A 60,948-nucleotide genomic window follows, 5' to 3' on the forward strand; every position below is an offset into this window, starting at 1 on the left:
CTAAACATCTAATACGCACTCAATATAATTGCCTTTTTTGTATTTTTTTATTTCATTCCTTTACTCACAATCTAATCTAATGACTCCCATATCATCCATATCATATCAAAGTATAGATCTACTTTAAATAAAAAAAATATAAAAAAAACATAAAATAATCTAGAATTATCATTAAAGTTAGCTTTATGTTTTTTTCAGAAAAGCACATTTGAACCAAAGTAAGTAGATATTTCTGAAATGGATATTTTATAGTTAGTATAAAATTTCACATTGAAAGCATTTAATATTGTTGTGTTATTATTAAAAAGTTACAAATTATTGCTACTGTAAGAAACAGTACTGACAAGAAATGTAAATGTATAATATTAAATATAAAGATAACAATCCAACATTTAATTAGTAGTTTAATTAGATTGGATTAATCATAAACAGTCAAATAATTGACAACATAACTAATTTATTACTTATTAATTCATTTAAATGAATTTGACCACTTAACAAAGTGTTTATCAAAGTGAATATGTATTTACTGTTCTCTTTGTGCAAACTGCACAATGCCACGTGATAACTGCCATCCAATGATACTATAAGCAGAGACTGATCAGAGGTTGCACATCAGAACACATAGGAACACACTCAAACACAAAAGACTTTTCAGGGACTTGGTTGTCTGGCTTTGAGTGACACTATGTCTATCTCTCATCTCTCTGGGGGGAGGGATGTGTATTGTTTCTGGAGTAGAGGGGTCAGTGGTGGTTGAGCCAGCACTGGTACACTGCTGACCTCCACAACAGCTTTTATCAGCATGCTGTGTGTGCGTGTGTGTGTTTGTATGTATGTGTGTGCAAGATGGAAAGTAGTGTGGACTGTACATGAAGCACAGTGAACCTGAGAGAGTAAATGTAAGGGAATCCCGAATGAAACCAGTTCCCTTTGCCTCTGGGTGTGTGGTTATATGCGTGAGTGTGTGTGTTTCCGGATAGAGAGGTGCTCCCTTGGGAGCAGTGGCCCTGTTAGGGGCACATATTCCCACAGTTCTATTTCTCTAAGGAATGGACACACACATGGACACAGTCATTCATACACACACACACACATACACACAGACACAATCTCCCCAGTACTGAAATGGTAAGGTTCTTGCTATACACTGCAAGGAGACCAAAAGTTTGTGATCTTCACTGTCCTGCAAAAAACATGTTTCTCCATTTTTGCATATTTTTTAGTTTTTGACATAATTTGAATCTTGTAGTGGCTCTTTTAATTGGGTCAGAATTTCATGAGGAATGGACCAATAGAAATGTTCCAAAATGACTTGGAATAAAATATTTGTACACTGACTTCCATTGAAGGTTAAGAAGGCTTTTTCCTCCTCCTGTAAAGTTGACATATTGAGGGTACAGGGTTTTTGTGTGAAAGTGACGATATGAGATGATAAAGTGAAAAAAGAAAAAATATATATTTGTTTAATTGGGGGGGGGGGGTTCTCCCTTCAGTCTTCTCTTCAGAAGGTGAAATGCATGTTCATTTGGATTAAAATGTAGAGATTGACTTGGCCACTCTAAAACTTTCCACTTTATTCCCCTGATGAAGTCCTGTGTTGTGTTTTGGGTCATTGTCTTGCTGCAGGACCCAGCTCCCTCCATATTAGATTGAATATATTCGTCTATGATTTGGCAAACGGACCTTTTCTATTTCTTCTGGGTTCATTCTGCTCCTACTGTCATGACTTACAGCATCGATAAAAATGATTGAGCCTGTTCCAAAAGCAGCTACGCAAGCCTACCTCCACCATGTTTGACCAGTGAGCCTATATGTATAAATCGTAGGCAGATTCTTTCTTTCGGCCTTTCCATCAGAGGTTAATCTTGGTCTGATCAGAGGTTCACATACCTTTATGTAATGTTGGATAAATTTACTCAATATGTAGATGTAGTGTTGTGAAGCTTTTGGATAATCAGAGGTCTCCTTATCTAGTTTAAGGACTTGAAGATGAATAAGCACCTATACCCCTTAACCCACCCTCAAACACACACACACACACACACACACACACACACACACACAAACACACATCTACACCTACCTCTAGGGCGGATGCTCACCTTTTTGAATCCTGTGCTTCTCAGGGTCAGGGTTACTCTCTCTCTCTATCCTGTGGCCATCCTTGCTCCACCCTTCCCCCACAATGTTACCTGAGCCACACATGTAAATTCCTCTTGATGCACTCTTTCCCACGGTGACAAGCATGGGTGCAGGTTGGCCCCCCACACCCTACTGGCCAGACATTGAGGACTGACCTCTTAGTGATCACACTGGGCTTCATGGAAAAGGGGGAAAAAGAGACATCCCGTTAACCACCTAAATGAGTATGCCATTATGCCAATGTTAGCTCATTTACACACACACACAGGATATAGCCAATCTATTTTAACAGAACTGCACTCTAATATCACTCAAAATATTACTAACACATATTCAATGGGATTTTTGCCAGCATTTAAGTAATGAATGTAGGGGTGGAGCATGGACAGATCGATTGTCACCCCTTTTTAGCTTGAACTTGCTTGAATTCCACAATTAAACCGATGTTTCATAATGATGTGTCTGATTTTCCGGTACCCATTTCAGATGCATGCATGAAAGCAGCATGATTGTGTAATTTGCATTAGTTTAAAATTCAGTTGCTCTTAATTGAATACAGTGGATACTTAAATTGGTTGCGATCCACAATACATCCTACTTAACAGATCACATCAGGCTTACAACCCACATGGGACAGCAGAACGCAAATTGGAACACCTCTGTGTCGGCGCCAATGCGCTAATTAGGCCCAGCACTTCCTCACACTTCCTAAATGAAGCTGGAGGCATTGAATCTTGTATTATCACCAGTCATCTCCCCCCCTTCATCAATGGGCCCCGGGTCAGCAGATAGGCCGAGCTGAAGATAAGCAGGACAATGGGTCAGCAGCAGAGCAGCGGTAGATCAGTCTACTATCTCTGACTCATCTCCCTGCCTGCCTGCCTGGGGGTCTGCACAGAGGATGTTGTTAAACTAAAGTCAAACACTCAAACATCCTGCACCAAGGAGCTCAATCGTTCGCTCTCGCTCTCTCGCTCTCACCCAGTAGCATAACGCTTTTATACCCTTCACACCTCAGTGGTACAAGGGGGGTTGTGGACTCTTCACCTTTTCACAAGGATGTTTGGTGTTATTGTGAGCATATACGTGTGTGTGTGTGTGTGTGTGTGTGTGTGTGTGTGTGTGTGTGTGTGTGTGTTTCCCAGCCGTGGTGTGTGTTTATTCTTCTGCTTCAGTGTTTGCTACTCCATTGGTATCTCTTCTAAACAGAAGTACAAAAAGTCATATACTGCAGTATTTCACTTCCTTTCACTTCCTCATGCGTCTACATAACTTACATATGTGTTTCATGTTAGTGACCATGTTTGGCATTACTGAAATGCATGTTAATTTGGGTTAAAGTGTAAAGATTGACTTGGGCACTCTAAAACTTTACACTTTATTCCACTGATGACATCCTTTCTTTCTTGTGTTTCCTGTGTTGTGTTTTGGGTCATTGTCCTGCTGCAGGACCCAGCTCCCTCCATATTAGATTGAGTGCATTTGTCTATGACTTGATAACAGACCTTTTCTACATCTGTAGATTTCTGAATTCATTCTTCTCTTACCGTCAGAGTTTCATCATTAATAAAAAATGACTCAGCCCGTTCCAGAAGCAGCTATAATGAATACAATGTATAATGTAAACAAGGTTCAAGGTTCAGTTTTTCACTCCACATATTTCATGCCATCATAGGTTTTTGTTAGTTATGTTAGAGTATGTACTTTATTTTCACAATTTAAAAGAATAGCCAAGCCAGCTGGAAATGTTTGGTTAGTAGAGCATTGCGTGGATGCTCTAAACGTTATGATTTTGGTTTTCTGGAAGTTTCTAGACTATTTTTATTTTATGTTTTTTATTGATTTATTTTATTATAATTGTTTTACTTTCTTGTTATGTTTATTTGTTTATTCTCACAATTAAATTGAAGTTTACTTGTAAACGTTTCAAGTTTGGAAAATGTTTTATGATACTTTTAATACTATTATTAAAAGTTATTTATCAGTTTTATCAAGGTTTATATTGTGCTGTACTGTAGTTTTCATTTGTACTGTATTTTAATTTTTCATAATATTAGATTTTGTCTCACTGGGAATGTTGCGTAGGAAACGTTCTAATAATGTTTTGACCATAATTGCATAATTGCATAATGTGCAGAATGTTCCTGGAACATAATTTCTGTAATGTAACAGGGTAACCTTTCAGGAACCTTCTAAAAACTAAAGATTTCTGTAATGTTCTCAGCTAGCTGGGAAGAGAACTAATTTGTTCCAGGTTTTATTTAATGTATCGGATTTGCAATAGATCAAAGGTTTGCATAAATTCACATGTAGTTATAAATTGATGGCCTGGCCTTTTTAGTAGCTTAACTTGATTGAAGACTTAGTGTAGCCTTGCACAAGCTTCTCACAAAGCCCATTATGATTAATAGAGCTAGTGTAGTGCAAGAAGGCTAATAAAAACATTTGTTTGCCCCCTTGCTTAAACATGTTTTTAGTTCAGCCAACCATTTTGCAACAGTGTTGCCTTCTCCATCACTTTTACCTTGTTGTACTTAACAAACAAACCTTTCCTTACAATTTTGGAGGAAAGCTTAGGATCAATGTCCTGCAGGAATTTGAGGTGGGTCTTGAGGTGTTGCCTCAGTGTTTCTAAATAACCCTCCTTCTTCATGATGCCATCTACTTCATGAAGTCCCTTCCACAGCAAAACAACCCTACAATAAAATGCTGCTACCCCAGTGCTTCAACATACAGTCAGGGGTGCAATGGCTAGTTACAAATTTGGCAGTTGGCCAGCCGGAGGCTTCTAAAAGTCATTATATATGTATATATAGTATAATAAAGGTGCACGTATTTGTCACTGAACAGTGTACACTGTACAGCGAAATGTGTCCTCCGCATTTAACCCATCTGGTAGTGAACATACACTCACACACACACACACGCGTGTTAGGGGCAGTGAGTACACACACACTCCCAGAGTGGTGGGTAACCAACTCCAGCGCCCGGGGAGCAGAGAGGGTAAAGGGCCTTGCTCAAGGGCCCAACAGTGGCAGCTTGCCGAGCCCGGGAATTGAACCCACAACCCTGTTATCAATATCCCGGTGCTCTAACCGCTGAGCCACCACTGAAATACATCAAAAAGTATTTATTATTTATATTTATTTATATTTTATATTTATAACTACCCTAGATTTCAACAAAGCAGATTGAGTTGCCAAATTAAGTTGCCAAAATAAATGTATGATGACATACAACATGAGTTGTGAAATATTTAACTTAAAACTTACAAATTGAGTTTGGAATTCATTACATACTGAGTTATTTAAGGCATTCAAATTCCATTCATTTTACATTGATGATCACACTTTGATCACACATGATTTTCCTTTCATTTAGATGTAAAACAATTACAAAAACATGGGCAAAAAAGTGACGTTTTCTCTTTCTGCAAAGGAAGACATGCATAATGATGATATTTATAATATAATTAATTATAATATAATTATAATTATTACTATTGCTTACTATACTTTTATCATTTAAAGTGCAGCGACCCAGACGTTGTGCTGATGCTGTAAGGAAATCAGGCTTGGACTGAATAGGAGTTTGACATAAAAGCTTAGTAGTAGGTTCTCTATCATTTCAACACTTCCACACCTTTGCAGCAAAGGGTGTGGCAGGGGTCCCTTCCATTTCTCATCAGCTACTTTGATTAAACACTGGATTTACACCAATGGTGACTCTGACTGCCACTAAAATAAGAAGCGGTACCCAAACTGGTACAGTCTGCAGGGAAGACGAACAGCTTAACAAGTTGCTTTACAAGTCCTACAACCCAGAGAGGTGATAAGGTGATGAGAGGGTAACGAAAAGCAGTGATAGAGGGGCACTGGTCTCTCCCTTGCTCTCCGTCGTTCTCTCCTTCTCTCTCTCTCTCTCTCTCTCTCTCTCTCGCTCTATATCTGTGGGTGCTGAGCGGTTGACAGTACACACGTGTGCTGCTTGTGAGGATAGGAAGCCCTGCTAGAGGCAGGTTAATATCAGGAGCACTTGACAACAATGGCGCACTATGAAAAGGCCCAGCTGTAATAAGTTCTTTGTTGGCTCCTTCCAGCTCCACCACATCACATCATTACTCATCCTGCTAACCAATTTGCTGGTCGGCATGGCAACTACCGTGGGCCCAGGCCAAGAAGCAAGACTGGATCCTCAAAGGCGGGAGAAGAAGAGTGAGTGGTGGAGGGACAGACGTTTCCAAGTGCCCTCCACGACCCTTCACTGTCCAGCAATCCACTAATTCAGACTTCAGGGGTATAGAATGAACTTTCCAAGAATCCTAATTTATTTGTATTGAACATAAAGTGTACACGGCATTTCTGATTACTGATGTTTTTATACATATACACACAAAGTATGTCAAAGTTATCAGTATTTCCCAAGATCATGTGTTTGTATATCGCCATGACATTTTAGAATGAAAACTAGTTCATTTACCAAGTAATAATTCATCTAAATTGAATTAAAATTTTATATAAATATATTGTTCAATATTGGTTTGTAATTAAAGTCTGTAAAATCTCATCAGACTAGTGTATGAGTTAAACTAAGGTTCAGTAACTAACTTGAGAGGGAACCTCATGCAGTCAGGCCCTGATGGGGGGTTGGGGTTGCCTCCGTGTGTCCACGCGGGGTGTGTGGAGGCATGCGGGACAGAGCTCGGTGGGTGTGCGCTGCAATGCGGACGGCTCGATTGGGTCTGGGCGAGCGGGTCAGTGTCGGCCGGTCAGCAGCTGCCTCCTGGCCGCGGTCCCACGCTTCCCAGGCTGGGGGAGGATTGACAGCTCGGTAATAAAATCAGCCGCCCTGGCTGAGCTCAGAGCAGGGCCCATTGTTCTGGGGCCAGACCCGCTGCTGCTGTTTACTCTCTCCCATATGCATTATTCAACGGCCCAGGAGCTCCCAGGGAAAAGGGGGCCCCATTCAGGGAGCCTCTTGCCCTTGTTTTGTTTTGCTAATTTTCAATTAAAATAAACCACGGGCGCTGGAGGAGCAGAGAAAGAGAGCGCGAGGGAGAGATAGTTTCCCCCCTACTATTTACTGTGTGACGTCTAAGGGGATTAGGGCCGATCACATAAATGACAATAAAACGCTACTTACCGAGTATTATGTTGGTGACATATCTGTTATTTCACATAAGGGGTTAGAGAGTGGGACAATGAGAAGCGATGCTGTTTCAGTATACTTAAGCCTTGATACTCGGTGTGGTGGCTGAATACCTGTCACACACTAATGAGACTGTGATTTTAATGCAAGCAACAGTTTGCATTCTTATGGTTAAGGTGTCGATGCGTAGTATCTGTGATATTCACAGTGCCAATGCATACTGCTCCACTTAAATAACTGTATATCATCCAGAAATTATTATAAACATAGCACAGTCTGACCTGTTATCAACTAAATGTTGTCAGATGGGCTAATCAATACATGTGATTTCAGAGGATCAACAGTGAGTGTGAGTAAGGACACACATCTTGGCTCCCTGAGCTCAGTGAAAGTTCCAGCAGACCCAGAGACTTAATGACCCCACAGGCCATTAAATATCAGTAACTCTGACAGCTCTGTGCTGATCAATAAGTGCACTGATCGGCTTTTATTGTTTGGCTTTTTTCACACAGGAGGGGGCTACACTAACCCTGTGGGGTTGTGCACAGATGCAGTGACAGTGGGGAGTGAGGGAAGTTAAAGATTCACCACACATCTGTTCTTCTGCCGCCGAGCGGACACCCAGGCACCTACCCCTGCTGCTGCTGCTGCCTGCCCATGGCCTGTCACTCTGTACGTCTGTCTTCCTGTCGTCTACCCCGTATATCTGCCTGCGTGCTGCCCACCTGCCTCTCTGAGCGTCCCACAGCTCAACTGACTGGCTGGTAACCTGTCTCCATGCTCACCATCCTGCCAGGCTGGGGGAAGGGAGTGTGTGTGTGTGGGGGGGGGGGGGGTACACTGCTTCAGTTTTCCTAACGGTCAAAGTGTCTCTTTGCTTCAGTTCAAGCAGCAGCCTAGGAAGCTAAGGAAAGGATTTGATGATTTTAGACAGAAAGCCAAGAAATCTTCAGGTTCAGGTTCAGGCATAGTCTGCAACACCAACACAGCAACACTACATTTCTAATAAACAGCAACTTCCAATCCAATGGGCCCTAATGACCTCATTGAACTCATTGATCAGTTACAGTGTTTTCAGGAAGATTCTGACATTCACCAATGTTTTCTTTTTGTATATACTATGGTTTTAAAACACATCATGAATCTAACGTAGACTTTTTTGTTAGGTCTCAAGAACAAGTTTAAGAAACTTCTTAGGAAGATATTGGTGAATGAGGCCTAATATGTAGGTTAATATGAGACCAAGTATTTGCATTACGGATATGTTACACTGGTAGCGTGTGGTTAAACAATTCTTCAACGTGCAACGTGCAACACTCACCAACTTATTGAACTTCAGCATTCTTACCTTAAATACTTTGAATGACTATAATTATATTTAATAACATGCTGAACTATCAGGTTCCCTGTTAACTGAACTGTTAACGGGTGTAAGGCAGTGTCACAGCTGTGTAACATAGCTTTACAAGTGTAATTGGCCTAACTGATCCATTAAACTCATTACCATTAGCTTTCACGAACAAAACAACATGGGAGTTGGATATGGAGATGGGTAAAAGAGAAACGCAAACATCAGGATGAAAATAATAACTAGCTATGACCATCAATAATCATCTACAACCTAGATATGAGAGACAGCATAATCTACCATGGAGGTTTTTCAAGGACTTTTTAGTGCACTTGTTTTATATGGAGCAATACTGAATGAGCCAGCACTATGTAGAACCCTTTGTGCTTAGAGTGTATGTTTTGATAGCTAGCCTAAATGATCAATAGTTTTGGGCACTTTTGGGACGTATTTGAGTATATGGGATATAAATAATAATACAGAAGAAGCACAGTTTCAACAGGTCCTATCTCACTAACTGCTGCTTTGCTGAACAGAGGTGGTGTGAAGTTCTTTTTAATGAAATCAGCCCATTGCTGACAGGCTTTTACCTGAACTTCTCGGAACCACCATTGAACTAGAAATTCCTGCAAACAGATCTGCCAATGACCATTAAAAAATGCCCACAGAAATGCTGAAAGGCTACCTCTAATAATCTCAAGGCCGAAACTTCTTCCAGCTCATCCTCCGTATGGTTTCCTTCCCATGCTCCACAGCAACACAAGGCAGACTTTACACAGTAGCCTGAAGAAGCCTTGAAGAGAGAGAGAGAGAGAGGGAGAAGAAAGGCAACGAGTGGAGATGAACGAAGGACACTGCAGCATGGTGGAATGATCCGGAGAGGAGGCAAAAGAGAGGTAAGAGAGAGTGGAGAGGGGAGAAGGGCCTCTTGGCTGTGCTGAATGGCTCTGAGACGCTGCTGGGTGCAGGTGAACACTCCAGGCCTCGCACCTGCCCCCTTTGTTCCTGACTGATGGCTTTACGGCGAGGAGGATCCGTCTGCCTCGTAAAGCCAGCGGGCCGCGCGCAGTAAACCCTAACTGCTGCCCGAGCATTGTGTGAGGACGTGAGAGCGTGTGTGTGTGCATGTGTGGGCCAAGCCCTGCTTAATGAAGCCGAACAGACAGATTGGACCATCTGAGAGCGTCCCACCTTACAGACGCTACAACAACAACAACAAAAAAAAGCGTGAACACAGAGACGTAATAGATTACCAGCGCTAAAATGTCAGTGGCAACTTTTTGCTTAACTCCTGCTACTCTTGCCCTAACTGAATAGAGGGAAATAGACACATTTTTACACATAACATACAGTTTACTCATGTAAACAAACACACACAGACACAGTGAAGACCTGAGAGTGTTCTTCCCACCACTGCCAGTGTCTGATTTCACACTGTTAATGACTGTGTACTGTTTACAGTGCTGCATCTCCACTTCCCAGTGTCACATTACTGCTGCCTCAAAAGTCACACACTCACACACACCTCTAGCTACACACATCCCTCCAAAAGTTAAAAGAAAGTTCCCCAGAATACATTTTGAAAAAGAAATACCACTTAAGTCAATCGCAGGATTTCAAAATTAGCACGTTATTAATTTGAAGAGCTCTCAGGCACGCAAACCTTTTCGGCAAACGTCTGGAAAAAAGGCTATAAGTGACAGGCAGAAGACCCTTCAGCTCATCGAGGCCCTCGGTGGACAAGAAGTCAATGACTATAAAATAAGCACCCACATTAGCGCTTAATTTATTCCGTTTTCTCAGGCTATCATGCAGTATCTTACTGATAAGAACCAAATTATGTGACGAAAAGGAAAGCTATGAGCAGCTTCGTGATTTGATTTTTTTTTTTTTTTTTTTTTTTTAGAAACCAATTACCACACGAGAAATAGATCATTATTTTTCCCTCAGCAGCCTGGCTTACAGGGGGGCGGGAGCAAAGGTGGCCACCAAATGGAAGGGAAGGGGTGTTTTTTCTCCCTCCGATAGAGAGGGCCAACAATAAAGACATAATCATCTCCCCTCAACTTTTCCTATCCAACTTTCAGATTTTAATTTGCCGTCTGTGAAGTGCTACCTAATTTACTTTCGCCGCGTCCCTTCAATGCGCCATTGTTGTGGCTGCCGAGGCTTGGAGCTTCCTCTCTTAGCTCACCTCGCCGTGAAATTGGTTTAATGAAGCTGAAAGGTATGAAGCTCGCACAACACTGTAGATTCCAGCGAGGCCGCTTCTTTCCCCCACCACACACCTCCTCCCCCGCTCACATTACATCCACGTTTTAGAAAACTGCGAATAAAAGATTGCTATCTCTCCCATTACATCGGTGGATATTACTGTCCCTTTCAGAAGGCTAACGGCTAGCGCTAGGCACACAGGAAAAAGTAGGGCCGCAAGCCCTGCCTCTGCGACAGAGGCTTCCGCTTTAATGGATAGGCTAACGTGAGGGAGCTGTGTCTCTGTGTTTTTGGGGGGGTTTGGTTGCTACCAACTGCCCAAGCTAAACAAGCAGGAAGTGGTAAAAGTTACCCAGCAGAGGAGCGCAGGTCTTCACACTTTTGTGCACACTGACCCTGAGAGATGGGCTCGTGTTACCCTTCCTCCTGGGTGTGGTTCTTGGTGGAAAGGCAAAGGAAGTCCAGAGAGATTGTTTTGTGTTTGGAAAGGGGGGGGGGGGGGGGGGGTGAGTAAGACAGAGAGACAATCTCAGATAGCACAGGAGTTATGGCCCAGTTCTGGTCCACGCTTACAGTTTCATCCGGCCCATGCTGTGGAATGGCGGTGATGGGCCACTGTAAATCATTTGGCTGATATAGTTGGACAGTCCAACATTGCACTTGCCATTGCCATAACTGACCTGTAAGTACATTAACTGGGCTGTATCTGTCCCAGAATTATCCCATATCTGCTAGGCCTATGTAGGCCTATGTGCAGGGTTGGGAGGGACTTTAAAGACGTAATGTGATACAGATCACTTACTACCTCTTAAAAATGTAATGCAAATCCAAAGGATAACTAAATTAAAGAAACATAATCTGATCAGCTTTGGATTGCTTGTCTTTTTAAAGCCATATATTCAAACAAAGACAAAAAAAAACTAAAAATTATATATGAATTCTAATGTCTCATATCCAAATTATACAATCTTGTGTGCTCATGAAGCAAATCCCCTGTATACTACATTATCTATACCATCACTGCTGGATCAAAAAAATCATTTCAAATTCAGCATAAAAAGGCTGTTAAAAGTTCAATCATGTTTAGATTATTTACATTGGTCATTTTATCATGAAATGTTCAAACATCCAACTGAAACAAACACCGTAGACCAGCAGAAATTGGTCTGGTTTGCTGCTGCGAGGGTTTTTCTAGCAGGGCAGTGGAATGGGGTTGCTGCCTTTTTCAGATTATATAAGAAACTAAAAATCATCTAAATGGAGTATCGGAGAAGATCTCATTATGTTAGTGACGATATATAAGATTTAGCTTACAAGTTATTGTGATTAACACAATTAGCACTACAATACTACTCAGAAAAACACCTGCACACTCGATTAGCAACAGAAAAAAAGAGTTAAAGAACAGCAGTCCAGCAGTCACCTATTCATACAGCAGTCCTAGAGCATCTACATGATTTTAATTGTGATTTCCTTACTTTTTAATGTTACTTTCAACTGGAGTGGAGTCTTCTGAAGCTTAGAGAAACATATAATAGAGAGTGATATTATTTTCCTTTTCACTATTACAAATGTTTTTTTCAAAATTTGTATCTAGTTCTTAGTGCATGATAAGCTGAGATGGTTTAGGTTTAGTCTCCACCAGAGTATCTAAAATGATGACAAGCAACCCATTTCAACAACAGTGGAATTTCACAAACACACACTAGCTCACTCATTTAAACAAAAACAAAAAAAGCTGTCATGTCATCTGCTTGTAAAATACCCTACTAGCTAATCTAAATATTCACTTTTGTACTGTAATGGTAACACATTACAGTTACTGTGTTTTCTATCCTTATTATGTAACCTGTAATGCCTTTACATCTGCAGCTCCTCTTTAGTGAGACTCAGGCAGAAACTAATAGACGGATACCCACAGAAGCTTTTATTTACCAGAAGCTGCACAGTCACGTGTGTCCAATTTCTTAAACATTCATGCAAGAACACACACTAAACCTGTCCTTTACCGACTCCAGAATCAAAGTGGGACTGGGCTTAGTTTACATTCCTCACTTCAACATGCTGATCAGCCTCTAGTATTAAGGTTGAACGTTAAACGTTAATGTTTTTAGTTTTCTCCATGAGTAAATCATTCTGAGGGGGCAGACCCATAGAAATAAAGATAAATGATTTGGAATAAACTCTTATTACACTTCCATTCAAAGTTAAGACCAATTTTGCCTTCTCCTGTAAAGTCAGCATTCTGGAGATATGTGGTAATACATGGCTTTCATTGGACAGCGACAATATCCACACATTCTTTGCTTCAACAAGCACTTGTGCACTTATGTTAAATTTAGAAATGCGTCACATTCGTGTACACTCATGAAATTCCACAGACCACACGATTTTCAATAGGATTGAGTGTAGCTATATGGCATCATCATAGTGTGATAATGGCAGCATGCTAGGAGAGGTATATGCTTGTATATATATATATATATATATATATATATATATATATATTATATGCTTGTTTGTTATATTTTCTAATAACATACAAAACATTAAAACTAATGACTAATTCTTTGGTTTATGGATCATATTAAAATAACATTGGAGACGTACACGATTTTTAAGGAAAGCCTTAAAAGGCTTTTCATGGATACTCATAATAATAAATTTAATCAAACCCATTTTTTAATAACTCTTTTCTTTGCTCAATTTGTATGACGGGGGGAACGCATTATGCTTGAAGGGCCCTGGCACGAATAGACAAAGCAAATGATCTATTAAACAAGACAGACCTTATATTTATGGCTATATATATGCTGATGGAGTGTGACACAAAACTCTAGTTCATAGTTCTACAAGCCAGTGGTTTAATGTTAAAGCAACTAGTGTGTAATAATGTTTGAGACAGAACCTCCATGACTGTCTGTACGGACACGTGCAAATGCCCCTGTTTCTAACAAGGTAGGTAAAAAAGATCTTTTTTACATACATTATTAATACACTTTATTAATTATGAATTATAAAGTACAAAATTACATATATGTCTATATATGAGACAGAATGGGTGTATGTGCCCAGAAAATGTGTGTGAATGAAAAAGAAGGACAGAGAATGTAGGTGTGTGTATGAGGGGAAAAAAACAGAATGTGTGTGTGTGTGTGTGTGTAGCTGGGCTATATTATATGATCCCTCAGCTGGTATATCGTTTACAGCTCCTTGGCCCCTTTTTGGACAATTGCATGAAAACGCATCCCGTAACGGAATATTCAGTTCCCTGCTGGTTAACGCTAGATCCAGCCCTGTTTAGCACTTTCAAGGCAACTGGAGGCAAAAAAAGAAGGAAAAAGTAGGCTAGGAGACTGCTGAGAGACAAATCAGGCCTTTTACGTTGTGCGCATAACAACACCTCTGGTGTGAGAGTAGCTGCGTGTGTGTGTGGGTGTGCTCTAGGGATTAGAATACAGGGCCTGTGGGAGAAGAAGGAGTGCTGGTCCCATAGGAAGCCCTGAGTTGCAAACGGCCTTAAGAAAGCAGATGAGGGAAATGAGCAGAGGCCTCTGTGGGTGGACTGGAATGACACACACATTACGATCAATTACAGCAAAAAACCTGACGTGACTGTCTGGGATCAAAGGAATATGTGTTCCAGGTTGTGTGTGTAAACTCTGTGTGAGACAGCGGCTCGAGGCACAAACCATGCCTTTGACATTTCAAACGTGCCTCACTGCTAAGCTTCCAGCACTTCCCCTCTGAAAGAGAGATGCTGAGGCAAAGAAGATAGCATCTAAATTGTCAGTTATCATCTTCTCATCGGCCGTGAGCCACTGTGCAGCAGCCGGCCTTCTTTTAACAGCAGAAAATTGCTGTGCTTGGATTCATTTGTTGTGCATGGAAATGGGGGCAGTTGACGCATGACATCACATGCACACACACACACACACTCTCAGACTCAGACTCACACACAGAGATGAAAGTGAGCCTAATGGCACTGTTAAACTACATAGTTTAGCCTTGGACTGTGCCAAAGCAAATGCAGTGGAATAGTCAACAGGTGCAATTGGAAGCCCTGCTCTGAAGGAGACCTCTCTCTTACTGCCATTAAATTAATAAGCGAATGATGATGATGAGAACACTGATACAGGCCTGACAGGCAGTTAGCAGGTGCAACAAATACTGCATATAGAAGAAGAATTATAATTATTATGATTATGAAGTACAAAACCATGTGTGCTCAAGGGTTTGGTTGGAAACAATATGAATTCCCTGGAAACATGCAATTTTCTTTACTGTATTTTTTCTGTAGTCAATGAGAGTAAGTTCATCACAACTGTCAGAGGACAACCTCCTGAATAGTCCCAATAAAAAGAGTATGTCTCCTCACATTAACACAGGTGTAAAGGTAAGTGACAAACTTGGTCCATCCCGCATAGTCCCTCCCAGTAGTAAATACAATGTAGTAATGTACATACACTACACATACTCCATACAAAAACTATACATACATTTTATATACACTATACAGACACTATACACACTATACATAAACTATACATACTCTTTACATACACTTTACACACTATACATAAACTATACATACTCTTTACATACACTATACATACACTTTACGTACACTATACATACTCTTTACGTACACTATACATACACTTTACACACTATACATAAATTATGCATACTCTTTACGTACACTATACATACACTTTACACACTATACATACTCTTTACATACACTATACATACATACTATACATACACTATACTCTCTATAAATAAATTACACATACACTAAACACACACTATACACATTATACATACATTAAACACACACTATACACACACTACATTCACTGTACACACTATACAGACAGGATACATTATACATACACTATACCCACACTTTACATACACTATACATTCAGTACATACTTTACATGTACTATACATTCACTACACACACTTTACATACATTATGCACACTACACATACATTATACATACACTGTACATGCACTATATTTTTAGTTTGGTTTAAGTTTTATAGTTAGTCTGTTAGCTAAGTGCTAACATACACAGATGAGTATAGTATGAGTGAGCTGTGTGTTTTCTGTGGCCTAAACAGGAGGTCTAGGCCTAAACGTCATGGTGTGCCACAATGTCTCATGGAAGAAAATGTTCTATTTTCTTTATGTCCACAGCATGCCTGCTGCTTTTCACCCATGCTGATAAAAGTATTATGCATTTTAGTTCATCTATCAGTCACAATTTTTTCATAAATAAAACTCATCTGGTCCCTCAAAACAGTCAATGTGCTCCAGAGCAGAATATGAAGAGCGCTGTTCTTTTGGATGCGGTACCACTACTTTCCACTGGTAGGTGCTAAAGCACACAGAGTTTAGTCCAGGTCATTTACTCTGTACCTTTCAAAACTAAAAAAACAACACCTTTAGTTTTAAACTAGAGCACTGTCACACATGGATATGTCAGATTTCAGCAGTTGATAGCACAGTTGATAGCACAGTGATTAAACAAAAAAAAACCTGTCCTCCAGGCACATGAAGACAATGACTGGACGGATCAGGCTGGAGTTTGTTTGTAGTCTGAGGCTGTGAGAGGGGCCTTCTTCCGCTAGTCAAACAGAAACAGGTCACACTGGGAGGGCAGATTTGGGCGTCTGTGATAGAAACCAACAGCAAAAGCAAACCTTAACTCCCAAGACAAACGGAGTAATATCAAATAAGTAGTGCCGAGAATACACAAGTGTGGCTCCTCTCACCTTCTCCTTTGTTCTATTCTAAACACTGAAGCTGGATTGCAGAGGTGAGGTGGGGTGGGGGGTGATGACTGCAGCGCTATACTAAACACTGTGATGGTTTTGGTGACATTTGACTTAAGACTGAGGGATCTTATTTACAGCAGGTGCTGTAAAGGTAAATTAGTGGGGACTGTTTTTTTCATAAAGTTCTTAAAATATATATATAATTTTTTTGTTTGTTTGTTGTAATGTCAATTAGAGGAGTTCTAGACAGTAGACAGCTGTAATTCTTACAATTACAGTTGGGAAGTGCTGTAGATGTGCTATAATAATAATAATAATAATAATAATAATAATAATAATAAATTAAGTTGTCGGGTCTATCCTTCTCTTAATCACCCCCCCCCCCCTCTCTCTCTCTCCCTTCTCTCTGTCTCTCTCTATCATTCTCTCTCTATCTTTCTCTATCTCTCTCTCATTCTCACTCTGTTTGCCTCCCCCCCAGTAATCCCAAATTGAACTCTACTTAACACACTATTGTGCTGACCTACCACCCCCACCTCTCCTCCAACACACACACACACACACACACACACACACGCACATACAAACATACACCTGGCAGTAGACACACACCTGGCCTGCTGCAGCCTCCCACCAAGAACCCCCGTAGTGTTTCACGTTCTGACAACATGAGTTCACACTAACTAACACACACGCACACACACCCCACAGGCAGTCCAAATCCCCCTGAGACAGCCCGCCGTGAGCTAATGAGGAATTAGAGAGGACTAGGACAGCTTTACTGGGTTTACCTCATGAGAATGACTCACAGGAAGACCCAGAGGCCACAAACACACAACCATACAACACACACACACACATACTCACACACAAACACACACACACAGATGTAATGTCACTGTAATATCAATCCTCAGCATGTTTTATACATCATTTAAAATGGTTAGCTGCTCTTCACTAAGCAAGGCTTCACTAGATAAGGTTTAGATCAGTTTAGATCAGTTTAGATCTGTTTAAATCAGGTTAGATCAGTTTAGATCAGGTTTAGAACAATTTAGATCAGTTTCAGGTCAGATTAGATCAGTTCAGATCAGGCTAAATCAGGTTTAGATCTGGTTTGATCAGATTAATATCAGGTTAGATCAGGTTAAGAACAATTTAGATCAGGTTTAGACCAGAATAGATAATGTTAGGTCAGTTGAGATCAGGTTTAGATCATACTAGATTAGGTTAGACCAGTATATATCATGTTAGATCAGGTTACATCAGGTTTAGATCCGGTCAGATTTACATCTGGTTAGATCAGGTTTAGGTCAGATTTTGATCAGTATATATCTGTTTAGATCAGTTTAGATCAGGTTTAGATCTGGTTAGGTCAGGTTTAGATCAGGTTAAGTCAGATTTACATCCGGTTAGACCAGGTTATATCAGGTTTAGGTCAGATTTAGATCAGTTTAAAGCAGTTCAGATCAGTTTAGATCAAGTAAGACCGGTTTAGATCAAGTTTAGGTCAGGGTTAGCTAAGGTTAGATCAGGTTTAGATCTGTTTAGATCAGGGTTAGATCCATTAAGATCAGTTTAGATCAGGTTTAGATCAGGTTTAGATCAGGTTAGATTAGTTTAGATCTGTTTAGATCTGTTTAGATTAGGTTCGCCCAGGTTTACATGTTTTCTTCTCATATAAAGTTTTTGTGTCAGAGATATGAGTTCGTATGACAGTTTTGTAAACAGTAAGTAGCTTTAATTAAAGTGATGCTTTCATTCTCTTTCATAAGCCTCTTTAATCGTTTCAACATGAGTAAATGCGGATAACTCTCTCTCTCTCTCTCTCTCTCTCTCTCTCTCTCTCTCATTATCTCTATTACATGGACGCACACACACACACACACACACACACACACACACACAATTTTCTCAGTCTGTTTCAATCTCTTTCTGTCTCTTTCTCACACACACTCTCTCTAGTGCAAAATCTCTCCTACCCCGATCTCTCTTATTTTTTCTCTCAGACTCTCTCCCTCTCACACTCTCTCTTTCTTTAATGCTAAATCTGTCCATTCTTCTCTATCTCTCTTTTTTGTCTTTCTCTCTCTCTCTCTCTCTCTCTTTCAAGCTGAATCTCATTCTTCCTCCCTCTCTTTCTCACACACTCAGTATCTCTCTGTTTCTCTGTGTCTCTCTCTCTTTATACCTCACTCTGTTTCTCACTCTATCTGTCTCACACACGCACACTCTATCTCTAATGCTAAATCGCTCATTTCTCCTCTATCTTTCTCTCTCTCTCTCTCTCTCTCTCTCTCTCTATGTCTCTCTAGAGAACTGAAAGTAAAAGTGTGAGTAAAGGCTGAGGTTGTCAGTACAGTGTGTACAGTAGTTGGCTGGTTCTGTCTCCCAGTTCAGTAATAAAACTCATTAGAAACAGGCTCTGGATGGGTAATGTGAAATGACATGCTGTAAGATGCAATACAGAAGCCACTACAGAGTCCACGCTGAAACGAGAGTGTCCCTCATCACACTCGTCTTTAATCTCCTCCATTTCTCCTGCGCTCTCGCTCCCTCTCTGTGGGTGAACACCCTCAACAGGTATGTAACACGCAATTACCACGCCAGCTCTCTGCACGCACTGCTCATTACGTTCTGTGTCATTAAGTATGGGGGCGGGGAAGAGAAACGACTTTAAAGAGAGATGGTGGAAACCTGGGTGTCTAACAGGAAGATTTATAAGAGGTGTCAACGCTCTCACACTCCTCTTTTCCACAGTGTGCTAGCCATGGTGCTGGAAGGGAGACTAAGGCCCGGAGTGGATGAAGCCCACTGAGGTGGAATGGAGATAGGCGTGTGAAAGGATAAAAAAACAACAACAACAACAACATCATGGATGTGCTTGTGTTTATGCTTCCTCATATACCTCATTCTTGTCTGTCACATTTTCTGGCATATGTGTACTGTAATTATGTGTGTGTGTTTTAATATATGTGCAGATCAGACGCTCCTATGAGGTTAGGAAGCCATGAGTGTTCTGACATTTGAAACATTAAGCAAAATGTAGCTTTGGCTTGAGAACTCTAAGAGCAATTCTGCCATTATTTTCTGAATGTGAAAATAAATGTAACAGGTAAAATGAAGCATTGTAGTAAATTCTACACATTGTAGCAAAACCATTCTACACACCCAATACATTAAATATCAAATTTACTTTCCAAAACCACTAGTCAGCCTGTACCTCTCTGCTACAAATGACTTTTAAAAATGTGCTTTGGGCGAAAAGCCTTATTGCAAAACTGTCCTACCTGAATGTGTCAAACATCAAAGCAAAGTATTTGAAGTATTTCATGTAATAACTTTCTCTGATGTAGCCTTTAGCGGCATCAAACTCATCAGATGGTTGCCGTCACCACCACTGTGCACAGTTCTGACTCTTTTATAACTTAGTGATGGAATTATCTATCATTTTTAAAACCAGTAACTGTTCAGAAGCACTGAAGAATTTGCTTTTGCTAACCAGGTATGAGGTTACAGTTAGGTTTATGTGTGGATCAAGTATTAACAGTATTAACATTTTTCGAACCCTGTAGCTGCTCTGTACACCGTGTAAATAATTCTGGATGAATAGACCAACAGAAATGATCTAAATGACTTGAATGGACTAAACTTGTATTTTCCATTGATATTAATTCAGAGTGAAGAATATTTTTGCCTTCTCCTGTAAACTCACCATTTTGGAGATACAGAGTTTTCATTGGACAGCAACGATACGTGCTTCTGTATTGTGCTCAATTATAGTCACATTTTAAAATGTAAAATGTTTGATATTTTATATAAGCTCATATTTTTAAAAAGATTATTCAATATTTTTGGACACAGATATGTAAAACAGTCTGTCAAGTCTAAGCATTCACCCCCATCATCAAGAGACGATGATGAAGTTTGAACTTGAGCAAAATGGCCCTTGCCATGCATAATCATGGGCCCTACAAGAGGACTCATGATGGCATTGGTGGGAAGGGTCTCATCTAATAGGGTAAATAGGGTAATATATATACACTAATCACCTATCTCATTAAAACAGTGGCACCTGTCAACAGGTGAGATCTATTAGGCAGCAAGTGAACAATCAGGTCCTGAAGGTGATGTGTGTTAAAAGCAGGAAAAATAGATGACCTACACCAAATCAAAAGGTCATGTTGAGTGTTACTGGTACATAGTGGTCAGTACCTACCAAAAGTGCTTCAAGAAAGCACAATCAATGACCCGGCGACAAAGCCATAGACTCATTGATGTTATCCATTAAAGGTCTCACATCACACAATCTCACAGGACTTAAAAGATCTGCTACTAACGTCTTTGTGTCAGATGCCACAGGACTCCTGTAGAGGTCTTGTGGAGTCCATATCTTGACAGCGCAGAGCTGTTTTGGTGGCAAAAGGGAGACCTATACAACATGAGGTTCATTAAACCCTTTTTGTTAATAGTACAGGGACAGGCACCTCCGACAAGCTTTTGGAATTCTCTCACATATATTAAGATGCCCAGTTCCAATTGTTCCATCCTGGTTCCGCCTGACCTGGCTCTCTCTCTTCTCTCTCACTTCCCTGCTGCCCCCGTGTCCAGCTCTGGAGCCTCGCATTGATTCATCCTCACCTCATCTTTCATCCTTCTTCCTCACACTTGCTTATCTGCATGCACTTTATCATCAAGGTTTCTTCCTCTCAACTGAGGGAGTTTATCCTTGCCACTGTTGCAACTAACTTGTTAAAAAGAGGCTCGGACCTGGATCTCTGTAAAGCTGCTTTGTGACAACATTCGTTGTGAAAAGCACTATAGAAATGCATGTGAATTTGAATTTGTTTACTGACATCCACAATATCCTCGGAATTTGGAGTTGGAAATAGTGGGGGTTTATCCATTTTCTTTGCTTTTGGACATTAGCCCTTTAACACAGAAAGGCTCATTGCACACTAAGGTGTATTAGTCAGTAACTACAGGGGCTTTAGTGCAAACTGGTGGGGCTATTTTTTAGTAATATAAGTTTGTAATAACAGCCTATGGCTGGCGGGCTTAAGGGGTTAACTCTAGTACAAATATAAATAAAAGACTTCTACTTTCACTGAAGTGATATTTTACCAAGGTTATCTCAAAGCACAGGATTTATGTGCCCAGCGCTGAATATAAACTTCTACACTCTTAGAAAATAAAGGTTCCCTGATGGTTCTTGGCTTGGATGCATGCTTCTAGGGGAAAACAAAAGTAATTTGTGTAAGGGTGAAAGCTCTTCACACTCTTAAGATCCAATGAACAATTCCTTTAAAAACTGAGAGCAGTTTGTCGGTGCACTTGAAGTAACAACGGGTTTTGTATAGTAAAAAAAATTATTTCATAAAGATAGTGGAACCATTTTTAATGTGACATACGACCATATTTCTTTGTATATGAAGAACTGTGTAACTAGGCTAAGGACCATTTATGCATATACCTTTGAAGGCCATGTCTTTGCTCCAAAGATTTATTTATGTGTGGCTGGACATAGGTTTATCATGCTATACATACAAGACTGTGAGCCAAAAATGTTGGAGGCCTATGCATGAATGAGTGTATATATGTCTGCAGATAAGCTTTTGGGGTGTGTATGCTTTTGCATGTGTGTGCGCATGTGTGTGTTTGAGTGCTGTTAAGCCATGTCTGCAGGCTGAGGTGGAGGAGTCCTTTTTGGCAGCAGGTCTGGCACGTCTGTCAGGCCTCGACCTGTAGAGAGACGTGGAAACAACCAACACCCTGAGAGAGAGAGATAAATTAGAGAGAGACTGATAGTGAGAAATGAGGAAAAAGAGAGCAAGGCAGAGAGACCCGTCACTGTTTCTTCTCCAGCTCTAACCGGAGTCCTGGAAAGCAGTACACGAAGAATCCACAGAAGGTCTGGTGGTGCTCGCAGGGCGATGCAAGGGACGTTAAAGTCATACGTAACTGCTGTTTATTCAACATGAAAGTTCCTCTCTTTTGTTTGCATCAAAACCGCCCACTATGTGTCCATGACTGGACTTTTGAACTGCACCTGAAAAAGATACACAGCCTGCAAACCACACCAAGCTCACTGTCTGCATTCTGTTTTTCCTCTATTGAACAATCCACAGCAAACAAAGAGCGTAATCCACCTGCGTTCCTGGGCCTTTTCTCTCACAGTAGAGGTCCAGTACATTCCTCCAACTACTTCCTGAGACGAGACAGGGCTGAGAGAAAGTGTGGATTAGAAGAGAAAACATGTGAGAGAAAGACAGAGAGAAGGTGAAAAGCAAGAAAATGTTGTTGTGGCGGCCTCAGGTTTGCTCAGCTGGGTGGCATTCAGGCCCCACCTGGCCACCAGAGCCTCGTAGAACCTCTTCGTGTTTGTCTCTCATACTCTCTCTCTCTTTCTCTCTCTCTCTCTCTCTCTCTCTCTCTCTCTCTCTCACTGAGTTGATATCACCCAGGAACAAGACTTGAAAGGCAGGTTAATCCAGTGTGGGTTAGGCTTACTCTGTGAGTGGTGGTAACTGCCTCGGCTTCCACAAAAAAGGGACACGCCACAGAGAGTCGAAATGAGTGAAGTAGGACTACCACGAAGGACTATTTCCATAATCGCCCAATGTATCAAACCTCATTTAATTAATCGAGGAATCAAACAATCCATGATACCTTCTACAGTTTCCACACACCTTGCCTCAGCAAGGATCCAGGACTTCATCTGAATTTTGTACAGTAGTAATAGGGTAATAGGGCTGCCCAAATTTGGCTGACTAGGACATTTGATTTATGTCACCAGAAAGTGACCCTAACCTCAGCCCTTCATTCAATAACAAAACATTTTTTATACCACGTTACTTAGCTAAAAGGATTGTTTGACTCTGGAAACCCTTTTTGCTGCTGTGTTGAACTATTTCAGTTCTACAATTTTACCATGTATATATAGTTCCTCAAGATTTCAAGGTTTTATATAGAGCTATAAATTGACTACACTTTTTAACATGATTTTAATCTGGAAGTTGTTCCTTACATTGTCAAAAAAAGATAGCAATCATAAAGAACCTATATAACTTAACTTATACATAAATTAATATTATATTAATATCATCTTTTTATCCACTTGATCAAGGTCAGAGATGGAGTAGAAATAATTTTTGTACTTTTTGTACTGAAGTGTTTAGTACCAAAATATAGTGGTACATTTAACCCCTTAACAAAGAAAGGCTTATTACACACTAAAGCGTATTACTCAGTAACTACAGGGGCTTCTGTACAGACTGGTGGGGCTATTCTTTGGTAGTTTTATTAACACCTTTGGCCTGCACAGACTTTTTTAGGGGTTAAAGAACTTAAAGAGCCACCAAACTGAAAGGTTTGCATTTGGCACATATGGGCTTGCTCCAAAAACACAGACTTCCAAGGATTTTTAGAGAGTATTGTCAAAGTGAATCAAATTTGACAAAACTTTAAGTACTTTTGTGAATTAAATGACTTACATTGCCCATGACCCATCCCTTGTTTACAACTGACCATCTTTGTCAAGCAAGACTGCCTTTCTAAAAGAGAAGTATTGATGGGAAATAGGCAGCAAAAAGAAAAAAAGGGAAGCAATCGAGGCAGGCCTAATGCAGCGCTGGAGTACAGGGGGGCAGCTGAATACAGACGGGAAGTGAACAGATTTGGTGAGAAAGGAAGGATGAAGGGTGTGGACAGGCAGGAGAGTGCAGGTTGTGCTCTGGGGGCCAAAAGTTCAGCAGGTAGGCAGGTAATCTAAGCCTGCATGTGCCTGCTCTTCACGTGGCCCAACCTTTGTCTCTGCACCCTTTTGCTGGCCTCAGGTTTCTGGCCCTCTCACAGATGCAAACACACAGATACACACAGACTGCCCACCCCCTCCATTGCATAGCAAAATACTTAAGTAGACTCACACAGCCTTCAACAAACAAGCATCTATACATAGAAACATACTGTAGACGCACCATCAAACAAAAATGGCGACTGTCTGAAAAAACATGATCTCCTTATTCTGTGGCTGTGGCCCTGTGATGTTCATCTGGGCACATTTAGCAGTAAATCTTCTTTAAGCATAATGATGACTTTCATTTTTGACAAGCGCAGTATGAGCCCTGATGCATAATACTGGGCTATGGTAAATAGGCTTAGGGTTTAACAGAAGTAGTCCTTCTTGTTAGGTTACATACTACCTGAACTTGAAGCTGAACTATATGAAGTTGATGTTGAAACACTGAGTCACTGGATCAAACTGAATCACTGAATACATAACAACATGTAATATATATGTAACAATAACAATAATAGTAATACATGTGGTATTACATTGTAAATAACTTGGTTAACCGTTTAATAGTTACCACATGAAATCAGTTTTTAGGTTGAATTAACGAAACCCCTTTTTGCAGTGTACACAACACAACCTGTTGACATGTGCACTCAAAAATTGCACTAAAATGCAGGTTTCAGGGTAAAATCCTTACCTCTGTAAGAGAAAAGGGTTCTATATATATGTCCTTCATTGTAATAGTGAAACATATTTTGATGCTACAAATAACTATTCTTAAAAAGGTTCTGCAAACAGTCCACATAAGAGGTTTTTCTTGTACATATACTAGTGCATAGCAAAATAAAAACAGAATGAAATGTTATTTTTTGTTCATAATTTAATATTAATATATTATTAAATAATAAATATGTTATATTCATTACATGTACAGTGAAATGTTCCAAGCCTTTTCTGCTTTACTTCTAATCAGTATGGTTAATCATCAGAAATCTCTTTTGAAGTATGTATCCAGTATAGAAATACCATAAATCTCTCATTCTAGTTCAGCACACAAAACCAAAATCCAGAAGATAATCATTGAGGGAAAGCCACAGAAGGTCATTGCTGAAAAGGCTGCCTGTATCAAAGCATATTAATGCAAAGCTGTCTGGTAGGAATGTGTTATTAAAAGGTGCGCAAGTAGCAAGGATGGCCGAAGTCCTCTTTTTTTAATTTTGCGTCTCATTTGGTACGGTTCGAGAGTCTGGAGGAAGAGAGGAGAGGGACAGAATCCAAGTCTAGTCTGGGGTTTCTGCAGTCTGTGATGGGTTGGGGTGCCATGTCATCTCCTGGTGTTGGTTCAAACTCAATGCAGCTATCTACCAGGAACCTTTAGAGCGCTTCATGCTTCCATCAAGCTTAACGGAGATGCCAATTTTCACAGTCACAGGACTGAGCACCTACCAAATGGTTAGCTGACAATGATGTTACTGTGCTTGATTGGCCTGCCAACGCTCCAGGCCTGAACCCCATAGAAAATCTATGGAGTCTTGTCAAGAGGAAGATGAGAAACACTTGACCCAGCAATTCAGAGGAGCTCAAGGCCACTATGAAAGCAACCTGGGCTTCAATAACATCTCAGCAGTGCTACAAGCTGACTGCCTTCATGCCATACAGCATTGATGCAGTAATTAATGGTAAAAGAGCTCAAGCCAAGCATTGAGTGTAGAAATGAACATACTTGTCAGAGGTTGGACATTTCTGTATTGTACATCCTTTCCTGTTTGATCTTATAAAATATTCTAATAATTTGAGATACTAGATTTCTGATTTTCATGAGCTATAAGCCATTCTGTTTATGTAAAAAAAAAGGGCTTTTTCACAATATTCACATTTTTGAGATGCACTAGTATATAGAGTGATTGCCTTTTTGAAGTAACCCTTGAAGAACCCCATGTTTAAAAATGTAGGATGGTACCAAGCGGGATACATCTTGAGTACACTTTAGATTAATTAGATTTTACTGACCCCAAACATCATTGATTTCTGGACACAATCTAACCTGAGGTGAAATGTAACTGATTTAAAAGTAGTTCAACAGATCTGAAGTCACGCATGCAAATAAAGGTGCTACAAATGGCTATTTGAGCAGTGTCATAGATGAACCACTTTTGGTTCCATGAAGAATAGAGATGTGTGAGTGTAAGGAATATTTAAATTGGAGAACCTTTTCATCAAAAGCTATACAGTTCCTTAGACCTAAAAGCTTCCTCACAATTGCACATCACTATTATAGGCATGTTTCTTTATGGAAAGAAACCCTTAGCAGCACCTCTATTTTTAATGTGCTGTAAGTTGTCTTCTCCTTTTCTCATAATAAGTGTTGCTTATGTAAATTGTGACTGTTTCTGTACTTTCAATACAGTAACTTTTTCATTCTAAGGGGCTTCCGATTGTTAAGTTGTGTTGTGTTTAATCTGAATGCTGGTGCTTGTGATACAGCACTGTTTTAACTCCTTAACACTAAGATGTGTTACTCATAACTACAGGGGCTTCTATAGAAACTGGCGGGGCTAGTCTTTGGTAATAGAGGTTTGTAATAACACTTTCGTGGTAATAACACAAAGGCTTTTTAAAGGGGTTAAAGGATGCAAACAACTCACAGTGAAACCTTGCCAGGCTAAAATACAGCCACAAAACCGCAGGGTTGGCTTTAAGGCGGTGTTAAAACTCAATCTCTTGGAGAAAGAAGGGGTGAAGTCTATATTTCTCACATATAAACTATGGAAGTTTTTATCCACAGTTTCATCAGAAATGCACTACAAGCCAGTGCTGAGCTTGATTGATGAGCAATGATGATGTCATACAGGACAGCAGACAATGCCTGTCTCCGGGCATAACTCTAACTCAACCATGAACTGAGAGGTGTGAAAGATGTGATAGAGTGGGAAAGAGGGGAGTCTGCATAGCTGCATACCCACTTATGCACTTCACCAATCCTTTTGACCTGTGAAAAAGGCTGTGGTGAAAATCCTACCACTAAAATACTGCTGTTAAAAGTTAAAATGTTGTATTTTAGAGTCCAGATCCATGCAGAGCTTTGTTTCTATATTTATGGTTTCTTTCACATTATTTTTTTTTTAATTTCACAAACTTACACGCAAAGTATCCATTTCCATGGTTATGAACATATTTCTAACCCTGATGGTGTTGATTTGACCATGCCTATGTCTATAGTATCTAATAGCAAACAAATATGTTTGCAATGAAATGCAATTTAAGTTTTGCTTGGACTTATAACTTACTTATAAGGTATAGTGCAGTGGCACTGTCAGATAATGTTTACCAAAGTCTTTGTTAGAAAGGCCATATGATGCAAATTTTAAAGCAGTGTAATTATATTAATTGTATCTTACCCCAATGGTTAGCAGCTATTGGGTCTTCCTAAACAGCTGCATTCTGAAAATTTAAATAACAGATTCTCATAAAGCAGGCAAAGACTATAAGTATAATGTCATACAGTGCTTTATCAAATGATAATTAATGTGAATGGTGGAGGTCAGGTTTGGTCTGGAAAACCAAGAAATCTTTTAGAACAAAATGCAAGTCAAAACCCCTGTTTACCTCTGAAGTGGGTCACAATTCTACAACATATGAGGTCTACCAAATGGGACCTTTAAGGAACAGTCATCAGAAGAAATCCTTCCTGGTGTCCTCACAAGGGCATCACATGTTTTCAAAGGAATATCTAAGAAAGCCTGATGCATTTGGTAGCCAGGTCAAGGGTGCAGATTTTCATTAAAAGAAGTGAAGAATGGATTCAATTAAATACAAGCAATTTCTAGAAGCAAACATCACACCATCTGCAAAAAGCTGAATATGAAAGGAGGATCCAAACATTCCTCAAAATCCACAATGGACAAGTTTGCCATGGCCCTCACAGTCCCCTGACCAAAACATCAATGAAAATCTGTGAATAGATTTCTGAACCTTAAAGATCAGGGCATGCTGGATGGCCCAATAAACTCACAAAACTACAATCCTATTCCAAGGACGTCAATAACCCCCAAACAAGAATTGAGAGGTTATTTTCCTTTTTGTTATTTTTAATAACTGTAAAACGTTCAAATTTTGTGCCATTTTTAAGTTCATGTTTTTTGGAAAACAGGTATACGTGTACTAGCTTAGCTATTCACAGCAACAAAAAGTTTGAATAGGGTACCCAACTACTGTACATTACAAATACACATATCTCACTATCAGTTGTGCTATAACTGTGAACTGTATTATCTGTTCTGTAAATAAATAGCACTATGCTGGAGAAACTGCTGCCAGTTATTTACTGTTATTTTACTGGTGAATACTTTACAGTGCAAAATACTGCATGAATCACTCACACCACAAAGAAAGTAGCATACCTGAATGGAAAGATAATCACATAATGCCACAGAGAGCTATATAAGACCTGGTAGATGTTGTTTAAAGGTCAAATAGGTTTAAATAATCTCATACTTTACCCTCTTAAAAATAAAGGTTATTGCTCTTGCTCTTGGCTTGGATGTATGATTTGGGGAAAAGCCCTTAATAGGTGGGTATGTTTGAGCACATCTCATTTTTAAACATAGTTAATCAAAGATGTGTTTACTGCAGGTTGTATGGAAAACTAAATGTGGTTCCTCTATGGCATTGTTCCAGAAGTATCTTTTTGTGCATCATTTTTAAGAATGTGTTATTATTGAGAAGTGAAAAGTACTGTACTATATCCAGTACAGAAATCGACAAGCAGAAAAGGTCAGTGTTCATCAGCCCATAGCATGCCTTGCCTTGTTTTAACCCAAACCTTGACTCTCAACCAACTTCCATGTTAATTCTGTTATGATGACTCTTCATGACTGCTATCTACCTCACCAACCCACAGGCCTGCATTCTCCCTCTGTTTTTTTTTTGTTTTTTTTCTGGAAGGCTCATCTGAAATCCTTCGAATTACAACTGGCCTGGTCAGCCCTGTGCATGGCTCTTCTGGAACGTAGCGAGTCATACCTAGAGCACATCAGGGCCTCACACACATACTGCCTCCGCCCCATGCACAACTGCTCTGAGCAGCTCAATCTGTGTGCCATAGAGAAAACAATGCATGGTAATGGCTCCACAGACAGGAGTCCAGTTAGCCCAATCAGCAGGGGAATCATCTGGAGAGCAGGGGGCTTCAGACACACTGATTGCGAGGTGATTTACCTACCGGGATAATGACTCAGCAGGCCATGGGCTGACACGAGAGCACCATGCTTCTGAGGAGCAAAAAAAAAAAAAAAAAACATTCAAGACAGCTCACCCATGGCCCAGATCGTTCACCTGGTGGTGGTGGTGGTGGCTGCCTTCATCCGGGTTGTCGATATCTACTCTCGAGAGATGCAAGCATAGCCCCCAGCAGCTTACGGCAGATTTAAGACCTCCCTATTCGTTCCCCATTACAAAAGGTAAAGGGGAAAGTGACCCAGCAGGCTGCTTCCTAGAGCATGGAGAACAAACAGTGGGCAGGGGAAAACTTGCTGCCTGCTGAAGGCCACAGAGTAGGTGGGAAAGGTAAGGTCCAAGGTTTTTTCAAATGGTAAGTGTGTGTGGGCCAATGTATATGTGTGTGTTGGGAGGGGGGGTACTACATCGTGGCATGAATGGAGCTTCTCTTTGATGTGTTGAGTTCACTTTGGGTCTCTGAGGGCAAAGGAAGGGCAGAACGAGGAGGAAGGACCTTCATCAAAGCCGAACGATGGCTTTGTGGGATGGAAAGATGTGGCCTGAAGAAGATCCTTCCATGTCTGCAGGCCATTCGAACGTTAACTTTAGCAGCATCTCAATGGAAGTCCTGCTGGTACGCTAGTATAGGGAATGAAGTTCAGTCAGAAATAAAGATGAAACACAATATCCGAATGTTAAATTAGCAATGCCTCACTCTAAGGTAAGGGGGGTTTCCTTAATCAGTACACAGAAACAGTCCTTACCTTGCATATTATTCCTTGCATAAGGAATGACAAACATTACTACAAACTACTTCTTTTTGTAATTGTGGTCTGAAGCACAAGTAAAAGTTCTACCTCACCCTGAAATGCTTTGATCTATTATGTTTATATATGACATTTACTTAACCCTGATGGTTCTCTGATGCCTGCCACTGTAAAAAAAAAACAAAAAAAAACTGTATCTTCGATCTTCTTTTTTGCATCATCTTTTGCTCTTTAAACAACCTAATTTCTTTAAGGCATGGATTCCACAACATGTTGATTGCTGAAGCAATTTTAGGTTCTGGTCCATGTTGACATGATTGTGTCACACAATTGCTGCAGATATTTCAGCACTTTCATGCTGCAAATATTCTGTTCTTCATTCCAAAGATGTTCATTTGAGATCCAGATCTACTGACCAGTGGAAAGTCATTGAAGAACATTACCCTGAGTATCATGTTCATTAAACAAGTTAGAAAGTTACTTTTGATATGTGATATGGTGCTTTATCATGCTGGAAGTAGCCATTAGAAGACAGGTAAAATGTGGTCATGAAGGGATGCACATGGTCAGCAAAATACTCAAATAGGCAATGGGCATGCAAGTGATGATTGGTTAAAATGAACAGGTCCAAAATGTGCCAAGAAAACATTCCCACACCATTCCCAAACCACCTCCACCAGCCTGGAACTCTGACCGTGTTGGGTCAATGGATTCATGATGTTTTTCCAGGTTACAACTGTCCAGTTTTAGTGAGTCTGTGCCCACTGCAGCCTCAGCTTTCTGTTTTTGGTTGACAGAAGTGGAACCTGGCATGGCCTGGCATGGCTTTCTACGGTCAAGGTTGGACATGTTGTGCATTCTGAGATGCTTTTCTGCTCGCCACATTTGTACAGCATGGTTATCTGAGTCACTGTTGCCGTACTTGCCTCAGCTCAAATCAGTCTCTAGCTAATTTCTGCCAACCTTTTTGATCAACAAGGTGTTTCTGTCCGCATAACTGCCGCTCACTGGATGTTCATTTTAAATTACATCATTCTGAGTAAACTCTAGAGATTATTGCACAGAAAATTCGGAGATCAGCAGTTCTAGAAATGCTCAAACCTGTCTGACACCAGCAATCATGCTATTCTCAAAATCAAATAGATTTTTTCCTATTCTGATGGTTGATGTGGAGTTAATGTAACAAGATTATTTGCAACAAGTAATATTAGATTTGTTCATTACAAAATTTTGAGGTGGTGTTAAAAGCAGGTGGTATTTTCGAATTGTGTAAAGAAAATAGAGACACAAGGTTTTGGTTATGTGTATACATGCTGTAGCATGAAGTTTTTTATTTAAAATTCATTTTAAATACAGACTAGACTTCAATATTATTGACACTTTGATCTTTAACAAAAACATATTGAAAAGCTTTTGCCCCAAAGTAATTTTTAAACAGCTGGAAGGTTTGAATGCTGATGAGTGCTGACATCACAACAAGGAGAACAATGTGAGGTATGGTACTAGTCAGCTGTTTTGGTCAGTTTCACAACTTTTGCAAAGAAAAACTGAAAGACCCAAACAGCTTTCAATGCAACATGGTAAGCCATTAAAAAGTGACGAATAAAACATGGTCATTTATTAACTCCCCACTGTGCAGGCTCATTATTCAGCTATTCATCTTAACCACTCAAAACCTAAGGGTTTGTGCAGGCCCACATTTTAATTGAATATGTAACTAATGTGTAAGTACATAACATAGCTTTTGTAATATGACTGGTTAGCCTAGAATTTTTTTGTTGGTTTTAATAACTGAATAATAAGTCTTAAGACTTAATACTGACTTATTGTTTTTATTCAATTATTCAGTAAGTATTATGACATTAATATCTAAGTTACGTAGTCAGCTAGGAGCTAAAGTTTAGAAGTTAGGTGGCTTCAGAAAGAGACCACAGTTAGATCAGGGATGTTAGAAGAAGGACTGAGGGGTTATAGATGTAGTTTTGGAAGGCTGAGTTGGTCTATTTAGCTCCAGCAGCATAGTGCCCCCCTCTAAAACACCACGGCCACTACCCCCTCTCTCCCTACCCCATTCCCGCCCTCGGGCTTTGTGAGGCCTGAGCCAGACTCCTCCCTCTTCTGTCACCCGTCCATTCCGCTTTGCTTAGCACACACAATGGGCGCTCAGTGCTTGGCCTCCTGACACTGCATTCTGCTAGCGCACCGGGGAGAGAGATGGGCCAGGGGGCCTACCAACAAGGGGGGGGGGATATGAAGCTGCACTAGTATACATCATGTGACTAAATGCCATCCTGGGACCCCCCACCCCACCGCCCCCCGCCGGGCCCTCTTGGCACCCCTTAGTACCGTGCGCACACAGATGGAGAGCACAAAACAAGTTGCCATTTGAGCAGAGCATGGCACTCGGCAGAAAAACAAGCCTAAACAAACAAGGGTCCCTCCATGGTGGATTGCACAGTGTGCAGTTGCCCTGGTCCAGACTAGAGCAGCTCAACTGAAGCATGACTGAGCCTAGCTACATATGGGTCCCCTCTTTATCCGTAGGCCGGGCCACCGGGCACTCAGCCCCCGCGGAATTTTAAAACCTGGCCCTCAGAGACTTTGCTCAGAAAATTAATCCACAACGCGGGGGTGAGAGTGTTCATTTGGAACAATTAGAGCATTTCACGCCCCCCCCCCCCCCCACCTCACCAACCCCCTTGACAAATCAATTCAAAATAAGCATATTTTTAGAACCTACTGCTGAATGTGACATGTCTAACAAGTGGGAATACTGGTTGTGGAATCCAACAGGTTTAGCAACTGCAGGAAAGTATCACTTTAAGGAGCTGCTCATGTTGGCACATTCCTATCCACCTCTCTCCTTTGAGATCAAGTTGGTAAACTCTAATTAGAAATGCACTAATGCAAATTACTTTTGCCATGTCAATAATGTATATTTGTATTCAGTTTGATATATCACATTTCTGGAGTAAATACAGGATGATTCCATGGCTTATGGCACATGATGAAGTGCTTACAAGGATGCCCTCACTAGCCTCACAAGAGCTACACTACTAATGTTTGTGGACACCCCTTTTAATGAACGCATTCAGAAACATTAATGTACACAGATGTGCAAATGCACACACAGCTTGGCTAGTCCCTGTAAAGACATATTGCTGATAGGACTATTGGCATAGGGGTATAAGGCCCCCCAGTACTGAGCTGTGGAGTAGTAAAACTGTGTTCTCTAGAATGATGGTGCTCCCTCCAGCACTTTTGTGATGAGTTGGGGATGAGGTAGGGTGGTTATTATCTAACATCTCCTCAAAAATGCTCTTTTTGCTCTGTACAATCAAATCCTCAAAGCAGTGCTCAGTGTATCTCAGTGTATACTCCTTTTGCTGCCATTGTGTGTTAAAAGGGAAATCTTCAAGGAAGAACTATGTAAGACTCTATGTCACTGTGTCTAGGTCATTATTCAAATTTCAGCAAATCTATGACACGGATCATGGTAATGTATTTTAGTCATTTCCTTTCTGTTGAAGCTTGTGTCCAAATGACTCAAGGTTAGATCTGCTTATCAAAGGCTTTAGCAAAAATTTGGGCTTGAGTGATTGAGAATGAAAAATTTAAATTTATGAAAAAACAAATTGCAAGATTATTATTTTCACTAGAACTCTAGTCCCAGACTTTCCTGTGGGAATGCTGTATAGAGCCATGGCAATGTTTCTGTTTAAATAAAATATACAACTTTTTAATGAAAGCCCTTGCCAAATAGTCCTATATAGCACCAAAATTGATCTATTGCTAAAAGTCAACAAGTCAAAGAACTGATTTACAGTTCAAAATAGCAAACATTTTTTTCCTAGTTTTCATCCTAGATCAGTTTACATGCTTTGAGATGCTTGATAAATATGGGTCCATCTGTATGTGTGTGTGTGTGTGTGTGCGTGCACTTGCACATGAGACTATGTATGTGTGTGTGTGTGTGTGTGTGTGTGTGTGTGTGTGTGTGCGTTTGGAGGAGGGTTCCGTTGGAGTTTCAAAGCGACTGCCTGTTCGCCTATATTTCACACCACAGTGACATCTTAAAGGCCAGACAGGCCTGGCTGCTTCACCCTCTCTTTGACATTCGGAGGGAAATAGAGAGAGCTGGGAAAGGACGGGAGGGGGGCCGAAATATATGCAAATAACCCCCAAAGGGCATCCGAATTTTATGGGGTTAGAATTTAGTTCATCCAACCTGAATAATCAAATGTGGGAACAAAAAAAAAAAACCTCACTGCTTTTTCCACTAGCTGTAACCTTTAATCCCCCTCCTCAAATCAACAGAATCATCTCTGCTCCCATCAACTTAGCCTCCGGTCAGAGACAGCAACAGGATGAACAGCAGCAGAGGATCAGTGTAAATTGCCAACGGAGCAAGGAGAGGAGGATGAGGACAAGGCATCCTGAGGAAGGCAGAGAGAGACTTCATACCTGATCAGGCAGAGCGGTGGGCTCCTGATTACGACACCATTTTCCCAGCAGGCCCCCTGCCTCATCCGGAGCTGCTGAATATGGAACAGGCCGGCCGGCCAATCCCCGTGTTACTCTCTCTCACCTAATGACAGAATTAAGGCCATTTAGAGCCATTTTCTCATAGTTTATAGGCTTTTCAGAACAAGCTCTGCCATGAGAAGACTCTGCTCTGTATTATAGTGTGGGAGGTCTGGCATGCGATGCTGCAGAACGCACCATGTGACAGAACAGTTACACACTGAGGTAGCGACAGGGGTGCATTCTGACAGGACCTGAAAGCATTCCCGACCCCAAAGTAGCTGTTCATGCACTGAAATTATTACACAGGGGCATGATGCAAGAGCATGATACCTGTAACTGGCTCTTTACATGTCATACTTAGACATTTCAGGAAATTGAGCTTCCAAAATGGTTCTAATTGGTACACTGTAGAATCCCTGCATAGAGTTGAGCTTCTTAAAAATGTAGAAAGATATTTGGGGCTATCATTGACGCTATCATCTGGAAACCTATGATAGACTTGCTATCCTCCATTACTAGCTTGTCATACTAAGCATCTAAGGTTAGTGTTCTCTTCCAAGCATGTTGAACTACCCAATGCTATTGCAATACTGGTAGTTTAAAAAGATGGAGATTTGGAAAGAACCCCCTCCTTTCATAGTCACATCTATTTTTAAAAATATTTCTTTAAAGAGCCATCTATTGAAAAGTTTTTTAAGAAACTAAAAGTGGTACTTCTACAGTACCTCGTAAAGAAGTGTTTTGTGGAGGCTTTATGTAAAGCGCGCAGGTTCTATTATGTAGAAATACACAGATCATCCAGAACATTAAAAACAAATGTCCACATTGTTTAGGTTCCCTTTGTACTGGTCTACATGGACTCTGTGGTATCGGGCACCAAGACTTTAGTAGCAAAGTCTTGTAAGTTGTGAGGTGAAGCCTCCATGGATCACATCAATAAGCCTTGAGTGCCCATGACCCGGTCACCAGTTCACCAGTCATCCTTCCTTGGATCACTTTTGGTAGGTACTAACTACTGCATATCAGGAAAATCCCACAAGATCTGCCGTTTGGAGATGCTCTGGCCCAGTCATCTGGCCAGCACAATTTGGCCCTCGTCAAAGTGTTTCAAATTTTTACTCATGCCCACAATGTTTTATTTAATTCACGTGTCAGTGGCTTTAATGTTATGGCTGATCAGTGTATGCTAAATGTCAGCACATATGAAACAATGAGAAAACCATCATCTTAAAGTCATTATAAAGCTATCACTCTGGCCACATGGGTATTAACTGACTTTCTGGTCTTATTATGACTTTGAATGGATTAGGGGAGCAAACACAAAGGGTTATGACTCTTGAGGACCTCGAGGACCAGCTGGACAAATCCCCTGAGCTCTGTCAAACTTCATTATAGATTTTCAGAAAACACTACATGCATTGTTGTAACTGACAATTCTCCTAAAAAATGAACATATCATCAGTGTCACATAAAAAGTTTTATTATACATCATATTTTACAATGATATTATGTTTGACCCCATTTAAACCACTGGTTGTCCCTTAGATTGTATAAACATTATATGATGAATAGATCACAAATAGACTAGAAATAGTCAGACAATTCTACAATAACATGCAATAGTTTTCCTTCTACAGTAGAGTAAAAAAAGTTTCATTTCAGAGAATGATACATTCACAACAATGATACAGCCACTGAAAATAACTGAATTTAAGCATAATAGTTTATTATCACTGGTGCCAGCAGTTGTAATCCTATGTGTACCATGTGGACCTTTTTTATGATTGTGTACATTGTTTTGGGGATTGTATTTAAACCATTCTCTATTGAAACTACATTTGTGACAACAGCACACTATTTGGATTTGTTTATTGAATAATATACTAGAGAAAGAGATGCATTCTTGGCTGTGTTCACTCTCCACTCACAATGTTGTGATGCAAACACATTGAATAAACAAATAGTACAGTAATATTTCTAGCTTGTTTGATAATCTAGAGTATCAGGTAGGTTTTCTGGTGTAGAGTTCAGGCGTTCATTGGCTAATGTTAAATAATGATTATTTTTCTTATAATCAATGCTTATAAAGGTCTGTTATTTTGAGAATCATAATTGATCATCTGGATCCGGCAAACATGCTCAATGTGCCATCACTCTTGTTTCTGCATGTCTTGATTTTGATTTTGAAATGGGTTAGTTATTATTATCATTTCTCAAATAGCAGCAATGTTTGGGTTTGCATCAGTTTGCTTTGTTACTGCTTACTGTTTATCTGTGTCATATATTTAATATAGCACACAATAATTTTATGTATTATTTAGCATTTAGACTTATTTAGTATTATTTAGACTGCTGTTGTTTTTCAAGCCTGTTGGCTGGTCTTTGAAGTGCATGCGGTAGGGTAATAAGAGTTTTATGGTGTTGTAACATGCAAAATCCTAAATCAATCTCTCTCTCTTGCTCGCTTACTTGCTTACTGAGTAGTAGTACTGAGTAGCATATGTTGGAACCTTTCAGGTAGTCTACACACCGTGCAGTTCTTGTGCATTGTATGAAATTTATTTCAGCTGGCACCGCTGTTTATCATAAACACTGAATAAGTGGAATTTGTAGTTATAGCTAGTAGTCATTGGTGCTTACAGCAGGTTCATTATTCAGGTGTTAAATAAAACACTTATTATTCAGTAACTGATATATATCTACTTTAAAATAAACCCAAGAAGAATTGAAGTGTGGTCCATTTTTAGAGTTTACAGTGTTAATCATGGTTCTTTTGCCCATAGCTGCCAAACATTCAGGTGAATTTATGTTTACTAAATGTTTCTCAAGTGCACCTGTGTGGTCCAAATAAAAGACAGAACAGCATGGAACATGTAAAACAATCAATCAACTCATTTAATTGTACAACACATTTCTGTTTAACCATTCCATTCGAGATTAGAATCACAATATACAGCCTTAAAACAAAGAAGCCATGAATTTTCTGAGTAATGCCACCTTTTCGTTCCCCAAAGAACCATATTTGAAAAGAGATTTGTGAGGGTGAAGAAGCTTACGAATTTGGTTCCGCTTTATAGTAATGTCTCTAGTAACTGTGTGGTTACACCTTAACAATCCATGCAATAACAATGTAATCACTGGTGATGTATTTGCTTTTACAGCTTGTGGAATTACATATGTATCTCAACACATGTAAATGGAATTACACTGTATCTCAATAGCTGTAACAGAATATACTGTCTTATGTGGTTATGCGTGTGTAAAATGATAAGGGCAATTGTGTTCATGTGAATTGCTGCTTTTCCTGTTGTAGCTATTAATGTAATTACATCTCAAATGAAAGCTGCTACATAAGTTTAAATATACAAGCTGTACGCTATCTGTAACAGCCAATACATCACCAGTAATTACAGTGTTATTGCATGTTTTATGAATGTGTAATTACACAGTTATTTAAGGCACAATATAAAGTTGGTCAGAACCTATGCATAATATAAATGTTCTATACTAATATAAAGATGGAAGTTCTTTAAACTTTATAATAATCATCACATATTTACAAAAAATGGTTGTCTAAAGAGCCGTCCATTGAAAGCTTTTTGGAGAACCAAACATGGTCTTGTATGGCATTATACATTCAGAACAAATTAATTAAATTTCCACATATTTTTTAGTTTCAAAGTGTTAAACAACCCCCTCAGGCCAGTGTTGTGAGTGATTTCGCTGCCCTATTCTATAACAGTGCCAAGATGTTATTTTGGAGCGATGCCATACACTCTTAATAAAAGGTTCTTCAAGGGTTCTTTAGTATAGGCAATACTTCTACTGTATATAGATCCATGACTCCATAACTCAACTTAAATAGATCTTTTAGTGTTAGAATTTGTACATATTGTTCTATGAAGAACCTTTTATATCATCATTAAGGGTTCCACTATTGTTTTGAGTCAAAGACCCATACCAATATATTTTTCAGCATTACAAATATCTTATTTCACTAAAAAACTCCAAAAATCTATTGGTTCAATACCAATTTAGGTTTTACCTAGAACTACACAACCAAGCCAAAAATAATTTAAGAAACTTCTTTATTGTTTCTGATGGCACAAGAGAAAGTGTGCACAGAGAGGTTCTGCCTGAAGCAGGCCGTCCATGGCCCATTGCACACACAGGGAATGGGGGTGTTGGTGTTGGTGGGCTGATCTGCTGGAGCTTTTTCTCCAGAGCCAGTGGAGGAGCAGTAATGACCAGAGGCTAAGACACCGCCACACTGAGCCAACTGATGCAGCTGTGCTTACTGAAGACTAGGTTAAAAAACACATACACACTCACACACAAACTCACACATATACAAGGCACACATACACTTAGTCAACCTCCAAAGGTTTTCAAAACTTCACAGAATCAATGTAAAGAGGAGTTAGCAACTGGGCCCCATACAAATCCCTTAGCTGCCTTAAATCTCAAACTTTGACCTCTAACGTCAGTCAGTGGAGGTACTGCCACTGTGCTTCCCTCCATGAGCGGCAAAACACTCCCAACCAAAGCCCTCTTTTACATCTCAACAGACATAAGCTGAAATACTAATGACTACCTGTCAAACGATGGCCAAATACCCCAGCAGAATTAGAGCCTGTTTAGGTCTCTCTGAGAATCAATGCAATGTTTTAGTATTTAGAGACTCAAACCTGGTTAATGAGAAAATAGAAAAGCTTAGTTAGTACATCAATCTCTTGTATCAAGTATTTTTTGGAACTACTTCAACAGTTTTAAAAATAAAGGCTCCTAAATGTTGACATATCTTGCATGTACATTCTTAAAAGGCAGGTTGCTTTGAAAGTTCCTAAGCAAAGGTAATGATTTTATATATAGAACAATGAAAAACTTCATGAAAAACTCATTTGTATAGGATTCACAACTTTTAAATTATGTCCGCTGACTGGTCCAGTGAATGCTCCAGTGGTTCTTTGATAAAAAGCGTTCATTTCTATGATGGAGTACTTCTTCTAGATGATTATTCAAAGAAAATGTAAAAAAAATGGTTCTATGTAATAACAAAAGTGTTTTTACCATTTTAACAAGTCAAGGAATGCCTTTTTGCCAAGACTGTGCTCTCTTCTGGGACTATGAGGGTATAGCTTTATTAAAAACACTGGAAACACAGAACATAAAATCTGACAAGTAGTAACATGTAAGATAGAAACATAAAGAACCATGGCCCTGTTATAAGGGTGCATCAAAAAAGCAAGTATGATAGTGAGCATGTGTGAAAACTTGTTAAACATTACCCTACACTTTAACCTATTTAGAGGTTGCATGATAAGAGATGGTTTGTGGAGACATTTCCACGTCACTCAACCTACACATGCACACCTACTCTATGTAATCTGCTGTAACACACCTGTAGGGACAGGAATAACAAGATGCTCAAGAGAAATTGCCCCATCAGACAAGATGGCACCATATGGCTATAAGGCAACATCACCTTTCAAACCTAACACCTTGTGCAACACCTTATAGAGCATTCATATTAGCATCCATGACCAACACAAGTCAAGAGTGAGCCCAATAAGTACAAAGTCAGGTTGAGAAAGAAGAAAAGACATAAATGGCAAAAAAAAAGGAAAAGCCTTAAACTAAGGGAGATCGCTCCCATTTACATGACAACTTAGGAGAAATGCTTTTTTATGACTCATTCAGGCCCTAAATCACTTCTTTCCCTCTTTTTTCTCCCATCGCCTCGGCTATTAAATCAGCATCTTGACCTGCTGACCCAGGGCCTAGGCTGTAAAAAAGCCCCCCGTGGGTCACAGGCCTGATTGCAGCATTTAAATATGAAATGGCCTCGGCGGGGCATGGAAACAGCCCGGCAAGGCGAGAGCCACGCTGACCCCCAAGCGAGGGGCCCACCGATCAGTGGCTCACAGGACAGGGGGCTCTGTCTCTCTCTCTCTCTCGCTCGCTTTCTCTCTCTCTTCCTTCCTTCTCTCTCGTCTCTCTTAGTATGGATTTACTTGGCCTCGAGGAGGGAGGAAGAGTGAGAGGGGATGAAGGGATGGAGAGTGAGGGAAAGGAGAAAGAGAAGGGGAGCATTTGAATAAGAGAAGAGGCAATTCCCGTTAGCATGACAAAGGAGGCCGCCATCGTCCCTGATTGGTGTCACAGTGCGGCTCTATAGCTGGCCAGGCCCCCTGGGTGGGTTGATGTGTGCAGCTCAGGCATGTTTATGCATCTGAGGTGTGATATTTGCCAGGGGTGATGGGGCGAAAGGGAGGGAGGGTGCACACAAAGTTCCCTCAAGTTTTGGAGGTGCATTTGAAGCAAAAAAGTGCACATGTCTAAAGAACACAACGATTTACAAGTTGTTTGCCTGAGGCAATGGTGGCTCCTTTACATCTCAAGCCAAGATACTTAACGGTCAAATAAATGGAATTTTAAAACCAAAGGAAGCCGCAAACCTAATTATCAGGCACCAACACCATAACGACACATAGAACAGTGAAGCTGCTGTCAGAGTAGTCTACTGATGATGCTGCATATTACAAAAGTCAAACTAAAGCCCAATTAACATAAAAATGTTAAAAATGATATTTGTCTTTCTAATGTGCACTTTTGAGCAATAGTTGTGTAAAGGGGGTGAGAATTCACAATACAGGGGTTTTACATTTTTCAATATAGCATATGCAAGTGCCTGAAAATGTGCTTTGCATACAATGTTTCCATTCCAACCTTATAAAAGTATAATATTTTGTAACAATGCACCAGTCACAAACACATATACTGCTCCAGGCTGTTTAATGTATTGATTGATATCTGAGCATATTGACTTGAGAGACTTGTGTTCTACACAATAAGCTATACTGTTACGCTTTTGAAACGTTCTATTTAGAACATTAGTTATGATATTCAAAAATAGTATCACTAATAGTAATTGTTACATGATGAGGAAGTGCCTTCCTATTCCTATAATGCAACAACCCATGTAAAAGGTAAAAGTAAAGGTGCACGTATGTGACCAAACACTTGATAAATCTCAACCCAGGAAAACAGAACACACAAGCAACTTGGGAAAAATATTATTCAGCTAATACTTTAAAAATGGAGCTTTACTGAGCTTTAAAACGCCCTTAATGCCGTTTTGACAAGCAGAGCCTCAAGGCAAAACCTGTAATGCCACACAGTGCACTTGATGAGATGAAAGGAAGACAGGGTAAAAGTTGAAGACTTAAGAATACTCGACTGCTGGTGTCTCAGAATGAGATTTATTTTTGTCTTCTACTTTCTACCTCCAGCAAAGTGCCTGAGTAGCTTGATTGCACCCCTGGAATAAAGACGAAGCAGTGGATGCAATGAACGTGAATAGTAACTTAACACTAGATGACCCACAAAGAGGGTTTTTGATTTTGAAATTTGTTGGGTCTAATTAAGTTGCCATGGGAATTGTGTTTTAATGTTTCCAAGAAGTAGATTAGGGAAAGCATATTAGTTATATTATTAATCACATTTCTTTTACATTTTCAACACAGCAAAATTAAGGAGCATTTATCGTTGTAAACATTTATTAATAATGCATTAGTCATGAATGTATATCAATATATCACAAATCAATATATATAATTAAGAGCAACACTCACATACACCAACATACACTAACCCCTTTAAAAATCTATCAATACACTATAGCTACTAGTCAAAAATTGAGTTACCATGAAGAAATAAACAACAGCATAAACCAGGCCCAAGCAAAAACCAACAAGATTGCCATAGGATGATCGCAGCTTTCCGTACTATTCACAGACAAGATCTGGGTTCTGAAGACAGCAGGAATGGTTGGTGCGTTCCAACTCAGAGAACCAAAGCCTGGAGTTCAAGATGTTTGGTGAATAAGACTAATGTACCTATATGTTCTCCATAATCCTGACAATATAGATATGATCAGGAGTTGTCATATTGGGTAAGATGTGAAATGGGCTTTGTTCATCTGTCAATCTCAGTTTCTTCTCAACAGCCATGACCAACACCAATCAATATTTGTGGCCTAGATGAGAGCCATAATCTCCGCCTGTCTCGTCCCCATCCCCCTAACCTCTGTACTGTCTGCATTGTCTCTTTACAGTCCCATATTTGTTTCACTGTCACTGGACATAAGTGCCTCACATCAGTTCCTAAACACATTCAGTTTCTCTATTGTTCAACCCTCATGTCACAAGATGGTCAGTAGCTAAGAGGATGTATAGACAATTGAAGATGTATGGATGGATGTATAAGGTTTGCATGCTTCAGTGTACACTGCACCAAAACAGGCCTAAAGCCACGCCAGCTGGAGCTTTAAATACACCTGGCGTGGTTCTCTTTTCATCATTTTCCAGCAAAGGTTGAATTCTTTACTATTACATTGGGTTACAGCTTAGCACAGTGAAACCTGTTTCTAGCCTACATCAAAAAGGTTCTTAACTACTCCTCCCAAGAGCACTCAGCAAATGACATGCCCAGGGTAATTTTACACTGAAGACAAATAATGACAGAATTCCTGTGGGGAAACAACTTGCCACACTCTTACCACATGTATTCATGTATCCGTAATACATTTACATTCATATTTGCATAAATTGTCAGGTGCTTTTATCCAGAGTGCCTTTGAACTGTGTTTTGTTGTCCACCTAGAGAACGTATCCATTGCAAGTACAAACAGATCAAATAGATTTGATCTAATATACTTTTTAAACTGTCGGATAGAAATAAATGCAAAACATAAATAAGACATTACAAAATATTTTAATAAATGCAATATTTGTTTAAATGCTTCTCAAAGAGATGGGTCTCCTGTCAATGGGTTTTCTAACTAGGACAAGGACAGAAAAGTGTCTTGATGTTTCATGAATATTCTTTTAGTCTACTTTGAACATCCTATTAACTTATTCCATCATTGATTGTTTAAAGACTACATGTAGCCTCATAAGGAGGTTTGGGTACCAATGGCCAAATGACACATTTTGTTGTAATTATAAAGTAGCCACACAGCCACTGTAACTTTCTTACCACAGTAACTTGTAACTTTTTTTAGATATCCATGGGTCCTGAATGACATTGACATTTGCATCCACTATTTGCTGTTATTTTGTGGAACAAATTCTTCTCTCCACCTGTGCAATGTCACTGGCAGCAACACAACCCCAAAGCATGATTGATCCAGCCCCAAGCTTCACATGTGGCAATGTGTTCTTTCATGAAATGCATGTTCCTTATTTCCTTTGAAAGTTGATTGCTGGTTGTGAATATTATGCTAATGCTTTTACATACACTGTGCATCACCCTCTTGACTCTGGGCTAACTTTTCATGCAGTTTCTTGGAAGTTCAGATTTGCCTTACCAACACATGCACAGAGTTTTCTTGGTCTTCCAGATTTCCACAGTACCCAAGAAATGCTATTCCTTAACATCATACATTTGTTTTCAGATCTTCAGACAGTTACTTAGGGCTGACAGTTACTTACAGTTTTTGCAATGCACAGACCGCAAAGACAGAGTAACTGTGCATTCTGATAATATTGTGATTAGCTATAGAGGCTATTTACTCATTTCCAATTCAATACAACTTGCATAAACATTGGCATAAGACTGTAACTATTGCTTTTAATGAACAATTGTCTTTTCAAAAGAATCCTTGAAGTACCGCCTTTTAAGGGTTAAAATAAGAGTTTTAAAATAAACTCATTACATAAACAATTATGGATTCTTTAATAGACCACAAACACTACAGTAAGTGATCTGAGAAGTCACTGAATGCTTTTGTATGGTATGAGTGATAGTTTGGGTTTTGCAAATATTTTACTAGTTTTTGATGTTATAATATTTGTACTAGTTTTTGATGATATTTCATAAAGGAAAATGGAAGCGGTTCATTCTGTAGTATTCTGACTGATATCTGGATTGATGAAAGTACTACCACTGTGCCCTAGAGCCATAACCTTCACTGAATTTCTACAAATACTTTGAACACTAGCCAAAAGCAGTCTGTCCATAGAATGAAGATATTTGAAAAATACATAAATTACAGTGCATGTCACATTATATGGTGAAATGACTCACTTAGAATGTCTTATAATGGTTCATTAGAGTTTCATAACTGTTTGCTAACATTAGTGCAAGTCTTTTGCTCCTGTGCTCCAGGGCTGGACCTGATGTGGAACAGCAGCCAACCTTTATACCTCTCACTCCCAACATTCTTTGTGGTTGTGATACACTATGGAGAGTCAATCATGGCCATTATAAACAGCAGACATTAAAGCAAGAGCACAAGCATGCTGGCACACACACACACAAATCCACCCATGCTCAGCCTGAGATCAACTCCAACTGTCAAACTATGTTATAAACTGAAATGCATATGGTAAATATTCATACCCCCAAGCTTGCAACCTTTTAATCTTGAGGCCACAGACAGTGTTTGCAAGACAGTAGAATGTATGCTATGGTTCTGGACAATGCCACAAACAGTTGTCATAGACTTTAATGTATTGTCAGAGTAGAGAAGTTTAGATTTTCTAGTAAAAGGTGGAGGTAATAGTGAACCGTCAGGTCTATCGCTAGGTAATAATTCCCTGCTAGATCTGTAGGCTAAAAGACATACATGATAATGCCAATGGGTCTGCGATGACCTCCACCTAAATAAAGTGCAGGAGAATGCCCAGCTCTCCGCGATAGGATGAGTCAGTAAGGGTCAGCTCAAAGCCCTGACCCCATGAGGATTGGATGCCATTTTCCCACGGCAGGAGCTGATCTGAGAGGGGCTCGTTAACAACATCTGCCCCAGTTCAGGGGGGATTAACCCATCCCTCCACCTCCTCCACCCCATCCTCTCAACTCTGCTCCACTCGCCTGTCAGTCCCGTGGCCAACGGTGGCCTCAGTCCAGTGGACAGACCTGATAGCACTGCCTGGAGCCAGCCTGCTCCTTCATAAAGCCCTGCTGATCAATACATTAACCCTGGTACACCACCCGGCCGCAAGCGATGTCTGGCACCCATGGAATACCACAGAACCAGTTCAGACAGTTGCCTATTTACACTTATCCACTTGGTTGATTGATGAGCTCTAAACTAGGAGCAGGATGATTCTAATGGCAAATAAACACAACAATTTCAAGCAAGGTGTTCCCAGTAGGACATGTAAGACAGGCTTGACAAAGGAAGTTAATTCAGGCATAACTATTTGCTTTACTTAGTTAGACAATACTTTTCTACATATTTTAAACCAAGTAGGATGTGCGTATATCTTAGCAACCAGAAGCAATCAGAAACCAAAGGTGATTGGCCACATTCTGATAGAAAGGACATGGGGAATCGCTACTCTCATGCATACTCAGCACAGACTGAGCTGTGTGCGACTGCACTGGGCTGTAATTAGGCTGGTTTGGAGAGGGGGTTAAACAAACAGCCCCAGTGAGGTCATAGGCAGATGGAAGTGAGGATATGCCTGCACTTGCTGAGTGGGCACAGCAGTGCTTCACATGACAGTGAGGGGGGAGAGAGAGAAAGAGAGAGAGTGAGAGACAGAATGATCGGTGGGCCCCTCTCTTGGGTTAGGGTGGCTCTCGCCTTGCCAAACTGTTTCCATGCCCAGAGAGAGTGAGGCCCATGGGTTTACCACCACACTGCTTCAGCTGTGACTGCAAAACTTAAACAAAACAAATAATGTTATTCTCAATCCTTGTCAAATTAGAAGTTGCCACTAATCTGTGCTGATGAATTCTGCCACTGAGGTACATCTTAAAGCACAGGAATTCCACTGCAAACATTCACAGACACATTTCCCTCTTCAAAACAGTCTTAGACTGTGAATGATAGATTTTGCCTTAATAATCAGTTGACAGTTTTCTGATGATCGCACACATTAAAACACAAGAATATTATTTTTGGGGTTCAGTTAAGTTGCGAGTTTAATTCTTTTGCAATAATGTTATTGATATTGGTATTTAGGAAAAGCTATGACACCTTTAATGTTTGATAGATAATGTTTGTATGTCAATTCATACACTTACAATTGACTTTTACAAATAGCTTTCAAAACGCTGCTACTTTTGACTAACACTAACTAAGTTACCTGGTTATACCAATTTTACCCATACAATCTAAAATATAATTTCATAAATGGATATTAGCTTGGGCGTACGGTTCAAACATAAGCATTTAAACAATGTACTGTATAATAAGTCTGAATAATAAGTTACTTCTGTAACTTTAAACGTGCATCATGCATTTCATTTACAAAAATAGCTGTCTAAAGAAACTCCCACTGAAACTGTAAGTGAACCAAATGCAATTGTTTTATGGCACAGCTCCAATGAACTTCTCAAAGACCTCACCAGCACATACTGTTACATCAAAGTACATCAGGTGCCCCTCCACCTGAGGGTTCTTACAGAAAGAAACAGCAAAGCTCTGGAATCAGTTCACCTCAGACAGATGTCCCAGCAGTACTATTTCCTGTGCTCAGAGCTGCACACAGATTCAGACTGAGCCCAGCCGTGCTACCAAAGCTGCTTAATTGCAACAAAAAAAAATGAGCTGGAGAGTGTGATTAGCTGACAGGCAGCAGCTACCGCGCTAGAGTGACTTAAGACCCAGCAAGTGAATGCAGGGAGGTCCATCTAATCTTTTGCCATGCCATAGAGGTGCAACGGGCTAATCCCAGTGCCGAGATGAGCCCACAGATCAAACCCAGTGGTGAGTGTGGGAAGCCAGGCAGCTTCCACTCGGCCCCTCTCCGTGGCCCAGGGGAATGGAGCTGAGGGCGCCCTGCAGCAGGAGGTCCTGGGTCTGTCCCAGCACCCTGCTGTGAAGGTGTCAGGTGCAGCAGCACTATTGTGCTACTGCACAGTAGCCAACGCGCTGTCACTTTGATTCGCCAAAGTGACTGCTTGTAGGAGCAGATTTCTCCAGGTTTTCTACAGATTACTGGAATCAGAACTTTAACCATTAAAAACTTTTTAACCTAAAAAATTATATTGAGGCTATAGTTCATTTTAGATTTCTTCAAACTTCAAATAATATGTTGATTGAATATTTAATAATGTAACACATTGATTACAAACGTATTTTATACATTTAATTATACATAAGAAATGTAATAACATCAAACTTAAGTCGCCCGGGTACTTTTTCACAGTTAATGAATCTTTATTAATATGAGCATATTTTGTTTATATAGTAGAAGGGAAACCTGAGGTCTTGAAAAGAGTTATCTACATCAACTGATTATGTTTAATTTAGTCTATGAAATTATTTTTCTAACATATTTTGTTTTTATTTAGTGTCATTAACTTTAGGTATAGCTGATTCTGAGGGAGCACTTTTACAAATCAAGGCGCTGCAAAGGATTCTTTGAGAGATGACGTAAAAGAACAATTTTTGGGGTTCTTGAATTAATTTGTTTAGGACTGTATGTGTATGTGAAGAATTTTAGACAAAAAGATGTTATAGAACAAAAAGGGTTCTTCTATGGCATCATTCACAGTACCCTTTGTAACACCTTTATTTTTAAGAGTAAGTAGAGTTTTCCATTGAGCGAAATCCAGTGAAAATTCCTACTTTTTATAAAGGAGGATCTCCTGTCAGTACCTAATTAATGTAAAGTACTGAATATTGGATCAAAATATTTAATTGTTTGTTGTGTGAAAAAAGACATGATCTTAATCTTATTAAAAAATCAATATGAATAAAAATCAGTTTATTTATTGATTGTCATCCTGTTGTTTAACTTGTGGTTAACCCGGGTTAACTGACCACATACGGATGAAGGTGGATCCAGTTACAGCAATAAACACCATTAGATATTTTAGATTTTGAAATGTTCCTTTTAAAAGTCTATTTTAAGCAATAAAGCTGACTTTGAATCATTTCTAATTTTTTTGTATTTTCCTGAATCAACAAGTGAGAATGAAAACCAGCAGATCTTTTCTCCTTTTAAATGTATCAAATAAAGATTTATATAAACTGCCTATTAATCACCAAATAAATTGGAAATGTTTCAACTGCAGTTGACAACACAGACTACATTATATGAAAGATTGCTTATTCATTCCTCAGGGGGAACAAATGCGATATTAGGACCATTCAGATACTCTATTAGCATTCACAAAGACTGAAAGTCATTAAAGAAGTACTTCGCTCGGCTTTAGGTTCACAATAGAATAAGAACAACGCAGATGAGTAAAAGTCATTTTCGGCATCTCAACGAACTTTGCGTAGAGCAGAGGTTAACCTTTACCTCTGCTTACTTTGGCAGCAGTGTAAGCTCCAACAGTGTCGGACTCAATTCAGATTTTACACACTTCATTTAACACATCGCTGCAAATCACCACGTTTGTGTTTCAGCTTCTTAAAAGGCATATTTCTCAGTCACAATCTGCAGATTAGAGATCGATTAGTTCCAGATCCAGTCCGTTCAGAGCAAAATAACATTCTTGACATGAGTCTCATTTTTGTACAAATTTATTCGGCATTTTGAGAATAGAGGATGGTTTTAAAATAAGTAGAAACGTCGGTTTAAATAAAACTCTCCGTCCCACAAAATGGGTTAACCTGATACTGTCCAAACATCACAGAAAGAAATGATTCACAACAGAAAACAGAAAATGGGACATTGTTTTAAAACGACACGTCACAAGCTTTAAAAAAAGGAACAACGTACTATAAATAAAAACAAACTTTGCGCTTGCGACCAGCACATTCTTTCATTTCAATAAAACCTAGCGCACAAACGAAGAGCGAAAAAGACTACACAGATTTGGACACAGCCAACAAAACTGACATTCTACAAACGAAGTGTAAACATTGAATGAGTGAACGTACTCTCCCTCCAGTGGGTTTATTTCTTTTCTTTCTTTTTTCTTTTTCTGAAATACAACAGCCTCTTCACGAAGCCACGAGCCTTTTTTCATAGACAGAAAATCTAATGGCATTTTTAAAAGTCAGAAGTCCAGTTCTTCTGTACAGAAGTTTTGATTGCGTTAGCTTTTTTCTTCTTTTTGAGGGCAACATAAAAAACAGCGTTCAGTCCATGATATGTCGTCATAAAATTCTTTAAAAGTTGACAACTCGTTGAGATTAAAAATAATTTCACCTTTTTAACAAAACGGAACTTCAATTTTTTTTTTCTCCTTTTTTGCAAATCATAAATGTTCAAGTATCCGAAGTACTTAGTCCTTTTCACCCCCCCCCACCCCCACCACCCCATCCCACCCGATTCTGTCCCATTTCAACCCAAACACCCACCCCACCCTTCCCGACCCCCTCATTTCAGAAAGTCTTTCAGATGTGGGTCAGGGGTAGAGTCCCGTTCACGCCCGTGCCCGCGCTCTGGTAGTGCGGGTGCACGCTGTGCAGACGGCTGCCCTGCAGGCCCGCGTGCTCGGCGCTGTCCCCCCCGGGCGGCAGGTACATGCTTATCATGTCCCTCAGGTCGCCGAGGCACGCGCGTTGCGAGTGCGTGGCGACGGCGGGCGGCGGCGAACTGGGCTCCGTCTTGCAGGCTGAGCCCACGCCGCCCAATCCCACAGCGCCCGCGCCCTGCTGCGCATACGCGGGGGCCACGCTGCTGTACGTGGGAGCCGCGCTCATGTACGTCTGCGCTGATGACATCATGGGGTACTGCAGGCCCGTCACGTCGTAGCGGTGCATGGGCGCCTGCAGCTGTGGCGCGCCCATGCCGTGATGCTGCGGGTACGCCAGCTGCTCCTGCATCAGCGAGTACGCGCCGTTCGCCCAGCCGTTCACGTGCGCGTAGCCGTCCATGCGCTGCGCTGCCGCCGCGGCCGCTGCTGCCGCTGCGCTCCCGACGCCTCCTGCGCCGCCTCCACCGCCCATCACGGCGCCCGCGCCCGGAGCCAGGAGCGCGCCCGGCAGCGCGTACTTGTCCTTCTTCAGCAGAGTCTTGGTCTTCCTCCTCGGCCTGTACTTGTAATCCGGGTGCTCCTTCATGTGCATGGCGCGCAGGCGTTTGGCCTCGTCGATGAACGGCCGCTTTTCAGCGTCGGTCAGCAGCTTCCAGTCGGCGCCCAGGCGCTTGCTGATCTCCGAATTGTGCATCTTGGGGTTCTCCTGCGCCATCTTCCGCCGCTGGCCTCGCGACCACACCATGAACGCGTTCATGGGCCTCTTTACACGGTCCTGGTCCGTTCCTCCGCCGCCACCACCGGAGCCGCTCTTCCCACCCGGCCCCGAGCCCGTGTTGGTCTGCGGCGGCAGGGGGGTTTTAATCTCGGTTTCCATCATGCTATACATTGAGACAACTTTTTAACACGCCACTCGCATGCGGGAGAAATGTACAAAAAACAAAAACAAATAAACAGCTGAAGCTTTAGAAAAGTCTAAAGCAGATGCCAAACAGCGAAAAACCAAGCAAAAGTTACGCGCTGAAGAGCTTAAGCTGCATTAGTCTAAGTGAAAGTCCCTGCGGAGTCTCTTCCTCCCTTCTGGCTCGCTGCTGTGCCTCACAAACTCTGCAAAACTCGTAGGCCGAGCTCAGCTGTTAATAGAGGCCCGGCCATGTGATTGGGACTGACAGCATGACAATAAGCCGCGGCGTGGACCAATCAGAGCACTCCGTGCACTTTACACACACACACGCGCGCGCGCACGCACACACCCACACACACACACACACACACACTCGCCACTGCAGTGGTTGGCTTGTTCAGGAGAGTTACAAAGAGTTTGGGGATGTAGCCTCCACTGCAAATAAACGCTACCTTTATTAAAGGTGTTGGTTTAACACCATTTATTCAGCAACACACTTCTGCAGAACTTTAAAAGCAGTCCATCAGCAGGTTGAATGAAGACAAAACTCACTTGAGTTTACTTTAATGCAAAGACAAGGGTAAAAACAACTAATACCAACACTGAAGACTGAAATGAATTGAGAAATGACATTTGAAGTCGCGGAGTCGTTAACGGTTAATGCTAGAGTTTAATATGATTAACATTAATATGATTCACTTCACTTTTTGCAAATCAGATCAAACCAAATAATGATGTGTCCATTTGCTTAACTGTAGGAGAGCTTGTTTAAATTCTAAACAGGCATTCTTCTGTACAATATTTCCCTCAAAAAAGTGGACAACACATTTTGAGCGTCTTTTGATTCCCTTTGCGTTTTATACATATATATTGCGTTTTATAAATATTTTGTTATTATTTTAGTCCGGTCATATACAACATTTACATATACAATTTGCTCACGCAGTCTAATGTACGTGGGAACAAATTAGCAGCAGTTTTACAAATTCTACTACAAATAATCTACTTCGATTTAGAATAGAACACTCCGATTATTCCCACAGATTAACCAAGATCTATCTGATGTGTGGCTAATTTAACTATATTTGTTGGAATAAAGTCTGAGCACTCTGATCGTGAATTCACACTTGATATTAAACGACACGCGAGCCTACACTACAATAACAAAAGCACATCAGAAATGAACGTTTTTGTGTGCGAACATCAATAATTAGCACCGTTAACGATTTCCCCCAGCGGAATCCGAGTCTCCAACCACCCGTGAAACACCAGCCTAAAGAAAATAATGATGCATTATTGCCCTCTAGTGTGAGGATCCGTAACTACTCAAATACCTTGTTTCGCGCGTTTGTCTTCGCGTTAACTTCTCAATGCCTGGGGGAAATGAGTAGATCAACACACACGTGTTTACTAGGACCTCAGTCTACATATACTAATAAGATAACCCATGAGAGTTAAGGATGAGGCCTTTACGTGCCTTACAAATGAACGGGAAAATACGTTGATTTCTTCAGGGCGAAGAAATAAGCCTGCAAATGACGACGAGTGCCCATCGACACTGCTGTCAGTTATCACACGCATGCACATATTCACGACGCACAGCACGTTTCACCCCACAGTGTGAACTACCAAACTCTTGAATATTCAGCTCGGCCTCTTAGCACCTACTGCACACTAATTAGCTTGTGTTAAGAAGTTTCCACGAAGTCTACACGAGTCTACACCAACTAGCTTTAAAATAAATGAGCCATGAAATAAATAATTCGCGTTTAAAGCTCGTTTTTGCTTCAGCCCTGACTGATTAAGCAGAGTAAAATATTTTGTGATCTAGGGATTATTATTATTTCACTATTTTAGTTTACTTTAGTTTAATTTTAACTTTTTATTTAATCGAGGTTTCAAGGGTAAAAAAAAACTGCTGATACTGAAATACATGATGTAAAATATTCAAGAATGAACTGACGCCTACAACACTGTGCAAGTTGGACGGGCTACTAAATTAGGCTACAGGCTACTGTAGGCTACAGTGTTCCCACTTCACAGTTCCAAAGCAGTAAAAATCTAAATACCCCAAATGAAAATGACATCTTAAGCATTAAACAGCAAATGAGAATACCTCGCGTGGGCTTTTTAACTGACTTCAAAACCACCATTAAAGACTGAATGATAATAACTGTCAGTAAAACCAGATCTTCCTCATATGGACGTTCTCGGTATAGCAGGTAGATTTGGGTCTACAATTGCCATTTGTATTATACTGTATGACAACACTAATGTGAATCCAGGTTGGTCACAGACTGAGCGGCAGTCCACTAAACTTCTCCAGAGTCGCAAAATTCAAACTCATTTACCAAAGCTGCTGATTTATCCGAGGGGTTTCAGGAGCAGATCCACTTGTAATCTGCTTATGGAAATGGAGGAGCCAGCGGGAGAATGAAAACGCCGAGCTGCCCCGGGGCTCGGTAATGAGGACTTCTCTTTCCCAAATTTCCTAATTAACCAAAGCTATAAGACTGAGGACCACCAGCAAAGACTGCAAGGGTTCGGCATCACTGAGCTGTGGGCTTCCGAAAGCCACTCACGGGTGTCGAGGCAAAGCAGGGAATTTTCAATTAGCGGCCTATTCAAGTGGAATCAAAATAGTTCTCATTTGCTGCACAAGAAAAATAGACAATCTTTAGGTCATTGTGTGCAACCTGAATTATTACTGCAGATAAGAACGCTGTTGCTTACCATTTACCCTGCAATAATGTGCCTGATAGAAGTAGCCCAGCATACATAATTATCTGAAATTGCTCTTATCAGATTTCCCATCTAGTCCTACTACGAATGACAGCTGATACCAAGGATCCACTGTTTGCACTTCATTAGACAAAATACAGGTAAATAAACGGTTCAGAATTCCCAGTAACGATCGATCTATCCGTTTGGTTCTTTTTTTAACTAAGTTGATATTTTAATTGATGGTTTAATTAATTACATTTAATACATTTCTAACACAGGATCTCTACTAGTTTCGCTTCCATTTTTCTTTTTTTATTTGTAATCCGTTAATTAGCAATTCACTTACTATTAAGAAAAAACTAATCAGTACAATAAAAATCTCCTCAGAATAGCTGGGCTATTAGTGAATGGTAGACGTTACTGTGTTGGACAGAAAGTATATTATGAGGAGGATAGTAATGAATGGTGCAGGTATTTACTCTGTAGAACAATTATCCTTTTGGAGTTTCATTATATTTAATCACAAATACACACACACACACACAAACGCTCAAAACCGTTTTGTTAAACACATCATTTCTACATCATATACCCTACATGAGATGTAATGTTGGATTCAAGGCTAATACAAAATGTACACTATAACTATTTTTATACAATTAATTACAAAATAAAATATAGTACATTATGTACTTTATCGTTACCAAATTACCTGCTTTCTAAACTAGTGGTGAGTCATTTATCCCCAAATATATGACCTATAGAACACAGCAATAAAATTCCTTCATCATTTCCACTTTTGGATTTGGAAATGAAGCGCACACAAGAACAGCAGAAAAAAAAACATCGCTCAAATGTCCATTTAAACCCCAACAATCAATAGCTATTTTTTGTTTGTTTGTTTCAGCTCAGTGACTGCGGACCAGGTCTTTGAGCCCCGTTAATTAACCAAGAATGGTTTTTCAATTGCAGCCACAATGGAAGCAGTCTCATTAGGATTTGCATGATTTTTTGGACTGGCCATGCAAATGAAGATGCGACCAAAGCCCGGCTGCTCTTCTTATTGTACCGGCCTGAATGGTCGCAGTGCCCTCTCGTTTAGACGCAGGTTCAAGCAGATTCTTCAAAACTTAAGTGACTTTTACTTCTGCAATAATGCTGGAATCATACAGTCCTACATAATTATCACGTCTTTGAAATCACAATGAATATTTTGACGAAAACTAAAATTGCGGCTATTTTCTGTGCGATTCGTTTAACAAAAAAATCAAGTACAAATAAAGAAATAAAAATAATGCATGTATAATACATTATATATTTTTATTATATTATGTAATATATTATCTAAATGTAAATACTAATTATTGTTCATTATCAGAACGTGAAATCTGTTTACAAATATACAAAGAAGTACCAATTTAATAAACTGCTGTGAACCTATATGACAAGAACTAGAATTTTAGTAGTCAGGGAGAAAGGCGCCATGTGTCATATTACGATCTCAAAGTCGAAACAGTATTTAAAATGATAATAATGATGAAGTAATTGTGGAAGGAAACTAATTGTAATTTTAGTTCAATCTTTTAGAGTGATTTAGTCTGAAATAAACATATTATTTGCTTTTAATGTTTCACAAGCCTTTTAGCAGGACGAGCGCGCTAGCATTCATTTTGGCCACATTCTTTCACCTGAACCTCTTTACGCGTCCATTCAAATTGCCTAGCAATATTTCTGAAGCTCCAGTCTACTTGAACTGCACGTGAATATGAGGGCACTTCTATTAACGTTATCAAATTACAGCAATGGCAAGTGGACTGCAATGCCCCCCCCCCCCCCCACCCCCTTGCCCCCCCCCCCAAACACACACACACACTTGAATTAGGCTAAAAAGAAACAGTAAACTGTCTTTTTACAGACAAACAGTGAAAGTCTTTAAAAACTTCTTCTCCATGTTACAGAACAGTCTGATACTGTGCCACTGTTGCTCGTGATTAAACTGTAAATAGTGTATAGTGTTTTACTGTCCCATTACGTCTTAGAAATCCTGGGTATCACAGAGACTTTAAGAAAAACCTCCCAAAAAAATCAGACTCACCTGTTTTTTATGTTAAAGGAAAACAGCTTTGCCCATAGGTGCTGCCATGAAGTCATCACTTCCTGCAAATTAATGAAAAGAAATGGATTAGCATAGCTAAATATTTGCCTGTAACTCATGAATTTGAGTTTGTGAAATACTGTGTGAATGAACAGGCACTTTGCTCCTGTTCTGCAATAGTTGCCAAAAGTCTGCACACTACAACGAGTGGCCAATTCAAAACAAGTGACTGCAAGCCCCACCACACCACCCATCACACCACTTCCGACTGTAATTGTGCATGAAAAGTGCCTGACCCTGACAACTCTTTTTCTCAGCAGGCCATGCATATCTTTGCTCATTATTTTACAAGACTAACAGGGGTCGGGCAATGTCCATGGTGCAGGAGCCGTTGTAATCTCCCTAACCCACCAGGAGTAAGGGGAGACGAGGCGTGTCTGAAGCACTAGGGGTGAACATGTTCAGCACCGGCTTCATGACCATGTCTCTCTTAGTGGCTCAGATAACACAGAGATTCAAACAGACAAAGCTTGTAAAGCAGAAAACACAAACCATGAGAGAAAAAGCAGGCCCTACAAGAGTTAAAGAAGCCTTTGAATAGTTCTTCATCCAGCCAGTGATAAATAGGACCCCTGATCTAATGCAGCATGAAGCTAATGTGCCCACATCATTCGCAGGCACATTAAGACATGCAGCACATGGGCTGAATACACAATCTCTATTTGCTCCTCAGAGGCAACATTTTTCTGCAATATCTTTAACTTTCAGGAGGAAAATTCCAGAGAAATTCTAATACCAGCACATTTGGTACATGATGCGTTAAATGAAAATAGTTCTCATAACTACATTTATTCTTACTGACTGAAAGCTAATTTAAATTGAACCACTGATTTAATTAAGCAGAAAATTACTATAAATATAGTTTTGATTGGGCCACCAGTCCTCGTTACAACAGATTGTCTTTTGAATTAAGAGATGGCCACAGCAGGATTACACCGGTGAGATCATTAGGCCACATTCATGCAGAAAGATCTATACAGATAACAGCACCTCAGTATTACACTACTGTCTTTACTATGACTGATGGTAATACTATTCAGACTGTGCAAAAGGCCCCTGAAACACTAAAGGAGTGCACCTAAATTGAATGTCAGATGCTATTTATAGGTGTTTTTTTTATAGAAGATCGTACAGAAGGAGATAATCGTTGTCTTCATCGTTTTTGTCAGTCAAACTTGGGTCTGCAAAAAATGGATCAGAATTTAAATGCCATTACTGTCTGCAAGGCTAATTACAGCCCTCATTATTTCCCATGTATCTTTTGAATCATTGCCATGTAGTACAGTTTCTCCAAAACAATGGAAACTTTCCCCTTTTTTTGTTTAGGCGAGAGTGCTGAGTGGTCTGATTTTGCTTTGCACCAAGCTGGGGCAAGCAGTTGGCTTTTGTTTTAAACATAATTGAGATCCCACTAATCTGGGACCTGTTTTAAAAAATGAAACACTGGCTTTGTCAAACCCTCATTAGTTAAAGATAATATTGTGGGAAGAGTGCAATTAATTTTGCAAGGCATATCTTTAATTAATTAATTAAATACGCCCAATTTTGTAATATGATTAACGCCACAAAGTTTCTATCAGTAAATTATTTTAAAATTAATATCTAAAGATAGTACTTAGTACGGGCATTAATTGCAGAAATCAAGGCTTTGGCAGCAGCAGAGGCAGGCTGAACTAATTACGGAAGGTAATTTATTAAATCTGGGAGAAAGAAACAAACAAGTATAAATTGATATATTAATCATGAGCTCCATTACGTCTAATCTGGGAGTGATTTGGGGTGAAAAAGACAAATCTCTGTTGCCTGCCAAGCACTTGATAATGGAGATACTGGTCATAAATTTAGTCTGCATAAAGGTCTCATTAAAAGAGGCATAATTTAATTAAGAGTTAGCCATCGCCCTCCAAACGTATTAATTACCTTGGGCGTGATGAGATGAGTGTAGGGATTACTGATGAATTCATTATGGCCAGTGTTCTGGGAGCCCTGCAAACTGTGGTGAAAACCTGCTGCTGTTGACAAGATAATGGATTGTGTGGTGGGAGGCTGGTGGTCACCTTGCCAGAGGTAATGGAGAGGAGACTCAAAGGACTAGACCGGACCTTCATTTTGAAGTAAGAAGAAGCCCACAAAATGAACCCAAGTTCTACCTCTAAAATCAGTGGAAATCTTAAAAATCAGCTGAAAGAGATGTAAAAGCCCAAAGGATTTATGGCTGGACTGCCTTTCAGTCTACAGCCTGATCTTTAATGTAAAACAGCAGTTGAAAGTATTACCTAAAACAGCAAGAACATCGACCAAAATCATTAAAATACTGTGAATTAATGATATAATAAGAGAAGTCCTCTGTTATGGGGGTGTTAATTTCGTCTCTACACTGTCTGTAGATTACTGGATGCAAAATAGATGTTTGTTGTTGTTTTTTTGTTGTTGTTTTTTGGTCTTAGCTGTATTAGACACGCAGTGCCTTAACTTTCCTTTCCATTAAACTGACTATTACACTGAAAACAGTATGCAAAAATAACTGGAATTGCTTAGCCTCTTATCTTGGCTTGAATGCTCTGTCTGCTAGGCTAACTGAACATTCTTTGCAGACTGTAGAGCCCCCAACTACAGACACACACTCACACACTGCAGGGGTGAGAAGAGTTTAGAGGGCTTGACAGCTGAAAGCCCTGGAGACTGACATGTCAATGGCAGATACAAGCTGTTGCTGTTGCACTGGAGAGGACACGTCTTAGACAGCTACTGCCTTCTCTAAGTGACAGGCTGACAAAGACATTTCCCTTCCTCTCACTGGTCCCATACACACACACACACACATACTGTACCCCCCTCCCCCCCCTCACCCTCACCCACCCACATAAATGAGCACATTATGAGATGTTGTGAATGCACAGTTCCACATTTTTGGCAGGGGGTGTTTCAGACTTCTTTATAAAAAATGATGGTAAACTGTGTCAAGACTATTTTATGGGTCATAAATATACATAGAAATATGTTTTTTTAGTACATAATTTAAAACCTAGAGCAATCTAAACTTTTGGGCTACTTCAGCTAGCTACATGTTAGCCATCCAACTAAATTCCTAAAAAAAACAAAAAACCTAAAAATATCAGTGCCCTCAACAATCATTTATTCATAAATGGGATGATATTATTACTGACACACGAAGCAACATTCCTCTGATTTCCCGTCCGTTAACCGCTCGCTTCAGCTCTAGTTTGCAGCGCCAGCCTGTGATGTAAAGCTAACCCATTAACTAACGCCCCCCGCCCCCCTCACTCCCATCGCTGCCTCAGCACTTCAGCCTCCCAACAGCAGTTTCCAGAAAGACGCTTACCTCCGCGCGCTCGTTCCTTTCCATCCCTCTCTCCGTCCGTCCGTTCGTTCCAGGGGGGGCTTGTGAAGACCCTGGGAGCAGAGCTGAGAAGCCCGTGAGAGACCCTCCGGCTGTGCGGCTCAGAGCCCGAGAGAGAGAGAGAGAAAGAGAGATAGAGAGAGCAAGAGAGAGAGGCAGGAAGACGGGCGGCGATCGTCGCCCATCCCGCGCCCTCCCTGCACTGCGAGCCATCGCATTCAGCCAAGATTGCTTCATACAAAAGTTGACAATGCCCCAGTGAAAGCCATTGTTGATATTCAACATTTTTTAAATAGCTGAGCAGAATGGACAACATGGCGGCCTGCAAAACTTGGCGAGGGAAATGACCCGGAGCTGCTGTCTGAAAAGGCTTCAACACATGAAAAAAGAGAAAAATAAAGAGAGAGAGAGAGAGAGAGCGCAAGAGAGAGAGAGAGAGAGAGAGAGAGAGAGAGAGAGAGAGAGAGAGAGAGAGAGCAAGAGAGAGAGAGAGAGAGAATATGCATGTATGAATGGACCCACAAAAAGGAACTTGTCTCTTGTCTCTTTAGACAATGGTCTCTGATGCTGTTCTATAACACTGAGACTTGGAGCCCACCACAAATCAACCACAGACACACACACACATGCACAAAAACATCAGCGGCGATGGATGCTATTTCACAACAGCTATGGATGCTATAAACACAGATGCTCACCAAAGCCACTGATCCACATAAGCAGAAGATGGGCCTACTAATACTTCTTGCCCTTGGTAACAGTATCGGCTGAAAGCCTATAGCATCGTCTCTTCCCCATTGACCATCATAATGGTGATCTTCATGAGGTTCATTCATTTCAGCCTTTAATTGTTGTTCAGATTGCCTTGATGGCTCCTGACAGCTAACAGTGTCCTGTTTCCGTCTTTGTCAAAGTGACAGCTGCAGATTAATACAGACATTTAGCAAGCCTTTAACCTCTCATCTGTCAGTATACAGCTTAAGAGGGCCAGAGAGAGCGAGAGGCTGAAGGCTTCTTCCTAATGCGCTTCTAATGAGAAAACATGTACAAGAAAACACTACCATACATCCAGCAAATACACTTACCATATGTCTAGCAGGGCTGGGGTATTGCAGTAACTTTGGGATGCTACATGCATCAGGATACAGGATAGTGACATGATGTAATAACACACAACAAAGGACAGTGCATTACACACACACACACAAACATCCCTGTGTTTTTTAAACAGGGTTATAACTACATAAAATGCATGCAGGCCCAAGCCATGATAATACTACCTCCACCAGGCTTAACTGATGAGCCTGAATATTTTAAATATCAAGCAGATTTTTTCCATTACTTCGATAGAAGTTAACCAATGCTTGGTTTCCTCAACCCATTTAGAATAGATGTGGGTTCTCTGCTTTTCCTTACAAATTTCAATCTAGCCATCCCATTTTCACTGCTGAAGAGGGATT

The 60,948-nt window shown here is 40.3% G+C and overlaps 1 protein-coding gene and 2 long non-coding RNA genes across 4 annotated transcripts in view; all 3 read right to left on the reverse strand.

The window, feature by feature from the left end:
• Positions 1-9,425, reverse strand: part of LOC140541094 (uncharacterized) — a 19,301-nt gene extending 9,876 nt beyond the window's left edge. The window contains exons 1-2 of the long non-coding RNA XR_011977903.1: positions 9,327-9,425; positions 2,106-2,320 (exon numbers count right to left, since the gene is read on the reverse strand). This is a non-coding gene — a long non-coding RNA (uncharacterized lncRNA). The remainder of the gene's footprint in view (positions 1-2,105; positions 2,321-9,326) is intronic.
• Positions 9,426-15,138: 5,713 nt separating this feature from the next.
• On the reverse strand, positions 15,139-59,675 carry LOC140541093 (uncharacterized). Of its 2 annotated transcripts, XR_011977901.1 has the most exons (4): positions 59,471-59,675; positions 56,068-56,129; positions 34,889-35,012; positions 22,221-22,417 (listed from the first exon to the last, which is right to left on the reverse strand). It is a non-coding gene; the product is annotated as an uncharacterized lncRNA (long non-coding RNA). The 2 variants fall into 2 exon arrangements; XR_011977902.1 differs by lacking the exons at positions 22,221-22,417; positions 34,889-35,012 and adding an exon at positions 15,139-16,540.
• sox3 (SRY-box transcription factor 3) lies at positions 50,249-51,439 on the reverse strand. Its single transcript, XM_072662989.1, has one exon. It carries the CDS (start codon positions 51,231-51,233, stop codon positions 50,262-50,264), a length of 972 nt encoding a protein of 323 aa, XP_072519090.1. The 5' UTR covers positions 51,234-51,439; the 3' UTR covers positions 50,249-50,261.
• Positions 59,676-60,948: the final 1,273 nt, after the last annotated feature.

The sequence above is a fragment of the Salminus brasiliensis genome, chromosome 19 (assembly GCF_030463535.1).
Source record: "Salminus brasiliensis chromosome 19, fSalBra1.hap2, whole genome shotgun sequence".
Classification (NCBI taxonomy): Eukaryota; Metazoa; Chordata; class Actinopteri; order Characiformes; family Bryconidae; genus Salminus; species Salminus brasiliensis.

Excerpts from the sequence above, each read along its gene's own strand:
- sox3 (XM_072662989.1), bottom strand. The coding sequence starts at position 51,233 with ATGTATAGCATGATGGAAACCGAGATTAAAACCCCCCTGCCGCCGCAG.